Genomic DNA, 72,089 nt, shown 5'->3' with positions numbered 1-72,089 from the left:
GGAGGCCATGTGGAAAGAATAGGGAGGCACTGCTACCTCTTCCAGCCAGGGAAGTATCAGTGAAGCTCTACTTGTTTGTGGAACTCCCAGCCTTGCCCAGCAGTAGCAAGGAGCCCCTACCTTCTGTTATCAACTGAAGTTGAGTGGAGAAACAAGACTTCTCCTCATAGCTGGCATTAGCAAACTGGCACCCTCCACTCCTTTTCCATCTGGAGTGGTGTCAGAAAAAGCCACCTTAGTAGGAACGCTTAGGGAATTTCCTTATGGTCCAGTGGTTAGGACTTGGTGCTTTCACTGCTATGGCCTAGGTTCAATCCCTTGTCAGGGAACAAAGATCCTGCAAGCCACATGGCTATATTTAAAATGGGTAACAAACTCAGTCCTACTGTATAGCACAGGGTGTGTTAAGTCACTTCAGTCATGTCCAACCCTTTGCAACCTTATGGACTGATCCTGCCAAGCTCCCCTGTCCAGGGGATTCTCCAGGCAAGAATACTTGAGTGGGTTGCCATGCCCTCCTCCAGAGGGTCCCCCCAACCCAAGGATTAAACCCACGTCTCCTGCAACTGCTGCATTGCAGGTGGATTCTTTGCTACTGAGCCACCAGGGAAGCCCTTATAGCTCAGGGAACTCTGCTCAGTGTTGTGTGGCAGCCTGGATGGGAGGGGAGTTTGGGGGAGAATGGATACATGTATTTGTATGGCTGAGTCCCTTTGCTCTCCACCTGAAACTGTTACAACAGTTTTAGCTGGGTATTCTCCAATATAAAATAAAAAGTTTAATAGGGATTGCATTCAGAATGGGGAACACGTGTATACCTGTGGTGGATTCATTTTGATATTTGGCAAAACTAATACAGTTATGTAAAGTCTAAAAATAAAATTAAATTAAAAAAAAATAAAATAAAATAAAATCATTAAGTACAAAAAAAAATAAATAAATAAAAAGTTTAAAAAAGCAAAATAAGAAGTTTTAAAAATGAGAAAAGAAAGAAGGCTTAAGAAAACCAGGATGTTATAATATCGAAAACGTTCATCTTTTCTCCTTTTTTTTTGGCTGTGCAGCTTGTAGAATTTTAGTTCCCCAGCCAGGGATTGAACCTGGGCCACAGCAGTGAGGACACAAAGTCCTAACCAATGGACTGCCAGGGAATTCCCTGAAAATGTTCATCTTTCAGTTGAAAATCATTTGTTATACCACAAACCAGGAAGATATCAAGTTGAATGAAAAAGACAATCAATACATGTGAACACCAAGATGACAAGAGTTGTTAGAGTTATCTGACAAAGACTTTAAAGTAGCCATAATAAAAATGCTTCCACTTGAAACAAATGACAAAATAGAATCACAGAAAAGAAACAGAAAGACCCAGCAAAGATATAGAAGATATAAAGTAAAAACCTAATGGAAATTTAGAACTGAAAAATAGAATGACCATAAAAAAAAACCCAAAAGATGACCTCAGTGGAGAAACAGATGAAAGAAGCAGTGAATTGGAAGAGAGAAGAACAGAAGTTACTCAATTCAAATAACAGAGAGAAAACAGAATTTGAAAATGAATGGATCTTCAGGGACTTGTGGGATTACAATAAAATATTCACTAGTCCTGGAGGAGAGGAGAAATAGGGCATGCCTGAAGAACTACTTAAAGAAATAATTGCTGAAGACTTCCTAAATCTGGTAGAAGACAAACCTACAGATTCAAGAAGTTGAGTAATCTGCGAGTGTGTTTATTCTTCCTTCATTTTTAAAATAAATTTTTGCTGGATATAAGATTCATACTTGGTAAGTCTTTTCTTTTGGTACTTTGGATATGTCATGGCCTTCTAGCCTTTGTTGTTTTTGAAGAGAAGTCAGTTGTGAATGTTATTGGGGTTTTCTTCTATATGATGAATCATTTTTATCTTGCTACTTTCAAGATTTTCTCTTTGTATTTGCCCTTCTGCATTTTTATTATGAAGTATCTTGGCATGGACCTTTTTTTAAGATTTATTTATATATGGCTGTGCTGGGTCTTTATTACTGTGTGTGGCTTTCTCTAGTTGCTTTGAGTGGGAGCTACTGTTTTGCTGTGGCTTCTCATTGCAGCAGCTTCTCTTGTTGCAGAGCATGGGCTCTAGGCATGTGGGCTTCAGTAGTTACAGCACATGGGCTCAGAAGTTGCGGCTTGTGGGCTCTAGAGCACTGGCTTAGTAGTTGTGGTACTTGGGCTTTTAGTTGCTCCATGGCATGTGGAATCTTCCTGGACCAGGGATTGAACCATTGTCCCCATCATTAGCAGGCAGATTCTTAACCACTGGACCACCAGGAAAGCCCTGGATCTTTTAAAATTTATCCTACTTGGAGTTTGTTGAGTCCTTGGTTATGTAGACTAATGCTTTTCAACAATTTGGGAGGCTACAAATGGGTCCTGACAGGAGTACACTCTGAACTGAGCTATGCATATCTGGGGGTAAATGCAAATGTGCATAGTGCTGTAAAAGGACCAGAACAGAGCACATTGCATTGATTTGTACCACCGAGTTACACTCTTCAGACCAAGGAACACACTTTAAAACTGTATTAGTCTGCTTGGACTGCCATAACAAAATATCACCGATTGGGTGACAAACAACAGATTTATTTCCTTACAGTTCTGGAGACTGGTAGTCCAAGATCAAACAGCCAGTAAGGTTGGTTTCTGGTGAGACCTCTGTTTCCAGCTTATAGACGACCACTTTCTCACTGTGTCCTCACATGACATTGTCTCTGTGCATGCACACCATTGGTGTCACTTCCCCTTTTTATAAGGACATCAGTCCTATTAGATTAGGGCTCTACCCTTATGAGCGGCGAGTGGCAGCTGTGCAGTGCTGGAGGGGCAAGTAGCTGAGAGGAGATACCTGACCTCATGGTCAGGAGCGAAGGCCATGAGGAGATACCCCACGTCCAAGGTAAGGAGCAGCAGCTGCGCTTTGCTGGAGCAGCTGTGAAGAAATACCCCACGTCCAAGGTAAGAGAAAACCCAGTAAGACAGTAGGCGGTGAGAGAGGGCATCAGAGGGCAGACAGACTGAAACCACAATCACAGAAAGCTAGCCAATCTGATCACATGGACCACAGCCTTGTCTAACTCAATGAAACTAAGCCATGCCGTGTAGGGACACCCAAGACAGATGGGTCATGGTGGAGAGTTCTGACAAAATGTGGTCCATTGGAGAAGGGAATGGCAAACCACTTCAGTATTCTTCCCTTGAGAACCCCATGAACAGTAGGAAAAGGCAAAAAGATAGGACACTGAAAGATGAACTCCCCAGGTTGGTAGGTGCCCAATATGCTACTGGAGATCAGTGGAGAAATAACTCCAGAAAGAATGAAGGGATGGAGCCAAAGCAAAAACAACACCCAGTTGTGGATGTGACTGGCGATAGACGCAAGGCCTGATGCTGTAAAGAGCAATATTGCATAGGAATCTGGAATGTTAGTTCCATGAATCAAGGCAAGTTGAAAGTGGTCAAACAGGAGATGACAAGAGTGAACGTCAACATTCTAGGAATCAGTGAACTAAAATGGACTGGAATGGGTGAATTTAACTCAGATGACCTGTGGGCAGGAATCCCTTAGAAGAGATAGAGTAGCCATCATAGTCAACAAAAGAGTCTGAAATGCAGTACTTGCATGCAATCTCAAAAATGACAGAATGATCTCTGTTCATTTCCAAGGCAAACCATTCCATATCACAGTAATCCAAGTGTATGCCCTGACCACTAACGCTGAAGAAGCCGAAGTTGAATGGTTCTATGAAGACCTACAAGACCTTTTAGAACTAACACCCAAAAAAGATGTCCTTTTCATTATAGGGGACTGGAATACAAAAGTAGGACATCAAGAAACACCCAGAGTAACAGGCAAATTTGGCCATGGAGTACAGAATGAAGCAGGGCAAAGGCTAACAGAGTTTTGCCAAGAGAATGCACTGGTAATAGCAAACACCCTCTTCCAATAACAAAAGAGGCAACTCTACACTTGGACATCACCAGATGGTCAATACTGAAATCAGATTGATGATATTCTTTGCAGCCGAAGACGGAGAAGCTCTATGCAGTCAGGAAAAACAAGACTGGGAGCTGACTGTGGCTCAGACCATGAACCCCTTATTGCCAAATTCATACATAAATTGAAGAAAGTGGGGAAAACCACTAGACCATTCAGGTATGACCTAAATCAAATCCCTTATGATTATACAGTGGAAGTGAGAAATAGATTTAAGGGACTAGATTTGATAGACAGAGTGCCTGATGAACTATGGACAGAGGTTTGTGACATTGTACAGGAGACAGGGAACAAGACCATTCCCAAGAAAAAGAAATTCAAAAAAGCAAAATGGCTGCCTGAGGAGGACATACAAATAGCTGTGAAAAGAAGAGAAGTGAAAAGCAAAGGCGAAAAGGAAAGATATAAGCATCTGAATGCAGAGTTCCAAAGAATAGCAAGGAGAGATAAGAAAGCCTTCCTCAGGGATCAATGCAAAGAAATAGAGAAAAACAACAGAATGGGAAAGACTAGAGATCTCTTCAAGAAAATGAGAGATACCAAGGGAACATTTAATGCAAAGATGGGCTCGATAAAGGACAGAAATGGTATGGACCTAACAGAAGCAGAAGATATTAAGAAGAGGTGGCAGGAATACACAGAACTGTACAAAAAAGATCTTCATGACCCAGATAATCACGATGGTGTGATCACTGACCTAGAGCCAGACATCCTCGAATGTGAAGTCAAGTGGGCCTTAGAAAGCATCACTACTAGTCTTCATGAAAAAAAATAATAAAGCTGGTTTTGATAACTCTTAAAAAAAAAAAAAAAAGAAAGCATCACTACAAACAAAGCTAGTGGAGGTGATGGAATTCCAGTGGAGCTATTTCAAATCCTAAAAGATGATGCTGCGAAAGTGCTGCACTCAATATGCCAGCAAATTTGGAAAACTCAGCAGTGGCCACAGGACTGGAAAAGGTCAGTTTTCATTCCAATCCCAAAGAAAGGCAATGCCAAAGAATGCTCAAACTACCGCACAATTGCACTCATCTCACATGCTAGTAAAGTAATCCTCAAAATTCTCCAAGCCAGGCTTCAGCAATATGTGAACCGTGAACTTCCAGGTATTCAAGCTGGTTTTAAAAAAGGCAGAGGAACCAGAGATCAAAATGCCAACATCCACTGGATCATGGAAAATGCAAGAGAGTTCCAGAAAAACATCATTTCTGCTTTATTGACTATGCCAAAGCCTTTGTGTGGATCACAATAAACTGTGGAAAATTCTGAAAGAGATGGGAATACCAGACCACCTGACCTGCCTCTTGAGAAACCTGTATGCAGGTCAGGAAGCAACAGTTAGAACTGGACATGGAACAACAGACTGGTTCCAAATAGGAAAAGGAGTACATCAAGGCTGTATATTGTCTCTGTGCTTATTTAACTTCTATGCAGAGTACATCATGAGAAACGCTGGGCTGGAGGAAGCACAGGCTGGAATCAAGATTGCCGGGAGAAATATCAATAACCTCAGATATGCAGATGATACCATCCTTATAGCAGAAAGTGAAGAAGAACTAAAGAGCCTCTTGATGAAAGTGAAAGAGGAAAGTGAAAAAGTTGGCTTAAAGCACAACGTTCAGGAAACTAAGATCATAGCATCTGGTCCCATCACTTCATGGGAAATAGATGGGGAAACAGTGGCTGACTGGGCTCCAAAATCACTGCATATGGTGACTGCAGCCATGAAATTAAAAGATGTTTACTCCTTGGAAAGAAAGTTATGACCAACCTAGACAGCATATTAAAAATAAGAGATGTTACTTTGCCAACAAAGGTCCGTCTAGTCAAGGCTATGGTTTTTCCAGTAGTCATGTATGGATGTGAGAGTTGGACTATACAGAACGCTGAGCACTGAATAATTGATGCTTTTGAAGTGTGGTGTTGAGGACTCTTAAGAGTTCCTTTGACTGCAAGGAGATCCAACCCGTCCATCCTAAAGGAAATGAGTCCTGGGTGTTCACTGGAAGGACTGATGTTGAAGCTGAAACTCAAATACTTTGGCCACCTGATGAGAAGAGCTGACTCATTGGAAAAGACCCTGATGCTGGGAAAGATTGAAGGCGGGAGGAGAAGGGGACGACAGAGGATGAGATGGTTGGATGGCATCACGGACTCAAAGGACATGAGTTTGAGTGAAGTCCGGGGGTTGGTGATGGACAGGGAGGCCTGGCTTGGTGCAGTGCATGGGGTCGCAAAGAGTCAGACACGACTGAGCAACTGAAATGAACTGAACTGGACCGAACCCTTATGACCTCATTTAAACTGTAATTACCTTCTTGAAGTATCTATCTCCAAATATAACCACACTGAGGGTCAGGGCTTCAAAATATAAATTTTGTGGGAACACAATTCAGTCCACAATAATAATTCATAATGTGCAACAATGAACAAAGAGATATTCTAAGAGCAGTGCTTTGATAGAGAACAGGCAATTGAAACATTTGTTTTCTAAACCTGGGGGAGAGGGACTTCCCTGGTGGTCCAGTGTTTAAGACTCCGTGCTCCCAATGCAGAGGTCCCAGGTTCGATCCCTGGTCAGGGAACTAGATCCCACATGCCACATCGAAGAGTTTAATTGTCACAACTAAAGATCCCGTATGCCACAACTAAGACCTGGTGTAGTCAAGTAAAAAAATTAAAATGATAGATATTAAAAATTAAAACTGGGAGAGATAAAACCATGAAGGGCTGACTTTCACGTCTTCACAAGTGTGTGCTCACACTCAACATGAGGATGGCCAAGGGAAGTTCTCCAATAGATAGATTCCTTCACTTTTTGGAAGAATCTGGGGAAAAGGAGGAGGCAGAGAGGATGCCACTATGACCATATAGTTCTCCCTCCCTCCCCAACAGCAGCTCAATGTCGTTTTATTCCTACCTGATGCAGTGGTCCCAGGACCAGGTCCACAATTGCAGGGGCCAGAAGCAGGGATGATTCCTAAGCAAGAAACTTTCATTGTACTTTCAAACTTTAACGTCAGAATTTGTAATGGCTTAATGTGATAGACTGTGCCTTCACCCAACTTGGAAAGTTGGGGTTGATGGTGAATACAGCTGTATTACCGAGTGGTTGAGACAAACCATGAGTTCCACACCTGTGCAATGATACCCTATACAAATGGGAGTGGGCTGAAGGGGAAGCATTTGCTAGATTGATATTGCTGATGACCATCTGGACCAGCACAGTGGCTGAACCTATTGTCTCTTTCAAAGATGGAAAAATTTGGGTCAAATTCAATGATAAATGGAGAGAAGGAGGAATATAGCTGAAAGCAAAAGAATGAATAAATAAGTTATGCAACAAGGAAAATCCATTACATTGGTGCCCTGAGAGGCTCAGAATAAGTGATAATACTGTCTCAACTCAGTTAAACCAGATGCCAGAGAGAATGAAGCCACTTGTTGTCAAGACTCCTCTTACTTTTGAAACCTGAGAAGGTCAAATGGAAGTCTACAAACCTGAGCAATATTGTTCTGGGAGATCAACTGGACTAATTGTTGATGACCTAGTGGGACTCTAGTAATGTTCCAGTATCTTTTGATATATTTTACTTTGGAAAAACACTTAACAGGACATCTACTCTTTTGAAAAATTTTAAATGTAGAGTATATAATGTTGACTATAGGCACAATGTTGTATGCAGGTTACACATATTATCAATGTTGTATGCAGGTTACACTACTATCACGGTGTAACACTGGCATTGTTGCTAAGATTATATTTGTATTGATGGTCAAATATATAGGGAAATTGAGTTAAAGGATTTTTCAGGATATAATATTGATGGCAAATGACTAGCTTGAGGAAGAAATGAATTTAGCTAATCATAAGCTAAATAGTTCCACACAAGTTTATCATAAGGTACAAATAGAGGCAGATCAGAGATGAAGAATAATCAAATTGGTATAAAATATGATAATGTATTTAATGGCTTGACAGGATGGATTGGAATGATTAAAATTGAGGGTGTTCTTAGAGACCCTTGAACTTGCAGTTGGTGTTGGAAGTGAGGGCAGTCTTATGTAGGGACTGTTTCCTCTAACTTCTGCCCAAGATAAGCATACAAACATCAGTTGCTTTTCTGCGTGAGTGCTAAGTCGCTTCAGTTTTGTTTGACTCTTTGCGACCCTATGGACTGTAGCCCACCAGGCTCCTCTGTCCATGGGATTCTCCAGGCAAGAATACTGGAGTGGGTTTCCATGCCCTTCTTCAGGCAACTGCTTTTCTACATACTAGTAATTAACAATAAGTAATTGAAAAAAATGAATACTATACAATAAAGTGGAAATAAAACATCAAGTAAAATAGCATCAAAATATGAAATACTTAGGCAACAATTTGTCAGAAGATGTGAAAGACCTGTACACTGAAAACTACAAAATACTGTTGAGAGAAATTAAATGGAGAGATATGCCTTATTTATCGGTCAGAAAACTCAATATTGTTAACACTTCAATTCTCCCCAAATTGATCTATAGATTCAAACCAATCTCAATAAAAATCACAGCAGCTTTTTATGTTGTTGAAATGAACAAACTTATTCTACCGTTTATATGCAAATGTTAAGGACCTAGAGAGCCAAAACAACTCTGAAAAAGAAACAACTTTATTGAGGTATAATTTAGGTTCCATATTTAAATTGTACAGTTCAATGACCTTTTAAAAAAAAGTTTATTTTTAAATGTACAACAGGCTCCAAGACAACACTTCATTCTAGATATGGGTGGCAATAGATGTTATGGCAGAGAACCCAGATGCTTAAACAGGAATGGAATTGAGGATCACTTCCGTGACCTTCATTAAACTTGCCCAGCTGTGCAACCATCACCACAGTCAAGTTCTGTAACATTTTTATCTCCCCAATAAGATTCCTCTTACTAATTCACAGTGATGATTCCCATCCTTACCCCTATGGTCAGTAGCTCAGCTGTATCCTATTTGTGTCCACATGGATTCCTCTGTCTATGGAATTTTCTAGGCAAGAATCCTGGAGTAGGTTGCCATTTCCTTCTCCAGGGGATCTTCCAGACAACCACTGATCTACAGAGCTTTATAGATGTTACTTTTGTGGACATTTCATATAAATGCAATATTCAAATATAATACTAGATGTATTGCATCTCACTTCTTTCACTTAGCATATTTTTGAAGTTCAGCCATACTGTAGCATTTGTTCTTTTTTTATTGCTGAATATACCATATTTTGTCTATTTGTAAGTTGATGGATATTTAGATGGTTTCTACTTTTCTGTCTTGTATGAATAATGCTATTATTAATATTCAAGTGCAAGTGTTTGTATGAACACATGTTATATATCTTTTGGTTAGATTATAGAAGTGGCAGTACTGGGTCCTCTGGTAAATTTATGATCAACTTTTTAAGAAATTGCCAAACTTTTCCAAAATGGCTACATCATTTTAATACAGTCACACCAGAAATGTAGGAAAGTTCTTGATTTTCCCTATCTGTGCCAACATAGCCATTTTAGTACATATAAAGTGGTATTTCATTGTGGTTTTAGTTGCTGTTGTTTAGTCACTAAGTCATGTCTGACTCTTTTGTGACCCAATGGACTGTAGCCCACCAGGCTCCTCTGTCCATGGGATTTTCCAGGCAAGAATACTGGAATGGGTTGCCGTTTCCTTCTTCAGGGGATCTTCCTGACCCAGGGATTGAACTCACATCTCTTACATTGGCAGGCAGATTCTTTACCACTGAAGCCACTAGGGAAGCTTGTGGTTTTAGTTAAAATTTCTCTAATGCCTAATGATGTTGGGCATCTCTTCACATGTTTATTCATGTGTGTGTGTGTGTGCGTATATATATATATGTGTGTGTGTGTGTGTGTATATATATATATACATGCTGTGCTGTGCTTAGTTGCTCAGTCTTGTCTCTTTGTGACCCTATGGACTGTAGCCCGCCAGGCTCCTCTGTCCATGGGGATTCTCCAGGCAAGAATACTGGAGTGGGTTGCTATGCTCTCCTCCAGGGGATCTTCCCAACCCAGGGACTGAACCCAGATCTCCTGCATTGCAGGCTGATTCTTTACCGTCTGAGCCACCAGGGAAGCCCAAGAATACTGGAGTGGCTAGCCTATCCCTTCTCCAGGGGATCTTCCTGACCCAAGAATTGAACCAGGGTCTCCAGCATTGCAGATGGATTCTTTACCAGATGAGCTACCAGGGAAGCCTGTATATATATATATATAATGTAGCTGGCAAACTCTCTCTTCAAATCTTCTGCCTAATTGTAAACTGGGTTGTGTGTCTTCTTTTTATTGGATTGTAAGAGTTCTTTATATATTCCAGATACAAGTTCTTTAACAGATAAATGTTTGCTCCCAGTCTGTGCTTTGTCTTTTCATTTTCTTAATGGTATCTTTTGAGGTTTGAACCTTTTTAGTTTTGATGAAGTCTAATTTATCATTTTTTCTTTATGGATCATGCTCTTGGTGTTGTATTTAAGAATTCCTTGCCTAATACAAGATCACAGAGATTTTTCTATGTTTTCTGCTAAACCCTTTATAGTTTTAGCTTTTATATTTACATCTTTGATCCATTTTTAGTTAATTTTTAGTATGGTGTGAAGTAAGATTTAAATTCATCTTTTTGCATATGGATATGTAATCATTCCTGCACCAAATGTTGAAAAGACTTTTCTTTTCCCAATGAATTGCCTTCACATTTTTGTAAAAAACTATGTTTACCATAGGTATCAGGGTTTATTCCTGGATTCTTTTCTATTCCATTGATCTCTCTCTCTCTCCCCATACTGGTACCATACTGTCTTGATTACTGTAATCAAGAAATTGGGAAGTTACTGTCCTTCTATTTTGCTTTTTGGCAAATTCCTATTTGCTATTTTTGGTCTTTTCTATTTCTATATAAATTTTAGGATTAGCTAATCAATTTATGGGGAAGAAAGCCTGTTGGAGATTTGATAAAGTTGTATTCAATATGTAGACTATGTGGACTATGTGCTTTATGTGATTTTTTCTTTTTTTTTTTACCCTGTATATATAATACGGTAGATTGCATTGACTGATTTTTGAATGTTGAAGCAAGCAGTCTTGCATCACTGGAATAAATCCCACTTGGTCATGATGTATAAACATTTTATATGTTGCTGGATTCAACTTGCTAATATTTTGTTGCAGATTTTTACATCTATATTCACGAGGAATGTTGCTTGTAGTTTTCTTGTGATATGTTTGTATGGCTTAAGTATCAGGGTAATCCTGGCCTCATAGAGTTGGGGAGTGTTCCTTCCTCCTCTATTTTCTGAAAGATTTCTACTCAAATGTTTAATGCACTCAACCAGTCAAACCATCAAGCTTTGGGCATTTTTGTATGGGAATATTTAAAGTTACTAATTGCTTACTATTGTTGGTGAGATGTAAAATGGTACAGTCACATGAGAACCATGCTAAGTTTCAGATCTGAGATATCAGGCAACTGTCTTGGGAAGATACTATGGTGGGGTTGAAGGATAAGAAAATAAAAATTAAATCACACTGAGATATCACTATACATCCAGCATAATGGCTATAGTTTAAAAAAAAAAGATGGAAAATACCAAGTATTGACAAGGAGCAACTAGAACTCATATACTGTGTTGGTGGGAGTGTACACTGGTGCAGTCACTTTGGAAAACTAGTTTCATAAACTAGCTGAGCATATGGATACAATATAATCTGGCAGTTCAACTCCTAGATATATGCCTAACAGAGTTTATAAATATGTTCACCAATAGATAGGTACTAAAATATTTATACTAGCACTATTTCCAATAGCTCTAAGCTGCAAACAACACAAATGTCCATTAACAATAGAATGGATAAATATATTGTTGAATTTTCAGTGTAATTTAACCTGACAATAATAATGAATTACCTAAAACTACATTTAACAATATGGACAAATCTCACATTTATAATGTGAATGAAAGAAGACAGATACTTAACAATATATTACCAAAATATGAAATATAACTACTGAGTGAATTTATATAAAATACCAAGCAGACAAAACTATTTAAGTCAAGATAGTGTTGACCTAGTGGGGGAGGTGGACAATAAGACCTGGAAGGGAGCACAGGGAGTTTTTCTGGGGTGCTAGTCATGTTCTGTTTCTTGATCTGAGTGTGTTCAGTTTCTTAGAATTCATTGAACTGTATGCTTATGACATATACATTTTCAGTATGCATTATACTTTAATTAAAAAGTTTAAAAACAAAATAAAACTACATGCTAGAAAGAAAGCCCCCTTTCTTATGAGTATTTTAAAGATTTTTTAATTAAAAACAAGAAAGTGTTTACTTATCAGTGCTTAAAAAAAGCAGTGCTCTTTTTAGAGAAGTCTTCTGGTTATTCAACTATAATTATAATCATATCTTAGGCTAAATAACTAATGCAACATGACTTTATCCCATAGCAATCCACACAAAATTACTCTTAATGTGCACATAAAAATGAATATAACTTGGAAGAAAACCCACCATTTTATGTATTGAAACCCAATTTCTTTAACTGTTGTTTTTCAAACAGGAATCCCAAAGAAAGCAGAAGCTTCAGCGGAAGTCCAGAGTGCTGTGGCTCAGTTTCATTGTCTTAGGTTCAGTTACTAAGGGGATAAGAAGTTTATGGTCTGCAGCTTACCTAAATGATAGCTTTGGGAGTACAGATTAGAAGGTATGCTCACTACTTTCAAGTGTGAATCACCTGCTGCCACAGCATGGAATTGATAAGGGAACAACTGCCACCTTTAGACATATGTAACATTTAATAACTATATTCCTGTAACATAGGCTAGAGCTATGTTTAATTTGCCAATGCATAAAGTCAGAAATTAACATTTAAAATTTTTATTTCATATTTTAAAAATATACCATGGTGATGTCTCAAAGGGAAGAAAAAGAGCGCTTCCTCAGGGCAATCTTTTCCATGTCTTAAATGTCAATTATCATAAAAACTTTCGGCTTCTACTCATAAATCTATTAATATATTCCCAAATTGGTTTTTGCCTTGACTTCAGTGTCCTAAAAGTGTTTGGACAATGAATGCTCTTCTCCCCACCTTAGAAATTTGAAAAAAATTGGTCAGTATTGAGTAGTTTTACATTTCAGGGTGTGAAGAACAAATCAGTGCTGAATTGATAAAGCCCTTTATCCAAAAAGTGAAGCACAAGAGATTACATCTCCTGGGGTCTCTATTTCTACCATTTGCGGGAGAATGAGAGTGTCTGTGTGAATCATGAAACCAACCAGGGCTATTGCTCAAATACTTTACCAAAGTGGCTCCCTACACATATAATTGCATATCAACTTGTATTCCACCTGACTGAAGAATACTTGGCTTTGTTGACCTTTTGTTCACTGAAGCTATTTGTAGTCTGTCATATCTACTCCCCCTGTGCAATGATTGCAGCATCAGGCACTCCTTGTTGCCTCTGTGAGACAGCTGATGCACATCCCATTATGATTTTCAGCTGAAGGTATTTTCAGTCACCAGACTTATAGTTTTTCTGCACTATGAGTTTTCTGATGTTTAATAAGATTTGATCTGTCTGTGAAGGCCTTCTGACATTGTGTGCAAGCATAAGCTTTCTTTCTTGTGTGAATTATCTGATGCATACTTAGTGTTGCCTTCTGGATGAAAGCTTTCCCACATTTACTGCATTCGTAGTGTCTCTCTCCAGTATGAGATTTCTGATGGATAGAGAGGCGTGACTTCCAGGTGAAGGTTTTTCCACAATCACTACATTTATAGGGTTTCTCTCTAGTGTGGATTTTCTGGTGTGTTATGAGATTCGACCTGTCAGTGAAAGCCTTTCCACATTCAGCACATATGTTGGGTTTCTCTCCTGTGTGAATTTTTTGATGCACTCGGAGTTGTGACTTCTTGGTGAAGCATTTTCCACAGTCACTGCATGCGTAAGGCTTCTCTCCAGTATGAATTCTATGGTGTGCAATGAAGTGTGATTTTTGGATGAAGGCCTTCCCACACTCAGGACAAGCGTAGGGTTTTTCTCCTGTATGGATTCTCTGATGTACACTGAGTGTTGATTTCTGGATAAAAGCTTTGCCACATTCATTGCATTCATAGTGTCTCTCTCCAATATGAGATTTCTGATGTATTTTGAGGCGTGACTTCCATATGAAGGCCTTTCCGCAGCCATTGCATTTATAGGGTTTCTCTCCAGTATGAGTTTTCTGGTGTTTAATGAGATTTGACTGATCACTGAAAGCCTTCCCACATTCGGCACACATATATGGCTTCTCTCCAGTATGAGTTTTCTGATGTGTAGTGAGATTTGTCCTATGAGTAAAGACCTTTCCACATTCTGTGCATATATAAGGTTTTTCTCCTGTATGAATTCTTTGATGCACATGCAGCTGTGATTTCTTAATGAATGATTTTCCACAGTCACTGCATTCATAAGGTTTTTCTCCAGTATGAATTCTCTGATGTGTATTGAAATGGGATTTCTGGATGAAGGCCTTTCCACATTCAGTGCATATATAGGGTTTTTCTCCTGTGTGAATTCTCTGATGCATCCTGAGAGCTGATTTTCTTGTGAAGGCTTTCCCGCATTCACTGCATGCATAGTGTTTCTCTCCAGTATGAGTTTTTTGATGTATACTGAGGTCAGAGTTCTGAGAAAATCCTCTTCCACATTCATTGCATTCATAAGGTTTTTCTCCTGTATGAATTCTCATATGCCTAAAGAGATATGATCTGTGGAAAAAGGCTTTTCCACATTCACTGCATTTATAGGGTTTCTGCCCAGTATGAATTTTCTGATGTGTAATGAGGTTTGACCTGAGGGTAAAAGCCTTCCCACATTGAATACATATAAAAGGTTTCTCTCTTGTGTAAACACTTTGAGGTACCTCAATTTGTGGCTTCTGGGTGAAGATATTCTCATCCTTATTGCATTCATGGGATTTTTCTCCAGCATGAATTCTCTGATGCTCAAAAAGATGTGACTCCTGGGTAAAGGTATTCACATATTCAGTACATATATAAAGTTTATCTCCAGTATGAATTTTTTGATGGTGGGCAAGAACTTGTTTGTGGTCAAGATGTTTTTCACATTGATTAAGTTCATAGGAGTTTGTTCCTATATTAGCATTCTCATTCTTAGTAAAGGAAGAGCTATGTACAAAATTGTTACCATTTCCAAAAATCTTATCAAAGTTCTTTGTTGCATTGCTTTTATTGTGATTATGTAAATTTAAAGTATGCTTCAAACTTTTTCCAAATGTATCAAAGTTATGGAGTCTTTTAATTGAAGGAATAAGCCTGGTACTCACATGAATTATTTTTTCAATATTTTTATATTCATAGCCCCTCTCCTTAGTCAATACTTTCACATGACTTAAAGGGTTATTTTGGTTTTCTTGATTTCTTTCTAGCTGGTCATTACCTTGCCACAGTTCTTCTATAATGGAACACAATGAATCTTTTCCTATGGATTGACCAATTTTCTCACAGTGGAATGAAACTTCTCCAGAAATTCTCTGTTGTTGAGTTTGCCCAATATCCTCATCTAAAAAGAAGAAAAAAAATGAAAATGACTCCAGAACAGTTATCATGAAGTTTGGACAGGATGAACAAAAAAATAGAAGAGTCCATATAACAATCATGAAAATTCTTCTAGAACACTTAATATATGCAAAACAATTATATACCATTTATGATGTACCAGGTACTATTCCCAAGTGTTTTACACAAAATAGCTCATTTAATCTTCACTAAACCCTAATGGGTAGCTATCATTATCAATCATGTTTCACAGATGAGAGAACAGAAGCACAGAGAAGTTATGTAACTTGCTGAAGATTAAATAGCTAAATAAGTAAGAGATGGGGTTTGAACCTTTGGAATCCATATCCACTATGTAGGAAGTCAGGACACTGAGTAGGGTAATCAGAAGAAGAAACTGAAGTCTGTTATGGGTGAAGCATGAAAGGAAGAAATATTTCAGAATGCATGTCCTTATTATACATTAGCTCTAAAAACTTAATAATCTCTCTTCTTCCTTTTGTTTTTCCCTCTGAACTATTATGAGCATCGCCATTAAATTTATAGTCCTCAAATACCAATTCCTCTATATCTATAGGAAAACTATATGCTTTCAACAAGTGTCAAATAAGGCAAGCCATCCATCTATGGTAGAAACTATAAGCCATCCACCAGTATCTATTCACCTCTTCTTTTATAGAAATAGAACATAGCTGGGCTTTACCTTTATCAGTCTCACTTTGTTCTTACCAGTAGAGTGTGAGCAGAAGTGACATTTGCTGCACCTGGGCCAGGCCTTAAGACAGTGGGCAAATCTCCATTTCTCCCTTCCCCAGCCCAGAGGACTCAACAATGATCCAACATCAACCAACCCAGCTGACAACAATGGCCTAGGAGATGGCAAAGCAATAACTTGGAACATGGCTCCCAAATAACCCAACAGAATCAGAGTTGATTTGTTGAATGGACCCATTCACCTGAGAATGCTTATGTAAGAGAGAATATAGCTATATTAAGCTTGTTGCTTTGCTCCTCTGTGCATATTCAAAATGTATTGCCCTTGATATCAGCTCTAATTTCAGTATACCTCTAGGGAGGTGTATAAATGAATGCCTGTTATGAATGTATAAAGCAGATATGGTACCACTCATACTGATACTCAATTTGGCACAATTCTGTTACAACATAAAGAATTAACACACAAAGGCTGCAATTAATAACATTTCATGCAGTTATCTTCCCTTTCTAAATATAATCTATAGTCTTTTGAATTCCTCTGAGCATACACTTGAGGAATCCTTCTGAAAGAGAACAAAGTACCTTCCTCTGACTATCTCTCCAAATTCAATACATTTAAGTTTAATAAATATTGTCCATGCTTTGCTTCAGAAAAATTGAAGAATAAGTGCTCCAGTTATCAATTTATTGCCTTTTAACCCAGAATCACACTTCCTTGCCCACTCTACAAAAATGTATCTGAGTCTCTTTTCCTTTGGTAGCTGGCATGATGTTGAACCTTATCAACACAGGGTGATGGAGAAACACTGGAAGAAGGGGTTTTGCTTCCTGGTTCTAGGTGAGCTCACTCAGCATGCTCCTCCAGCAAGGGCAGCTTGTTTAACACCAGGCTCCAGAAGTGTGGTGGCTTCAGCAGCATCTGGCTCCTGATGCACATGCAGTTTCCCAGCCACCCAGATCTTGAAGTGCAGGTGACTTCTTTAGCACCCAACTCCTGCTGCTCCTATGGCTTCCCAAGAACCCAGCTTCTGCAATTCTTTGCAGCCAGAAGCACCCAGCACTTCTGGCACTCCTCTCAGATGATTTGCGGTGGAATATTTCCAATGAGACACTGCCCCATGATCAGTTTTTTCTGGAACTGAAGAGGACAGATTTCCAGCAAGTTTCACCAGTGCAGCACAACAGCAACTCTTCTGCCATGCCATGAGCCGTGGATATGCCCTCCCTATAAGGTCTGTATTCACCTGTGGGAAGCAGAGGAGGCTCTCCTTTGGGTGTTCCTTCACAGCCCTTGAGCTACTCTCACACACTAATCTGCTATTTCTTTATTCACTAGAGTTCTCTTTACTCTTACTGGCTAATCCCTTATTACTTCAATCCCACAATAATCAATAATTAATGTTAAACTTTTCCTGTTCAAATTAGTATGTGGTTTCTTTCCCCGATTAGGCCCTAAGTTATACAATAAGAAACTGGCTTGCTTTCTTCAGTGTAAGAATGGATTTTTTTTAAACTCTTTTTTCATTATAGTTTATCATAGGATATTGAATATATTTCCATGTGCTATACAGTAGGACCTTGCTGTTTTTCCATCCTATATATAATAGTTTGATCTGCTCATCCCAAACTCCCAGTCCACCCCTCCTCCACCTGGAAACCATAAGTATGTTCTCTATGTCTGTGAATCTGAGAAGCAGGCTCTTAATTCTGGGAGCTTTCTAAAAACATACAAGTAAAAGCCTTAGTTAGGGGCTTATCTAATGGCTCAGATGTAAAGAATCCACCTGCAATGCAGGAGACATAGGTTTGATCCTTGAGTTGGGAAGATCCCCTGGAGAAGGGAATGGCTACCCACTCCAGTATTCTTACCTAGAGAACTCCATAGACAGAGGAGATTGGCAGGCTACAGTTCATGAGTTTGCAAAGAATCAGACATGATTGAGCAACTAACACTTCACACAAAAGCCTCAGTTACTACATGGCCTAAAATCCTATGTTTTCCCTGAGTTCCTGTGGGATGGAGGATGAGAAAAAAGAAAGAGCCAAACATTCTGGAGTACTTAAGAGCCATTTCATGAAATAGTGAAATCTGATCACAAGGTGAAAATGTATCATCTGGATAGAGAGAGCACAGAGTAGGATCAGATTAGAGAAACACTATCAAATATGGCAGACATCAAGAAGACATTAAAAATGTACAGCAAAAGAATTAACAAAATGAAGAGACAACCTCTGGAATGGTAGAAGATATTTACAAATCATATATCTGATAAGGAGTTAATAGGCACAATATATAAAGAACACACGCAGCTCAACAGCAAAAAAGCAAAAACAAAAAACCAAACAAACCAATTAAAATGGGCAGAGAAACTGAATAGACATTTTTCCAAAGAATCTGTGCAAATGACCAATAGCTACATGAAAAGGTGCTCAATATCAGTAATCCTTAGGGAAATGAAAGTCAAAACCACAATGGATGTCACTTCACATCTATTAGAATGGCCATTATCAAAAAGATAAGCAATAGCAAGTGTTGGCAAAGAGGTGGAGAAAAAGGAACCCTTGTGCACTGTTGGTGGGAGTGTAAATTGGTGCAGCCACTGTGAAAAACAGTATGGAGGTTCCTCAAAAAATTCAAAGTAGACCCACAATTCCACTTCTGGGCATATATTCAAAGGAATTGAAATCAGGATCTTTTAGAGATAGCTGCTCTCCCATGTTCACTGCAGCATTATTCACAACAGCAAGATATGAAAACAACCCAAGTGTCTGTTAACACTGAATGGATAAAGATGTGGTATACATATACAATGGAATATTACTAATATCATACATGAAAATGAAGGACATTGTGCCATTTGCTACAACTTGGCTGAACGTTGAGGGCATCATGCTAAGTGAAATAAGTCAGACAAAGACAAATATTGCATGGTATTATCACTTGTATATGGAATCTATAAAAGCCAGACTCAGAGAAACAGAGTAGAGTAGTGGTTCCTGAGGACTGGAGGGTGGAGAGAATGGGGAGATACTGGTCAAAGAGCACCAACTTCCAGTTATGAGATGAACAAGTTCTGGGAACCTATTGTGCAGCAGGGGACTATAGATAATGATATTGCATCATAAACTTGCATGTTGCCTAGAGAGTAGATCTTAAATGTTTTTACCACAAAAAAGAAATAGTAACTGCGATAAGATGGAAGTGGTAGCTAACCTTATGGCAGTAATCAGTTTGCAATATATAAATATATCAAATCATTTATATATCTGAATTGAAAAAGTTGATAATCTTAAGGTGCTAATTACCTCTAAACTGATTAAATTTAATCACAATCAAAACTCACTTTCATAGCAACAAAGAAATGACTATAAAATTCAAATGGATACACAAAGTACTTACAGTAGCCAAACGAATTTGAAAGAGAAGAACAAACTTGGAGGACTAATACTACATGATTTAAAATTTATTACATAGCTACAGTAATCAAGACTGTGTAGGAATGGTGTAAATACAGATGAATACTTCAGTGGAACAGAATGAAGAGTCTAGTAAGAGATCCACACACATATGACAACTGATTATCAATAAAAGTGCAAAGGCATTTCAGTTGAAAGGATGGTTTTTAAATAAATGATGCTGAAATGATTGAATAGCTATGTGCAAAAACAAAAAACAAACACAAAACTTTGATCCATACTTTAAATCACATACAGAAATTAATGCAAAATGAATCATAGAACTAAATGTAAAACCTAATTTTTCTGTGACCTTGGATTAGGTAAAGATTTCTTAGAAGCAATACCAAAAGCACAATCCATAAAACAAGGAAAAAGATAAATTAGACTTTGTTAAAACTTTAAATGCCCCATGAAAGGTATTGATAAGCAAATAAAAAGAAAAAATTTGCAAAACACATATCTGATAAATAACTTTTGTCCTGAATATATAATGAACTGTAAACTCAACAATAAGAAAACAATGTTTCCTATAAAAACTAGGCAAAAGATTTATAAAAACACTTCACCAAAGAAAATATATAGATGTCAAATATTAGATATTATGGAAATACTAATTAAAACCTCAGTAAGATACAACTATCTTACTGTTAAAATGGCTAAAATTTTTTAAATGGACAATTCCAAGTTCTGGTGAGAATGTAGATCAACTGGAACTCTCATACATAGCTGGTTAGAATTTAAAATCGTATAGTCACTTTGGAAAACAATTTGGCAGTTTTTAATAAAGTTAACACATACTTACTATACAACCCAGCAGTCTGACTCGTAGATATTTACCCAAGTGAATGAAATCTCATCATCACATAAAATATGTAAACATATTTATAGCACCTTTATTATCACCCAAACTGGAAACTATCCAAATACCCTTCAGATCATTGAAAATGGCAGAGTAGAAGGGTGTACGCTCATCTCCTCCGTGAGAGCACTGAAATCACAACTAGCTGTTAAACAATCATCAACAGGAGGACACTGGAACCCACCAAAAAAGATACTTACTCCATGTCCAAAAACAAAGAAGCCACAAGAAGATGGTAGAGGGACTGCAATCATGATAAAAATCAAATCTTATACCCACCAGGTGAGCAACCCACAAACTGGAGAACAATAATACCAAAGAAGCTCTCCCACTGTTGTGAAGGTTCTGAGCCCCATGTCAGGCTTTCCAGCCTGGGGATCTGGCAAAGGGACTAGGAATCCCCAGGGAATCTCACATTGAAGGGCAGTGGGATTTGATTACAGGACTTCCACAGGACTGGGGGAAACAGACTCCATTCTTGGAAGGCACACACAAAATCCTGTACACAGCAGGACTCAGGGGAAAGGAGCAGTGACCCCACAGGAGACTGAACCAGACATACCTGCTAGTGTTGGGGGATCTCCTCTGGAGGTGTGGGTCAGCAGTGGCTTTCTACAGGGATGGGGGCACTGGAAGTAGCAGTCCTGGGAGTTGTCCCTTGGTGTGAACCCTCTTGGGAGTTTGGCATTCGCCCTACCATAGAGCCTGTAGACTCTAGGGCTGGGTTGCCACAGGCCAAGCAACTACCAGGAGGGGAGCACAGCCCCCACCCATCAGCAGGCAATCGGATTAAAGTTTTACTGAGCACAGCTTGCCCACCAGAGCAAGACCCAGTTTTTCCCACCACCAGTCCTTCCCATCAGGAAGCTTGCACAAGCCTCTCAGTCTCATCCACTGGAAGGCAGACAGAAGAAACAGAACTACAATACTGAAGCCTCCAGAATGAAAACCACAATCACAGAAAGTTAATCAAAAATGAAAAGGCAGAGGATTATCTCCCAGATGAAGGGACAAGATAAAACCCCAGAAAAACAACTAAACAAAGTAGAGATAGGCAACCTTCCAGAAAATGAATTCAGAATAATGATAATAAAGATGATCCAGGATCATCCAGAATTTTGGAAAAAGAATGGAGAAGATGCAAGAAATGTTTACCAAAGACTTAGAAGAACTAAAGAACAAACAGAGATGAACAATACACTAGAAGGAATCAATATAGAATAACTGGGACAGAAGAATGGATAAGTGACCTGGAAGACAGAACGGTGGAAATCACTGCCACAAATATAGAAATATAGAAAAAGAATACAGAAAAAGAATGAAAAGAAATGAAGACAGCCTAAGAGACCTCTGGGACAACATTAAACACACGAACATTCACAATAGAGTCCCAGAAAGAGAAGAGAGAGAAAGAACCCACGAAAATATTTGAAGAGATAATAACTGAAAACTTCCCTAACATGGGAAAGGAAATAGTCAACCAAGTCCAGGAAGCACAGAGAATCCCAAGCAGGATAAACCCAAGGAGGAACACACCAAGACACATACTAATCAAACTGACAAATACCCTTCAGTTGGTGAATGGATGAACTGTGGTACATCCATGCTATGGAATACTACTCAGCAATAAAAAGGAATCAAGCTATGGAAAACACAACAGGAGGAGTAAGTTTTGAAAGCTAAGTAAAAGAAGCCAGGTTCAAAAAGCTTCATACTGTATGATTCCATTTATATGACATTCTGAAAAAGGCAAAACTACAGAGACAGAAAAGAGATTAGTATTTTCCAGGTCTGTAAGCAGTGGGAAGGAGTGACACAATAAAGGACCTGAGGTAATTTTTGTTCTATATCTTGATTATTGTGGTGGTTACATGACTGTATGCATTTGTCAAAACTCATAGAATTATTATTATTATTTTATTTTGTCCACACTCTGAGGCTTGTGGGATTTTTATTCCCTGACTAGGAATTGAACTCAGGCCTTCAGCAGTGAAAGCACTGGGTCCTAGCCACTGAACTGTCAGGGAATTCCCCAAAACTCATAGAATTATTAATAAAAATAAACCTCATAGAATCATAAGATATGTTAAAAGTGGAGTTGTGCAAAACTGCAAGGAGATCCAACCAGTCCATTCTGAAGGCGATCAGCCCTGGGATTTCTTTGGAAGGAATGATGCTAAAGCTGAAACTCCAGTACTTTGGCCACCTCATGCTAAGAGTTGACTCATTGGAAAAGACCCTGATGCTGGGAGGGATTGGGGGCAAGAGGAGAAGGGGACGTCAGAGGATGAGATGGCTGGATGGCATCACTGACTCGATGGACGTGAGTCTGAGTGAACTCCGGGAGTTGGTGATGGACAGGGAGGCCTGGCGTGCTGCGATTCATGGGGTCGCAAAGAGTCGGACACGACTGAGCGACTGATCTGATCTGATACAAAACATTCAGACACACGTTTGAATTGGAAATACATGGCCATGTTTTTTGTCTTTGAGAATGAACAGTTATATGTGAAAAATATTAGGGTTTTTTTCATAAAGCTAATGTCAAAATAAATAAAAACATTTTAGGCAATGAAATCTGTCAGTATTTGAAGTGAACTAATAAAAAGAATGGAATCAGCAACTATAATCAGTAATAGAAAAATTATAATCCAGGCATAAGAAAATATGGAGCTGGTTTTGGATGGAACTGAAACGGTAACAGGCAGGAAGGCTAGGGGTCTCCAAACGGAGGAAATAGGCTGCAAGTGTCAGACATTTTTTATCTGTCTTAAGCTGCAAGAGGAAACAAACTTCAAGTGTCAGGTTTTTTCCCCTTTCTATACAAATTTAAATCTGCCTGCAGTGCAGGAGACCTGGGTTCAATCCTGGGTTGGGAAGATCCCCTGGAGAAGGAAATGGCAACCCTCCAGTATCCTTGCCTGGAAAATCTCATGGACCGAGGAGTCTGGTGGGCTGCAGTCCATGGGGTCGCAGAGTTGGACACGACTGAGAGACTAACACACATACAAATTTAAAAGGGGGTTTCTTTTAAAATTCTGTGCTGCCATGACAACACCTGGTTCCACCTGAACTTAACTTTTCTCAAACAAGCTTATGGAAATATTTTTCTTAAGCTATGTTAATGAATGTATTTACCCTAAACTCTGTCTTTCTTCAAGTCAGTTCTGCCTAAGACTCAGAACCGACTTGACAAACCAATGTTTTACTCATACAAATGTTCTCTTAAGCTATGTTAATTAGACTATGTCTTTGCTTGGAAACCTGCCTTTCTTCAAGATTCATGTCAATTGTTTTATGGCCCAGGACAACTCACCTTGTGCCAATATTATCTCAAAATGCATGTTGTGGGTGAGGAGCCTGGTGCCAGTCTCTGAGTTTTGAGACATTTCCTTTCTCTAATTAGCAGCCTGTTCAGTTCAGCTCAGTCTCTCAGTCGTGTCCGACTCTTTGCTAGTAGCTATATAACTTCCAGCTAAAGGCTAGAAGCTTTCTCTATCTCTTTTATACTTTAATAAAACTTTATCACACAAAAGCTCTGAGCAATCAAGCCTCATCACTGGCCCTGGATTGAATTCCTCTCCTCTGGAGGCCAAGAATCCTGGCATCTTTAACGGCTCAGCAACAACCTTTCAGAACTAAGAAGATGGGAACTAAGAAGATGGATTGAGAACTAAAAATGATATTTGCAAAAATGAAAAAGCAATAGGAACTGTAGAGTGATTAATTTAAAATGACTGAAAGATTTAAGAAACATTGACAGAATATGACAAAAGTTGGAAGGTGAGAAGGGCTTCTGATATATGAGGTAATGATTTCCATTTCTGATATATTGAGTAGTAAGAGAAACATCTCAAGGGAACTTTCTGAGTAGCTAAATATAGTGCTAAAAAGTACTAGGGGAAAAAAGACTTGAGATGTCAAAAGCAGAGTCATCAGAGTCTTCAGAATTTCAGGATGGATGAATCCTTGAATATATATAAGACTGGTGAACAGTAGACAGTCTCTGTAGGGAAATCTCATTTATGAGGATAATGAGGAGATGCCTGGAAAAGCGGGAAAATAAAAAAACTGGATGCAAATCAGTATGAACCAGAGTAAATTTAATCAAAACAAGGGGAAGATGAGCAAGGTCATTCAAAGGAGCAAAACTCAAGAGACCACAACAGGTCAGTGATGAAATGCTCAAACTAAGTACTGGAGAAATGAGAAACAAAAAATGAGATTCCACTTTATACCCATTGTTGGCCAAAAAATGAGAAACATTCAGGATGAGAATATACAGTGATCTCAGGCAAACCCTCTTTTCTATACGTCCCTGAGAAAATCTCACACTCTGTAAAGGAACATTTGTGTAGAAATGTATTGTAGAATTGCTTGTCTTGCTGCTGCTGCTGCTGCTAAGTCACTTCAGTCGTGTCCGACTCTGTGTGACCCCATAGACGGCCTCCTACCAGACTCCTCTGTCTCTGGGATTCTCCAGGCAAGAACACTGGAGTGGGTTGCCATTTCCTTCTCCAATGCATGAAAGTGAAAAGTGAAAGGGAAGTCGCTCAGTCGTGTGCAACTCTTAGCAACCTCATGGACTGCAGCCTACTAGGCTCCTCCGTCCACGGGATTTTCCAGGCAAGAGTACTGGAGTGGGGCGCCATTGCCTTCTCTGATTGTTTGTCTTAGATGGGCGTTAATGAAAACCTAGGTTCCACCACTGGATGAATGGTTCAATAAGATGTGGTACTGGCACACTGTGGAATATTATGTAGCATAGTATTCTACTGTAAAAGACCCAGATGCTAGAAAAGATTGAAGGCAAAAGGAAAAAGGGGTGGCAGAGGATGAGATGGTTAGATAGCATCACCAACTCAATGGACATGAATCTGAGCAAACTCCAGGAGATAGTAAAGGACAGGAGAGCCTGGCATGCTGCAGTCTATGGGGTCACAAAGAGTTGGACACGACTTAGTGGCTGAGCAACAACCACAAGTAAACTCATACTTTAGGCTTTAAGAGGATACCACACAAATTCAAAGATCAAATACATTAGATCTGTTACCAGTGGGAGGAGGCATAAGGGATGGATATGAGGAATTAGAATAAAAGGGAAGAAAAATTAAAATACCTGAATGTACAAGGAAAGAACCTAAGATAAGAGGGTGGGAGTGGAGTAGGAAGAATAAAAGTTCCCAGGTAAAATAGTTTCCCAGGTAGCACTAGTGATAAAGAATCCACCTGCAATGCAGGAGACGTAAGAGACACAGGTTCAATCCCTGGGTTGGGAAGATCCCCCGGAGAAGGAAATGGCAACCCACTCCAGTAAGATAGGGTGCTATATATGTGCTGGTACAGAGGGTACAGAGGTTAGAGACAGCTCTTTTATCAAAAAGCAAAGAAGACAGTGGATATTGGCGAGGGTCATACTTGGGTCATACTTGGCCCTCGGGTATTAGAGGGGCTTCTGTCAACTCTTCCAAGTGACTGCAAAAGTTTAGAGCCTTCAAGACAGGTTATCTTCAGAGCCTTTCAAAGGTATCAGCCTCTCCTAGAAAAACAGATCTACTCCACATCCCCCATTTTCTCAGGTCACACTCACTCACCTGAGCAGCTGTGATGTGGAATTTCTTTGTCCAATGTCCATGACCCCTCTCCTTGCTCCAGTCTGAAGATGATCTCTGGTTTGGGAACTTGGTAACCTGTGAACAGGACATGATACAGGATTGGGTCCTGTTAATTGGGTTTCTAGGCCTTTCAACCACATTTCTATTTGTTGTTCAGGAAAGTAATCCCATTCCCTGGGAATAGAGTAATAATCAGAGAAGTGTAAAAGGACTGAAGAATCTCAGGCAAATCAAAGATGACACCGTTACACACTTTAGATGCCCCAGAGCTTTCAGCAGCAGAGAATGGAGGCAGCCTCCCTGAGGCCCCCAGGAAGTGCACAGGGCAGCTGTGCTTACCCACTGCGCACAGGTGGCTGTAGGTCTCCAGTGTCACCTCCCAGTACAGGCGCCGCTGAACAGGGTCCAAGTGCTGCCACTCCTCCTGGCTGAAGTCCACGGTGACATCCTCGAATGACACCTGTAAAAATACAGTGCCATTCAAGATGACACAGTGAGCACTGGGCGATGGAGGGAAGAGGACTAGGAAGTTAGTTGTTTTTAATGATTTTTACCATAATGTATCATGTAGGCTTTCCACTCAGCACAGTTTTGCATTTTATTTTGTGAGAGAAAAACACACTAAAGTATCTTGACATTTGCTATGTATTACATTCATTCATTTATTCATTCAGTCCCTGTTTTTTCAAACATAAGGATTAAAATAGGCTCCCTTTAAGTCCTCAAGTTAACATAGGGACTATATATATAATACATTTACTGGTTGATTATGTGCCAGCCAATGGCAATATAGAATTGACTAAAATAAAAAACAACTTGAAAAAAAAAAACTTGGACAACCAACATAAGAAGATACAAAGGGGTCTAAAAGGCATTTCAAAGAAATGTACTGAGGGGAAAAGCAAAACAACAAAACCTTTAATAGGTAACAGGAAAAAAACATAGTATAGATGAATATCTTTATGATCTTGGATTGTGAAAATAATTCTCAAACAGGATGCAAAAAACACTAACCATAAAGAAAAGATTGATATCTGTCTACAATAAAGTTTAAAATTTCTATTTTTAAAAAAGACCATAAGAGAAAAAAAAGAAAATCCAACAAATAGAAGATATCTCCAGTAAATATTACTGACAAAGGGCTCCTATCTAGAGAAATGTAAAGAACTCTTAGAAACCAATTAAAAAAAAAAGAGGCCACCTAGTAGAAAAGTGGGCAAAAGATTCGAACAAGCATTTTATGAACGAGGAAATGCAAGGCATTAATAAACACAAAAAGAGTTCAATCTCCTTAGTAACCAGAGAATGTACATTGAGGTAACGAGTTACCATTACACAACTTCTACAATGTCTTCAATGAAGAAGACTGGCAATATCAAGGATGTGGAGAAAAACTACCCTTATACACAGTTGTTGAGAAGGTTAATTGGTACAGCCACTGTGGAAAACAGTTCCTGAAAAAACTAAAAACAGAGCTACCAAATGATTCAGCAGTTCCACTCCTGGGTATATATCCAAAGAAAATGAAAACACTAATTTGTTCATAGCAGCACTATTTACAATATCCAAGGCATAGAGGCAACCCAAGTGTCCATCTGCAGAGGAATGGATAAAGAAGATGTAGTATATATATACACAATGGAATACTACTCAGCCATAAAAAAGAGTGGAATTCTGCCATTTGCAACAACATGGATGGACTTGGAGGGTATTAGGCTAAGTGAAGTAAGTCAGACAGAGAAAGCCAAATACTGTATGATATCACTTATATGTGGAATCTAAAAAATAAAGCAAACTGGTGAATATAACAAAAACAGAAACAGACTCACAAACATAGAGAACAAACTAGTGGTTACTGGTGGGGAGAGAGAAGTGAGGAGGGGCAAAGTAATGGGCGGGGATTAAGAGGTACAAACTACTATGTATAAAATAAATAAGCAACAAGGATATATTGCACAGCACAGGGAATATAGTCAATATTTTATAATAACTATAAATGGAGTATAATCTTTAGAAACTGTGAATCACTATGTTGTACACCTGAAACACATTTATTAACAAATCAACTACACCTCAATAAAAGTTTTTTAAAGACTGGCAATATGAAGTGTTGAAGAAAACATGGTGCAATGAGAACTCTCACATGTCTGATGGAGGCGTATATTGGTATGACCACATTGGAAAGCATTTTGGCTTCATCTGGTAATGTTGAAGCATGCATACACAAGGACACAGTGATTCCATCCATGGAAATATGCTCAACTGGAATATTTGCTCATGTGCAACAAGAGGCATGTCCAAGAGTATTTACAGCAGCATTATTCAAAATGTATGTAATATTTCATGATAAAAAAGTTTTAAGTTAACAGTAACATAATAGTATCTACTTTCTTTGTGGGAAAATATCAAGGATATTTTCTTAGTTGCTTTTATCTGCATAATCACTAAGCATATACCACATGCCCACCAACTAATCAAGACTGGTTTTTTGGTTAGGGAGATCCTGTAGGACTGGGGGAGAGAACCATGTGAATGTATTACTTATTTAAAAATTAAGTTAAAAATTACCAATGGGTCCAAAATGGAATAGACAGAATTCTCCCTATTTCTGGTACTAAGTGCAGCTATGATCTCTGGACATTACATATTAAACAAAGAAGACTGTCAGTTGGAGAGACCTTGGTTAGGGACCTTGGAACTTGAGGAGTGACACAGTGGTAATTTCCCTGAGTTTTCTTTTTGTTCCATGTATCTTGGAGTCAGTGATGGAGAATTTGGCAATCCAGAATGCCAAATGGTGCAGATAAAAACAGCCCCAAGAAAGTCTGCTCTCTCAGCCAAAGTACCAGGAAAGGGGCAATGTAACAAGGGAGAAAAAATTAGATAATTACTGCCCCATCCCCATTCCCATCAGTAAATGCTAAACAGGGAGTCCTGGTTTTCATCCCTGCCTGGGAATAATGAGGCCCCTCCCTGACAGTGTAAATTTAGGCCACTGTAAATTTGGGGGGGTCCTGAACTTCTATCCCCAACCCAATAATGAGGTGCCTTTTTTGTCTCCCCACCAGGACGGTGAAAGAGAGAGTCTGGTGCGGAGCATGAAATTCCACATCCACCCAGCAGCAGCAAGATGCTTGTCCCCTCTGGGGTGTCAAAGGAGGCCAAGTAGGGACCTGAACTTCCACCTCCACCTGGCAGTAAAAAGGAGATTCTCCTTTTTTTTTTGGTAGAACAGTATTGGAGGGAGGTTGCTAAAAAACAGGATTTAAATAGTATCCAGAATCTCCGAGTTCCCAAAATATCCAGGACATAACTGAAAATCAGGCATCATGTGAAGAAGCAGGAAAATCTCAACTGGAATGAGAAAAGACTGAGATGACACAGATGTTAGAGTTATCAACAATTGTAAAGTAGCCACCATAAAAATGCTTCGATGTATTTAAATGCAAAAATAGTCTCATAATAAAAAAGGATATAAAAAAGAATAGAATGAAAATTTTAGAACTGAAAAATATAACTAAAATTTTAATACTCAATGGATGAGCTCAACAGCAGAATAGAGAGGACAGAGGAAAGAATTAGAGAACTTGGTAAAACAACAGAAATGATCCAATCTGAAGAAGAGAAAGAAAATTGATGGGAAAAAATGAGCAGAGCCTCAGGGAAATCTGAGACTATAATAAAAGATCAGGCATTCATGTCATCAGAGTCCCAGGGGAGAGGAGAAAGTATGAGGCTGAAAAGTATTTGAAAAAATTATAGCTGAAAATTTCTCAAATTTTGTAAAAGATATAAACAGAGTTTCAAGACGCTGAGCAAACCCCAAAAGGATAAGCCAAAGAAATTCTACCAAGACACATTATAGTCAAACTTCAGAAAACTTAAAGACATAGAAAGAATATTGAACTCAGCAAGTAAGAAATGATACGCTACCTATAGGGGAAAAATACATTGATAGCATCTGAAACCATGGTCGAGAGAGGCAGCACAACATTTTTCAAGTGCTGAAAGAAAAGAACTGTCCACTCTGAGTTTCATACCTGGCAAAATTATCCTTAAGAAATAAAATATCATGGCAAATAAATACATGAAAAGATGCTTAGCATCATTAATTATCAAGGAAATGCAAATCAAAACTACAATGAGATACTACCTCATACTCACTGGGATGGCTAGATCCAAAAACTCAGATAATAACAAGTGCTGGTGAGGATGTGGAGAAATTGAAAACTTCACACACTGCTGGTGGGAATGTAAACTAGTGTGGCTGCTTTAGAGAACAGTCTGGCAGTTCCTCAAATGATTAAACAGAAATTCTACTCCTAGGTGTATGTATACTTGAGATAAGTGAAAATATATGTCCACATAAAAATGTTTACAGGCAGTATTACTTATAACAGCCAAAAGGTGGAAACAATCCAAATGTACATTGGCTGATAAAGGAATAAACAAAATGTGGTACACTTGAACAGTGGAATGCTATCCAGGAATGAAAAGGAATAAATACTGATACATGTTACAACATGTCCATGCTACACTTCTTCCCTATTTGCCTACTTACATATATACCTAATGAGCTATCATATGGACTGGTGACTTTCTACTTTATTCAGTGGGTTGTAACCTATTATTACCATGATTTATTTTGCTATTCAAATTGTCCCAGACTTGGCCAGAGGGAGTTTCTTGAAAACATTATGCTGAGTGAAAGATGTCAGACACAAAGATCACATGTTATATGATTCAATTAATGTGAAATGTCCAGAATAGTGAAGTCTATAGAGACAGAAAGCATATTAGTGATTGCTTAGTGTTGGAGGAGGCAGGGAGGTGAGGTGGAGGAGAGTGATGGCTAAAGGGTATGAGGTTTCTATCTGAGGTGATGAAAATGTTCTAAAATTGATTTTAGTGATGGTTGCACATATCCATAAACATGCAAAAAACACTGAATTGGACACTTTAAATGAGTAAATTGTATGGTAGGTGAATTATATCTCAATAAAGCTGTTACTAAGAAAGAAGACACAAATGGGGAAATCAAGATATTCTCAGATGAAGGAAAACTAAGAAAATCTGTTGGCAGCAGATGTACCCTTAAAGGAAGCTTTTTAAATAGGAAGGAGATGATAAAAGAAGTCCTGCAACATCAGGAAAGAAGAAGAATGGAAAAAGAAACAATATGAATAAATACAATAGACTTTCCTTTTCCTGTTGGGTTTTCTAAATTACATTTGAAGGTCAAAGCAAAAAGTATAACATTTTTATGATGTGTATCTCCATGTATATATAGAGGAAATATTTAAGATATTAGTAACAGGTGAGGGTAAAGGGACTTAAAAGGGAACTAAGTTTTCTACACTTCACTCTAACTGATAAAATGTCAACACCAGTAGAGACCTATACAGTGATGGAATAATTCTGTATCCAGATTATTATACAGGAATCTACACATGTGTAAAATGGCAGAGAATAACAAGCACACTGCAGAAATGTCAATTTCTTGCTTGTGATAATTGTACTCTAGTGATACAGGATGTAACCATTGGGGGAAACTGGGTAAAGGGTTACATGAGACCTCTCTGTACCATCTTCACAACTTCCTGTAAACTTATAATTATTTCCAAATAGAAAGTTTTAACAAACTACTAAATTACCCTCAGAAAGACTGGAGTAGGAGCACAGCAAAAAAGATCAAGATGTTATTAAAAAGGAGCCTTCACAGGGGTTCCCTGGTGGTCTAACGGTTAGGATTCCAGGCTTTCACTGCTGTGGCCCGGGTTCAGTCCCGGGTCAGAGAACTGAGATCCTGCAAGTTGTGCAGCACAGCCAAAAACAAAAACAAACAAACAAAAAAGCAAAAGGAGCATTCACTTCTTTCCTGTTTATCTGCCTACCTGTGTACTTACCTACCTATTATAGGGACTGGTCACTTTCTACTTTATTCAGTAGATAGTAATCTATTACTATTATGATTTCTTTTGCTACTCAAATTGTCCCAGATTTGACCAGAGGGAGCTCCTTAAAAGTGGCTCCTGTGTCATTCTGACATGTTCCCATCTTTTGAGTGCTTCATTACTTCCCAGCATAATGAGTTCTTCTATAATCATTTTGTACTTTTCTCTGTTCTAACCCCGGAGTAAGTCATTTCTCCAAGAAGTTCTAGTTCCTATTAGTGACAAATGGTAAATCAAGGTGCGCTCATTGTGCCTGGCATATAATCATCCTTTCAGGACTCAGAGCAAGGAATGTTTTTCCTTATATGAGACTGCCAACTAATCAATATAGAAGAAATGATGGAATCAGAAAAACACCATTAGGAAAATAGCACAGTTATTAATTGCTACAGGCAAGAATCGTTGCTTGATGCTATAATCAATGGACAAAAGCATGAGAAGCAGGATATTCACATAGTCCCAAAGTATTTTCCCACAAAATATTGGGTTGGCCAAAAAGTTCATTCAGGGTTTTCCACAAAATGTTACAGAAGAACTCAAATGAACTTTTTGGCCAACCCGATAGTTATTAATTACAAAGAGAAAGATAGTAACTTTATATAGTACCTGACAGGCAACATCTTAGCCAGGTGATCAAAGTTAACATTATCAATAAAGGACAAACTAATATTGAATGCTTGCTGATATGACACACTGAGAACACAGCATCATTTCTGTGATATTCCTGACAAAAATGAATACCCTGAATCTAATTATGAGGAAGCAAGAAACAAACCCAAATTGAGGGACATTCTTCCAAATGATCAGTGTCATGAAAATCAAGGAAGGGCTAGAACTCTTTCAGAAAGGCTAAAGGGACACGAGAACTAACACAATACACGTGCCTGGATTGGATCCTAAATCGAGCAGAAATGCCAAAAAGGACGTATTGAGACAATTGGGGAAACTATTTACAAATGGTATGTTAGTAGAGAATTGATGCTTTCAAACTGTGGTGCTGGAGAAGATTCTTGAGATCCCTTGGACTACAAGGAGATAAATCAATCCTAAAGGAAATCAACCCTGACTATTCATTAGAAGGACTGATGCCTAAGCTGAAGCTCCAATATTTTGGACACCTAATGTGAAGAGCCGACTCATTGGAAAAGACTCTGATGCTGGGAAAGACTGAAAGCAAAAGTAGAAGGGGGTTACAGAGGATGAGCTGGTTAGATAGCATCACTGACTCAATGGACATGAATCTGAGCAAACTACAGGAGATGGTGGACAGAGGAGCCTTTGTGTTCATGGGGTCGCAAAGAGTCAGACACAACTTAGTGATTGAACAACAACATACACATAAATACATAAATTGAGAAGAGAAAGCAAATGTGGCAAAATGTTAACAGTTAGTGATTTGGGGTGAAAGGCAAAAGAATCAAGAGTTTCAAAATGATCAATGCTTTAAAACTCAGGAGAAAACATAGGTGAACATTCGTTTAAGGCAAGGATTTCCTAAACAGGAGAGAAAATGCACTAAGTATCAAGACAAGATCTAGTGATTCAGCTATGAGGAAATGAGGAGCCTTTATTCATTGAAAGACCCTTTGTTCTTTGGGGGCCCTTATTAGTAAGTGCACAGGGACATAGAGCAGGCACAGAACTCACAGTACCTGCTCCACCACCTGCAGCTCCAGAGGCAGATCCACAAGCACTGGGCCATGCCCAGCACTTCTCCACCCACCAGTTCTCCCGAGCACAGCCTCAAAGGTTGCCAAGAGGAGGAACTCCACTGGAGCCTCTAGCCACACACCTGACCTGCTCTCCCTCACTGCCCAAGGGCACTTACCCAGGAGAAGTCCCAGGGTCAGGCTGGAGGGAAGCTCTCATTCTGCCTGCCCACCCTCCTGATCCTTGTTCTCTTGCCTGTGACCTGAGCCAGGACAGACTGGGAGGTGTGTAGGTGACACAGGGGAGGAGCCTCAGATGTGGGGGAGGGGTGGCTACTTGGCAACTAGTGTGGAAAATTTAAAATATTCTACCATTTGGCATTGTTAAACATTTTTTTTAAAAACTTTTTTATTGAATGATAGTTAATTTACAATGTTGTGTTAGTTTCAGGTATACAGCAAACATATATATATATTCATATATATGTATGTATTATATATACATATATGTATTCTTTTTCAAACATTGTGAAACATTTTAACAACTCTGACAGCCCAAGCTGGCAGACAAAAAGACCATCTTCACCTGTCTCTCCCTCCCTTGGATTCACACAGGGAAAGTGTACAAAGATCTTGCCAGGCACAGATGCCCCACTTCCATCCCTTTTCCCACCAAAATAAGACACTTTTTTGGACTCTACCCTGGTTGGGAGGGGTTATGTGAGGTGATGGACAGGGGGTTTTGGAGCTAGCAATTAGGATACAAAGTTGCTAATACAGACCCATCCAGATTCTAGCCTCACCAGCCACATATGAAAAGGTATGGTTTTCTGGCCCATTTCCACCATGGAGGATGGCCTGTGTCTCTGCCACCATCAGAACCCCTACAGGGACTTCCTCATCCTATGTGAGGATCCCTGCTAAGCCCCTGATGGCTCGCCAGTGAACCACACAGCAGTGTCTCCCTTCAGGGTCATCTGTGTCCCAGAACTCTCTGCACTCTCAGCCCTGGGGCACGCTATGCTGCCAGGATCCATCACTTACTGCCCATTTTGTCCCTGGCCATCTGCTCTGTCCCACCCTGCAGTCAGCCTGCTGGGGCTCAGTCCTCCAGCTTCAGGGCTGCTCTCACTCCTGCCCCAGCACGCTTCTCCGTCACCTCCTGTGAGATGATCCTGCCCTTCTAAACCCTATCCCAGCCTAGCAGACGTGTTCTCAGGCCACTTACTAGGCTGCCTGAAAGTGTGCAATGTAGTTCACTCTGCCCTTACTCAGAGCTAGATTCCCAACCTCTCTGCATGTTCCTACTTAGCTGGGGGTGCCCTGGTCTTTCCTGCTCCCTCTGGCTGTTTCCCTTCTCATCAGATTGTTCTCTGTGTACTCCCCCCTCCGTCTTTCCCTGCTTACCCTGCCCACTCCTGTCCCCTGACTTCTCCTGCTCCTTCTACTGGTTCTTTTTTCCTCTGCATGGTCCCCATTCTGACTCTTCCTTGGTCCCTGTTTACTGTTCCCTCTAAATGTTTCTTGTTATTTCTGAGTGTCCTCTGGTCTCTTTCCTGATGCCTCTGTTTATTGCTTCCTCTGATGGTCCCTTGTTTCATTGTTCCATGCCTCCTATTTCTTCTTCCCTCCGACTGATCCCTGGTGCCCCTGACTGTCCTGTGTTCCCTTTGGCAGCTGTCCCTCTAGCTGATCCTTAGTCTGTGGCACCATTATGGTTGTGCCCAGTCCATCTGACTGCTCCCTAGTCCTGATGAGGCTTTCTCATTTCTTCTAGTTGATACAGACTGACTGCCCTTTGAGTTTTCTGACTTCTCTCTAGACTCAATTCTTTCCTGTCCCTTAGGCTGTCCTGGAATGCATTTCTAATATGCTCTCATCTGATGCTCCTGTGTCTGGTCCATGGACCACACTATGTGGAGCACTGGTCTACCCAGCTCCTAGTCTAGGTTCTTGATCATCAGTGTATACTACTTCTATGTGCTCTGTGACACTGTACTTTCGTCTTCTCCATCACTTGGATTATGTCTGACCTTCAGTTCCTTTGACTGTTTCTTAGGCAAGGTGAACAACTGTCCCAGTATGCCCAGGACTTTCCCTGTTTTAGCACTGAAGCCCCACATCCCAGGAAGCCACTGTTGCCCTATCCCTCTGGAACTCTGGATGTCCCCTGGCTCTGGCAACTCTCTATTAACCCCAGTGCCCACTACATGGGCTCTGGCTTTGGGAAAGGATACTATGCCTTCCAGCTCTTCTCTAGTCCCTCTAGTTGTTCGCTAGTAAGTCGGGCTACTATCCAATACCAGATACACTTTTGATGCCCACTGTGCTGTTCCCTAGTCCTCTGGTTAGGCCCCAGAACTTCTAGAGCACACCCAGCACAGCTTTGCTGTTCCCCAGCCTCAGTGACTATTCCTTGGTGCCCCTGGTACCCTTGGCTACTCCTCAGCTTTGGAGGCCCCTTTCTGTCTCTCCAACTGTCCCATGGGTCTGTCACTTCCCTGCTCCTCCAACCTGTTCTATAGCTTCAGCAGCTGGTACCAGATTCCTCCAGCTGCTGCCTACTCCCAGGCTTGTCTTTCCCATTTCTCCCCATTTCCTGACCCCCGGTACCTGTGCCTTTCCCCACCCTCTCAGATTTTCCGTCTGACCCCTGGTATCTTTGAAGTGGCTTATCTGGCAGGCTCTTACCCAACACACCAAACCTTTTTGTTTTTTCCATCTAGCTGAGTCTTCTGTTTCCTCATCCCTCTGGCTGGTCTCTGTTCCCTCTGGCTGCTATCTGATTCCTCTATCTCCTGGTTTCTCCTCCTATTTTGAAATCTCTCCGATTGTTCTCATACCTTCTGGATCTTGTGTGCTCCCCACTATTACCACTTCTCCAGCTTAGACTACTATTTCTTGGTCTCTTTGCTGCTCTCTGGCCTCTGGCTCTTGTTTTTCCATTGCCTCTGTTTGTTCCACTGCACTCCCACCTGTCTCCTGTGCCCCTTGGCTATCTTCTGTCTGGAGTATGTGCACCATGGTCCTCTAGATGTTCCCTGTGGCTATTCCCTATCTCTCTTTCTTTTACTGACCCCTCTTCCTGTTTTTCAGCTTCAGTCACTATTTCTTAGCCCAACTGACTGTTCCTTACCTCCAGGGACATTTTTATTGGTTCCGTGGTATCTGCCCATTTCCTGCTTCTTGACATCTAATGAAAAAACTAAGAACTTAACAAATAAATACGTGAATAAATAACATTCACCAGGGTCTTTGTCATTTCCACTTCTTCTTGAAAAGGGGGCATACATCTATGGTTGGCAACAAAAACCTACTATGTATCACAGGGAACTATGCTCAATGTTATGTGGCAGCCTGGATGGGAGGGTGGTTTGGGAGAGAATGGATACATGTATATGTATGGCTGAGTCCCTTCACTGCTCACCTGAAACTATCACAACACTGTTAATTGGTTATACCCCAATGCAAAAATGCTTTTGGTGTTAAAAATATAAATTAAATTAAAAAATAAGTCTATGATTGGGAAGGAAGACATAAGTCTTGTGCCTTGCAGAGACCAGAATCATTCATTCAGAAATTCCCACACATTGGCTGGGCAAGGGGCCATGTGCAGAAGGAGTGGGGAGGACCACATTGCTGTGACCCCAACTGGTGGCTCTGTGACTGATCTGATGGAGCAGAAACCAGACAAGGATAGTTTTCCAGAGTGGAAGTGCCCTCCTGTTAGGCAGCAGTTTGTTTATCATTCAGTGTCCCTATACCTTTTACTCAAAATATAACTTCAGTGACTTGGGCAAAAAGATTTAAATGTAAGAATTTCACCATAGCAGTTTTCATCACAATAGAAAACCTCGAATGCCCTAAGTTCACATACAGTGGACTGGTTAAATGATAGTTTATCCAAAGGATAAAAAGCTACTATGTTATGTATCATGTGAAGAAAAATATTTACTGTCTAGAAAATTATACTGAAGTGCAAGGCAATGGCAACTCACTCCAGTACTCTTGCCTGGAAAATCCCATGGATGGAGGAGCCTGGTGGGCTGCAGTCCATGGGGTCGCTAAGAGTTGGACACGACTGAGCGACTTCACTTTCACTTTCATGCACTGGAGAAGGAAATGGCAACCCACTCCAGTGTTCTTGCCTGGAGAATCCCAGGGACGGGGGAGCCTGGTGGGCTGCCGTCTATGGGGTCGCACAGAGTCACACACGACTGAAGCGACTTAGCAGCAGCAGCAGCAGCCAAGTTAAAAAGGAAACAACCAAATACTACAATTTCATTTTTAAACTTGAGCTGTATCGTGTGTATGTGTGTGGTATGTATGTACACTCTCAGCCCCACATGTGTATATCCACATACCCACATACATGCACGTACAAAGGGAAAAAACTGTAAGGAAAAAGCTAAATGCTAACAATGGTTAACTTTGACTAATGCTGAAATTATAAGTAATGTTTTATTTTCTACTATTTGCTTACCTGCATATTCTAAATAATGAAATTACTAAATAATAAATATCAAAATAAGTTTTAAAAGCTTAATGTTATTCTAATGACCACATGATCCTGAGCCCCTGTGACAACCAGCCTGTCCCCAGAGTTGACAGTAGACTCAGGACAGTTGGAAGGAGGGAGCTGTGGGGCAGGGTCTGGCTCCCTTGTCTTCCTCTGTTTACACAATTTCCAGGGAACTTTTAGTGGGAAACCTGGTCTTGGCTGGAGTGTGGTGAGGGTAGAGGACACAGTCAGGAGACCTGGTACCAGTCCACTGCTGTCACTCAAAACCCCAGGGGCCTGGGCAAGTCATGTACCTTCCCAGGCCACTTTATTAATCTTTGAGAGGAGTAGGAAGAACTAGAAGGGCCCTAGAGACTGTGCTCACCCTACTACCCTGCCATCCTCTAAGCTCCAAAAAAGGGGACTTTTCTCCCTAGATCAGGATAGAGGCGGAATCAGCAAATCCCCAAGGATCAGCTGAGTGCGTGCACAGAGCCAGTGGGTAGTGGAGGGAATATGCTGGGCATCAGGGACAGTGTCTCCATGGCTGGGGCCAGTGGTCAATTCTAGCTGGATCTTACCCACAGACACTCTACAGGGAGCTGCTTTCCCCTTCCCCCAGGCGGTGCAGCTGACCTTCCATCCCACCTTTTCTCCATCGGCTGCATCATATTTTCCACTGAAATAGGAAGTGATCTGGATGTGGGACACCAGCCACGTGGTGCTCACCCTCAGCAGGGGGATGGTGATTCATTTCAGTGGCAGCAAGTCTGGAATTTGCCCCTCCTGTCCCCGCCCTAAGTCCCTAGCAACAGGTCAGAGCCATCTCCTCACTGAATGAACTCCTGCCCCTGAAGCCCTCTCCCTCCTCACCTCACACATGCTGCCTTGTCTCTCTGCAGCCAGGTCTGGGGACCACTGGGGATAGCTCTGGTCGGCTGGCATCTTCCTCAACCCTTGGGCTCTCTTGCTCACAACGCTGCTCTTCTTGAGACCCTGAGGCTAGGCTGGTCCGTGGACTCAGTGTGAGCTTCTGGGGCCGGAAGGAAGATCCTGCAGCCTTCACTATGGGGTCTGGCCCAAGGGCTCCGCAGAGACTTCAAAAAACCTGGAAAGGCAGTGTCCATGTGGTCAATCATTCAGCATTCAGCATGCAACCCACAAGCGTTTCCTGGGGGCACCAAAGAATAGTTAACACTGGATAGTGTGGGAAAGTTCAGTAACCAACACCTACATAGAATGCGGACAAAACTCATGTAAAATGAATGAGAGTTTTAATTCCAGCTCTTTTGCATTCTAGCTAGAATCTAGGGAAGTCACTTTAGTCTGAGTTTTTTCACTTTAAAACTGAGGATGAAAACACCCATCTCACAGGGCTATTAGAGTTAAATGACATGATACTTCAAAAGCACTCACTCTTATTTGGCACTGGGAAAACACATCCCATTGATATTAAATATTGCTGTTATTATAAGGTACAAGGAATGTTTTGTTAGTACTTCATTTAATTTTCAAACTCATCATATGAACTACGTATTACTTTTTCCTATTATTCTCTTTACCATCAGATAGAGCTGTTTGTAACTATTAAGAAATTTGCCCCTGGTCAGGGAACTAAGATCCCACAAGCCACATGGTGCAGCTATATATAAAAAAAAATTATGCCAAGATTACTTAGATTAGGGGAAGGACAGGGATTCAAACCCAGGTCTGCCTAACTCCAAAGTACATTTTCTTTAACTACTGGGCCATATGGTATTCTATATGTGGAAGAATCACAATAAACATTATTTCTGTTTCTTGCTGCCTTTAAAGTGCTCTGGTTGAAGGGTGACCATATCACATATGCATAAACCAATATTTTGTATAATTCAGTGTACATTCTGGGAAATTTATAGAGCCCACTCTCTTTTGCCAAAGATGGAAACATAAACTCTTTGTACCCTCTCCCCCAATTCCCATCTGGCCCTGAAAGTCAACATGTCTGCACAGGCTCCTAAATTGGTAACCTACAATGCTTGACAAAAACTATGTCCCAAATGGTGCCATCAACTGGTTTCCTTAGGCTCTTCAAATAATCACCAACACAGGCAACACAACCTCAATAGAAAATCAACTATTAGTCTGTTCAATGGGTCCAACCTGACTTCCTGTAGGACTCCATAATTCACAGCCCATATATAGTCAGTGACGCTCATAAACCCCTCAAAATAGACCATCACATACTAAATCAAAGGTCCTGCAATTACCAATGTCCATAGGTCCCAATCAATGACTCCTATAGGGTTGCTAAAACTGACTCCCAAAGACCTGAAATCCAAGGCTTGCAATGAATCTTTTACCACCTCAGTGTCCCAATCAGTAACTCGCACGGACTGATCAATGACTTCAGATCTCCAACTCTTATAAAACCTCAAGAATTTCTACAGAGGTCCCAATTACTTACCCACATATATCTAATTATGTTTCTTCAAGGATTTCCCAAGATTATCACTCACTGATTCAACATGAATGCAATCTATAGGCCCCAAATTATCTAATCTTCAGTTCAGTTCAGTCGCTCAGTCATGTCCGACTCTTTGCGACCTCATGGACTGCAGCACGCCAGGCCTCCCTGTCCGTCACCAACTCCCGGAGTTTACTCAAACTCATGTCCATTGAGTCGGTGATGCCATTCAACCATCTCATCCTCTCTCATCCCCTTCTCCTCCTGCCCTCAATCTTTCCCAGCATCACAGTCTTTTCAAATGAGTTAGCTCTTCGCATCAGGTGGCCAAAGTACTGGAGTTTCAGCTTCAACATCAGTCCTACCAATGAACACCCAGGACTGATTTCCTTTAGGATGGACTGGTTGGATCTCCTTGCAGTGCAAGGGGCACAGAAGCACGGCTGAGAGGAGCTACCCCACGTCCAAGGTCAGGGGTGGCGGCCGAAAGGAGCTACCCCACATCCCAGCATCAGGGTCTTTTCAAATGAGTCAGTTCTTCCCATCAGGTGGCCAAAGTATTGGAGTTTCAGCTTCAGCATCAGTCCTTCCAATGAATATTCAGGACTGATTTCCTTTAGGATGGACTGGTTGGATCTCCTGGCTGTTCAAGGGACACTTAAGAGTCTTCTCCAAAAAAAAAAAAAAAGTCTTCTCCAACACCAAAGTTCAAAAAGCATCAATTCTTCAGTGCTTAGCTTACTTTATAGTCCAACTCTCACATCCATACATGACTACTGGAAAAACCATAGCCTTGACTAGACGGACCTTCATTGGCAAAGTAATGTCTCTGCTTTTTAATATGCTGTCTAGGTTGGTCATAGCTTTTCTTTCGAGTGAGAGAGTCAATTCCTAGGCAGATTGATAAGAAGTCTGGGGTCCCCAAGGAGGAGAAAGGGGCCTGGGGCTCTCAAAGTGGAGATAGGGCTCTGGAATTCTCAAGGAGGAGGAAAGGACAAACATCTTTTTTTCTCTACATTCCTTAGTCTTAGTGACATAACACATTTTTTCTTTAAGTCTGAAACTGATGATTACACCACAAATAGCTCAGTTTGAACTCTGTACTAGTGATTATACAACAGCAGTGCATCCTGACTGAGGGCAGTTTCTCCTTCCTGAAAACCTTCTGACTAATCCTGATATCTTACAGTGTAAATTATGGGACTGGGTCTGGTAAAATTTTCACAAACTTGAGACATTCTTTTGATTTATTGTAATAATTAATTAAAAAGTATATAACTCCCTTGCTAACATTTGCGAGGGGGTGGCATTCTCCATCCCCCTTCTGATGTCTATGTCAGAAGCTTTCTCATCCCTTTTCTTACTTTAATAAAACTCTGCTACACAAAAGCTCTTAAGTGATCAAGCCTGGTCCCTGGTCCCAAAGTTAAATCTTCTTCGGAGATCATGAATTGGACATTGTTCACCATAAGCTATCACAAGGAGCAAGCGTCTTTTAATTTCATGGCTGCAGTCACCATCTGCAGTGATTTTGGAGCCCCCCAAAATAAAGCCTGTCACTGTTTCCATTGTTTCCCCATCTATTTGCCTTGAAGTGATGGGACCAGATGCCATGATCTTAGTCTTCTGAATGTTGAATTTTAAGCCAACTTTTTCATTCTCCTCTTTCACTTTCATCAAGAGGCTCTTTAGTTCTCCTTCACTTTCTGCCATAAGGATGGCGTCATCTGCATATCTGAAGTTATCAATATTTCTCCTGGCAATCTTGATTCCAGCTTGGGCTTCCTCCAGCCCAGCATTTTGCATGATGTACTCTGCATTTAAGTTAAATAAGCAGGGTGACAATATACAGCCTTGACGTACTCCTTTCCTGATTTGGAACCAGTCTGCTGTTCCACGTCCAGCTCTAACTGTTGCTTCTTGACCTGCATACAGATTTCTCAAGAGGCAGGTCAGATGGTCTGGTATTCCCATCTCTTTACGAATTTTCCGCAGTTTGTGGTGATCCACACAGTCAAAGGCTTTGGCATAGTCAATGAAGCAGAAGCAGATGTTTTTCTGGAACTCTCTCAGTTTTTCAATGATTGAACGGATGTTGGCAATTTGATCTCTGGTTCCTCTGCCTTTTCTAAATCCAGCTCGAACAACTGTAAGTTCTGGGTTCACGTACTGTTGAAGCCTGGCTTGGAGGATTTTGAGTATTACTTTGCTAACGTGTGAGATGACTGTAATTGTGCGGTAGTTTGAGGATTCTTAGGCATTGCCTTTCTTTGGGATTGGAACGAAAACTGACCTTTTCCAGCTAATCTTATTGGACTTTAACTCCATGATCCTCCCTGACAAAAATCTTTGCAATCCTTCACTCCCAGAGGAACCAAATCAACCCCAAATCTGGTTTGGCACTGAATTGAAAGGGTAAAAAGAAACCTTAAAATGCTGCCAGGGGGGACTTCCCTGGTGGTCTATTGACTAAGACTTCATGCTCCCGATGCAGGGAGCCTGGGTTCGATCCCTGGTCAGAGAACTAGATCCCACATGCTGGAACTAAGAGTTTGCATGCTGCAACTAAAGATCCTGAATGCTACAACAAATACTGAAGATATCAGGTGCCACAACTAAGCCCCAGTGCAACCAAATAAATTTTAAAAATAAATAAATACATAAAAATAATATCACATGAAAAGCTTCTATTAAAAGAATAGTTGTAAAAAAATGCTCCCAAGCAGAAACAACATGCTATTTACAATGGAAAGGGATCACAATGGCACTAGACTTATTTGCAACAATTAAAAACCATATTAGACAAAAAACATCTAAAAATTATTGAGAGAAAGGGACTGAGATTTAAACATTTAAAACCCACTCATGCTCAATACCATTCTTCTGTCACAGCAAAACACAATTTTAGACATACAAACATTTATAGTATTATATGGCAATATTAGCATCTTAGGAGAATACTCAAGGGAATAGTGTAAACAATTACAAAGTAAATAGTAATAGAAAACTCAAAATTGGAGGAATGCACTTTTGAGAAATGATTATTGCAATTGATATATACTTATAACTGACTAAAGAAAAATAATGTAATTGGGGATTTGGAACAAATAACACTGTTACTTTGTGGCTCAGCTGGTAAAGAATCTGCCTGCAATGCAGTTCGATCCTTGGGTTGGGAAGATCCCCTGGAGAAGGGAAAGGCTACCCACTCCAGTATTTTGGCCTGGAGAATTCCATGGACTGTATAGTCCATGGAGTCACAAAGAGTAGCACACAACTGAATGCCTTCCCTTCACTATTATTAAGTGGAAAAAATTTAAATAACTTATCCAAGGTCACATAGATTGTAAGTCTTACTCCAGAGCCTGTTCTCTTAATCATTATGTTATACCACCAGTATTCATGTATGGATGTGAGAAAGCAAAAGTGAAGTCGCTCAGTTGTTTCCAACTCTTTGCAACCCCATAGACTGTAGCCCACCAGGCTCTTCCATCCATGGGATTTTCCAGGCAAGAGTACTGGAGTGGGTTGCCATTTCTTTCTCCAACAGATATGAGAGTTGGACCAAAAAGAAGGCTGAGTGCTGAAGAATTGATGCTTTCAAACTGTGGTGATTGAAAAGACTCTTGAGAGTCCCTTGGACAGCAAGGAGATCAAACCAGTAAATCCTAAAGGAAATCAATCCTGAAATATTCATTGGAAGGACTGATGCTGAAGCAGAAGCTCCAATACTTTGGTCACCTGATGCAAACAGGTGACTCATTGGAAAAGACCCTGATGTTTGGAAAGACTAAAAGCAAAAGGAGAATGGGTTGGCAGAGGATGAGATGGTTAGATAGCATCACCGACTCAATGGACATGAACTTGAACAAACTGCGGGAGATAATGGAGAACAGAGGAGCCTGGTGCTACAGTCCATGGGATCACAAACAGTCAGACACAACTTAGTGACTGAACAAAAACAACAACAAATGCTTAAAACTATAAAACGCTGATGAGGCAAATCAACGAAGATCTAAATAAATGTATAGGTACTGTGTCTATGGCATGGTAAAAATACCAATTCTCCACTAGTTGATCTGCAGATTTAATACAATTTCTACCAAAATCTCAGCAAGAATTTTTTGTAGATATAGGCAAAATTATTCTAAAATCTGTGTGAAAAGACAAAGGATATACAATATAGAACAGTTAAAGCAATTCTGACAAAGAATAAAGTGGGAGAAATCAACATACTTGATTTCAATACTTTTTATTTACCCCAGGTGGCGCTAGTGGTAAAGTGCCTGACTGCCAATACAGAAGACTTAATAGATGCGGGTTTGATCTCTGGGTTGGGAAGATTCCCTGGAGGAGGGCACAGCAACCCACTCCAGTATTCCTGCATGGAGAATCCTATGGACAGAGGAGCCTGGCCGGCTACAGTCCATAGGGTGGCAAAGAGACGGATACGATTGAAGCAACTTAGGATGCACACATAGGAATCAAGACAACGGGGTATAGATGAATGGATAGGCACATAGACCAATGGAACAGAATCAGTTCAATTCACTTCAGTTCAGTTCAGTTGCTCCGTCGTGTCCGACTCTTTGTGACCTCATGGACTGCAGCATGCCAGGCCTCCCTGGGCATCACCAACTCCCGGAGTTTACTCAAACTCATGTCCATTGAGTCGGTGATGCCATCCAACCATCGCATTCTCTGTTGTCCCCTTCTCCTCCCACCTTCAGTCTTTCCCAGTATCAGGGTCTTTTCCAGTGAGTCAGTTCTTCCCATCAGGTGGCCAAAGTATTGGAGTTTCAGCTTTAGCATCAGTCCTTCCAATGAATATTCAGGACTGATTTCCTTTAGGATGGACTGGTTGGATCTCCTTGCAGTCCAAGGGGCCTCAAGAGTCTTCTCCAACACCACAGTTCAAAAGTATCAAATCTTCAGCACTCAGCTTTCTTTATAGTCCAACTCTCACATCCATACATGACCACTGGAAAAACCATAGCTTTGACTAGACGGACTTTTGTTGGCAAAATAATGTCTTTGCTTTTTAACATGCTGTCTAGGTTGGTCATAACTTTTCTTCCAAGGAGTAAGCGTCTTTTAATTTCATGGTTGCAGTCACCATATGCGGTGATTTTAGAGCCCCAAAGAATAAAGTCTGTCTCTGTTTCCCCATCTACTTGCCATGAAGTGATGGGGCCAGATGCCATGATCTTAGTTTTCTGAATGTTGAGCTTTAAGCCAACTTTTTCACTCTCCTCTTCCACTTTCATCAAGAGGCTCTTTAGTTTTTCTTTGCTTTCTGCCATAAGGGTGGTGTCATCTGCACATCTGAGGTTACTGATATTTCTCCCAGCAATCTTGATTCCAGCTTGTACTTCTTCCAGCCCAGCGTTTCTCATGATGTACTCTGCATATAAGTTAAATAAGCAGGGTGACAGTATACAGCCTTGATGTACTCCTTTCCCTATTTGGTACCAGTCTGTTGTTCCATGTCCAGTTCTAACTGTTGCTTCCTGACCTGCATACAGATTTCTCAAGAACCAGGTCAGGTAGTCTGGTATTCCCATCTCTTTAATAATTTTCTACAGTTTGTGATGATCCACACAGTCAAATGCTTTAGAGTGGTCAAGAATTTTCTACAGTTTGTGGTGATCCACACAGTCAAAGACTTTGGCATATTCAACGAAGCAGAAGTAGATGTTTTTCTGGAACTCTCTTGCTTTTCTGATGATCCAACGGATGTTGGCAATTTGATCTCTGGTTCCTCTGCCTTTTCTAAATCCAGCTTGAACATCTGGAAGTTCATGGTTCACGTACTGTTGAAGCATGGCTTGGAGAATTTTGAGCATTACTTTACAAGTGTGTGAGATGAGTGCAATTGTGCAATAGTTTGAGGATTCTTTGGCATTGCCTTTCTTTGGGATTGGAATGAAAACTGATCTTTTCCAGTCCTGTGACCACAGATGAGTTTTCCAAATTTGCTGGCATATTGAGTGCAGCACTTTCACAGCATCATCTTTCAGGATTTGAAATAGCTCAACTGGAATTCCATCACCTCCACTAACTTTGTTCATAGTGATGCTTTCTAAGGCCCACTTGACTTTGCATTCCAGGATGTCTGGCTCTAGGTGAGTGATCACACCATGGTGATTAGCTGGGTCGTGAAGATCTTTTTTGTATAGTTCTGTGTATTCTTGCCACTTCTTCTTAATTTCTTCTGCTTCTGTTAGGTCCATACCATTTCTGTCTTTTATTGTGCCCATTTTTGCATGAAATGTTCCCTTGGTATCTCTAATTTTCTTGAAGAGATCTCTAGTCTTTCCTATTCTATTGTTTTCCTCTATTTCTTTGCACTGATCACCAAGGAAGGCTTTCTTATCTCTCCTTGCTATTCTTTGGAACTCTGCATTCAAATGGGTATATCTTTCCTTTTCTCCTTTGCTTTTCACTTCTCTTCTTTTCACAGCTATTTGTAAGGCCTTCTCAGACAGCCATTTTCCCACTGCTCCAGTGCCTACCATCTTGCTGAGGTTTCTCTGATCTTGGGCATGGGGTATCTCCTCACAGCCACTCCAGCGAAGCACATGGAACAGAATAGAGGACACAGATATCGCCTCCTACAAATACAGTCATGTAAATTTTTTTTACAAAGGTACAAAAACAATTCAATATCTTTTCAACAAATGGTGCTAGAGTAATTGGATATTGACAAGCAAAAAAACAAACAACAACAACAAGACATAAAACAAAATAAACCCAAATTAATCTCATTCTAATTGTTACACTGGGGTTTCCATAGTGGCTCAGCAGTGAAGAATCTGCCTGCAATGCAGGAGATGCTGGTTCGATTCCTGGGTAGGGAAGATCCCTTGAAGGATGGCATGGCAATCCACTCCAGTATTCTTGCCTGGAGAATCCCATGGACAGAGGAGCCTGGTGGGCTAGTCCATAGGGTTGCAAAGAGTTGGTCAGATATGACTGAAGCAATTGAGCACGAGAATGCATAAAAAATTAACCTAAAATGGATCATAGATTTATGTGTAAAATGTAAAACTGTTGGAAGAGAACAGAAGAGAAAATTGTCAGGACTTAGGGCTTAGTGAAGAGTTCTTAGTATGACACCAAAAACATGATTTTTTAAAAAGAAAAAATAGATAAGTTTATCAAAATTAAAAATTGTAGCTCTGCAAAAGACACTCTTAAGAGGATGAAATGACAAGCTGCATACTGAGAGAAAATATTCACAAACCCCTTATTTGACAAAAGACTAATATTTATAACATATAAAGAACTAAATGGACAAAAGACATGAAGAGACATTTCACCAAAGAGAATATGTGGAGGGCAAATAAGCACATGAGAATATGTTCAACGTCCACAGACAAGCATATTCTAAAATTTATATGGAAAGACAAGACCCCTAGAATAGCTAAACCAGTCTTCTTTTTTTTTTTTTTGCCACGACATCTGGCAAGCAGGATCTTAGTTCCCCAAACAGGAATTGAACCCACACTTTCTGCAGTAGACTTGCGAGTCCAGTGGACCCAGAGCTAAACCAGTCTTAACAAAGAAGGATAAAGTGGGAGAATCATCCTAATAAATATTAAAAGTTTACTACATGGATATATTAATCAAAAACTGATCTGGGCAGAGGGACAGACACATATCGATGGAACAGAATAGAGGATGCAGAAATAGCCCCACATAAGCATGACCAACTGATTTTTTTTTTTACAAACATGTAAAACAACTCAATGGTGCTAGAACAACTGTATATCCAGAGCAACCTTCCAGGCTGAATATAGATGTTCTGTGAGGAAGGCATGTCCAGAGAGGGCATGGAAACTCTGTACCTCTTCCCCCATAAGTTGCCCTGTGGATCCCTTCCATCTGGCTGTTCCTGAGTTGTATCTTTATAATAAACTGGTAAACAGTTTTTTCTTGATATCTGAGCTATTCTAGCAATTACTAAACCTGAGGAAGAGGTGCTGGGAGACCCCAATTTATAGCCAGTAAATCAGAAGTATGGGTGGCCTGGGACTTGCAGTGACTGGCATCTGAAGTGGGGGCAGTGGGATTGAGCCCTTTAATTTATGGGATCTGATGCTAACTCCAGATGGTTGTTGTTTAGTTGATAAGTCATGTTTGACTCTGAGACCCCATGGACTGTAGCCCACCAGGCTTCTCTGCCCATGGGATTTCCCTGGCAAGAATACTGGTAGGCAGTGTCAAAATAGAAAGATGGTAATGATAACCTTATATGCGAGACAGCAAAAGAGACACAGATGTATAGAACAGTCTTTTGGACTCTGTGGGAGAAGGCGAGGGTGGGATGATTTGAGAGAAAAGCATTGAAACATGTATATTATCATATGTGAAACAGGATCGCCAGTCCAGGTTTGATGCATGAGACAGGGTGCTCAGGGCTGGTGCACTGGGATGACCCAGAGGGATGGGATGGGGAGGGAGGTGGGAGGGGGTGCTTAGGATGGGGAATACACGTATACCCATGGCTGACTCATGTCAATGTATGGCAAAACCACCTCAATATTATAAAGTAAAAAGCTTCCAGTTAAAATAAATAAGTTAAAAAAATTGAGTTGTTGGACATTCAGCTGGTGTCAGAGAATCAGAGTTTTTAGATTGGACACCAAAAGCATAATCCATAAAAGCAAACACTGATAAACTGGGTCTTGTCAAAAATTTAAAAACCTTTGCTCTGAAAAAGATCAGAGGATGGAAAAGATGAAGAGAATGAAAAGACAAGCTACTGACTGTGAACAATACGTGAAGATAACATATCTGACAAAAGACTGGTATGTAGAATATATAAAACACTCTCAAAACTCAACAGTAAAATCATCCAAACAATTAGAAAATACTAACAGACATTTCACCAAAGAGGATACATAGATGGCAAATAAGCATATGAAAATAATTCCCCTATTATCTACCAGGGAAATGCAAATGAAAACTACAATGAGATATCACTACACATATATCAGAATAGCTAAAATAAATACTGACAATGCAAAATGCTGGTGAGGATGCAGAATAACTGGATCTCTCCTACATTGCTGAAAAAATGTCAAAAGTTTATATACTACATGATTTGATCAATATAACAATTTTGAAGTGACAAAATTTTAGACATGGAGAACAGATCAGTGGTTTCCAAGGGTTAGTAGAGACAAGAGGTGAACAGTGTGGTTATAAAAGGGCAAGGCTAGGGATCACTGTGATATTGGAACCATTCAGTATTTTGACTATGGTGATGGATACACAAAGCTTCACAGGTGATCAAATTGTATGAAACTTAGTACACACATATATGTATGAGTAAGACTGAGGAAATCTGATGAAGATGGTTGAATTGTATCAGGATCAAAATTCCGGTTGGTATATTATACTTTAATTTTGTAAAATGTCACAACTGAAGGAAACTGAGCAAAGTGCACATGGGATCACTTTGCATTATTTTTTTTACAACTGCATGTGAATCCACAGTTATCTCAAAATATATTTCAATTAAAAATGTTTAAATGATGTTCAATGTCAATGTTCAAAAAATTGTTCAAAGCTTTTGTAAGCAAAGGAAACCACTGACAAAATGAAAAGACAACCTACTAGATGGGAGAAAACATTTGCAAATGATATGACTGATAAGAAATATCCAACATATTATATATGAACAGCTCATACAACTCAATATCAAAAAACAACCCAATTTAAAAATGGGCAGAAATGATACTGTGTATAGTACCAAACCCTATATATGCTGTATCTCTTATACACATGCATACCTATGATAAAATTAATTTACGATTTGGGTACAATAAGAGATTAACAACAACTAATAATAAAGTAGAACAACTATAACAATATACTGGGACAAAAGTTAGGTAAATGTGACCTGTCTTAAAATATCTTATTGAATGGAAACGCAGATATAAAGAACAGACCTGTGGACACAGTTCGGGGAGGAGAGGATAGGACAAATCAAGAGAGTAGCACTGACATATATACACTACCACGTGTATATAGCTAGCTAGTGGGAAGCTGCTTTATAACACAGGGAGCCCAGCCGGGTGCTCTGTGAAGATCTAGAGGGGTGGGATCAGGTGGGGGAGGCTCAAGAGGGAGGGGGTAATATATATGTATTATTATGGCTAATTCACATTGTTGTACAGCAGAAACCAACACAACACTGTTAAGTAATTACCTTCCAATTAAAAACACACAGAAAAAATGGGCAGAACTAAATAGACATTTTTCCAAAGAAGAAACGAAGATGGTCAACAGGCTCATGAAAAGATGATCAGCATCATTAGTCATCAGGGAAATTCAAATCAAAACCACAATGAGATATCACCACACACCTGTCAGAATGGCTATTATCAAAAAGCCTACAAATAACAAATGTTGGCAAGGATGTGGAGAAAAGGGAACCCTTGTACACTGTGATGGGAATGTAAATTGGTACAGCCACTGTGGAAAACAGTATAGAGGTTTCTCAAAAAGCTAAAAATAGAACTACCATATGACCCAGCAATCCCACTCCCATCACTTTACTTAGAGAATATTGGCTTAAACAACAAATATTTATTTCTTACAATTCTGGAGGCTGGGAAATCCAAGCTCAGATGTCAGCAGATTTGGTGTCTGGTGAGAACCTGCTTCCTGATTCATAGACAGCCATCTTCTTGTGTCCTCACATGGCAAAAGGTGGAAAGGAGCTCTCTGAGGTTTCTTTTATAAGGACACTAATCCCATTCATGAGGGCTCTACCCTCATGACCTAATCACCTCCCAAAGGCCTTACCTCTTAATACCATCACACTGGGATTTAGATTTCAAGGTGTGAATTTGGGTGGGAGGGGCACATAAACATGCAGTCCATTGCACACATCAAAAGATTCTCAACATTCATTAGGGAAATAGAAATAAAAACCACAATGAGACACCATTCACAATCGTTAAGATGGCTAGAATAAAAAAAACAGACAATAACAAGTGTTAAGAATGACACATTGAAACCTTCATATATTGCTGGTAGCATGTAAAATGGTGCAACTATTTTGAAAAACAGTTTGGCAGTTCTTTAAAGGTACCGTATGACCTAGCAATTCCACTTCTGAGAGAAATGAAAATATACAAACTTGTGTACAAGTTTTTGTACACAAACGTTCATGGCAGCATTGTTCATAGTAGCCAAAAAGCGAAAACAACCCAAATATCTATCAACTGATGAATGGATAAACAAAATGAGGTATATCGACACAAAGGAATATTATTCAGTAATAAAGAATGAAGTACTGATACATGGTATAGCATGGATGAATCTTGAAAACATTCTAAGTGAAAAAAGATAGTCACTGAAGAGCATATATTGTTTTATTCCATACATATGAAAGGTCTAGAATAGGCAAATTTATAGAGACAAAGTAAATCAGTGGCTGCTTGCAGCTGGAGGTATGGGGTGGGAATGTGGAACCAGTACAATGTTTCCTTTTGGGGGTGATGAAGTGTTCTAAAATTGGACTATGAGGGTGATTTGCACAACTTGAACATACTAACAACAATTGAATTGTAAGCTTTAAATGTTGAAGTTTGTGGAAGATGAATTATATCAATAAAGCTGTTAGAAAAAGAAAAGATCATGTAGTTAGTAAGTGGCCATGCAGGATTTCAAATCCAGTATCTGGAAAGGGGAAGGTATTTAACAAACATTTGTTGAATGAATAAATGAATGAATATCCTTCACTTCCAAATTAGCAACAAGATAGAGGTTCTCTCCATCAAGTATCATTCAACATTGTTCTGAAAGCTCTCGCTAATGCAATAGAAAATGAAGTAATCAGAAAAAAATATTTGAAAGGAAGAGAGAATCATTGTTAATTGAATGTGACATGATATTATATCTAGAAAAACTAAGAGACCATAAAAGGCAACTATAATTCACATGAGAATGTGATAACTGGATTGTATAAGAAATAACATACAAAAAGAAAAAAATTTTAATCAATATTTCCCCCCTATGGAAATAGAGAAATGTGCTATTTATTGTGATGATGAAATCAAGTGTAAAATATCTAAGAATGAACTTTAAAAAAAGGTCCTGAATCTATAAGAAGAAAACTATAAAATAGAGTTTTAATGGTTGCTTTTGAAGTAAAATAAAGTGGTTTTTAACATTCATATGAAAGAATATATGCTAAAAAATATTAACGAAAACAACCAAAGAAAGCAAGAGTGAGGGGATTAGCACTATTAAATATTAAAAGTATTCCTAAAGTCACAACAGTTTTTTGAAAGGGAGTAGATACATATATAGAAGAAAAAATTGAGTTCAGAAATAGAACATTTGGGAATTTATGTGACAAAAGTGGCATTTAACTGAGTTTGAAAAGGGTATTCATTTAATGATTGGTGCTGTCAAATATTCTAACCAAATGGAAAATACAAACTTTAATCTCATCTCATACCACACACCAGAATTTTCCAGTTGGATTAAAATTTAACCCTAAAACAATGAAAATTTAAATTTAAGTCATGTATTTACTTAAGCACCAAATCAAGGAGAACTCACTAGGCAAGACACGATATTTAGAACTTGTAAAGAAAAATTATCTAATCAGATGACTATTTTTCTAATTATATACGAAGACATGTTTCAAAAATCAAGATATAAAGAGAGATAAAGGGAAAAGAAAAAAATAAAGAGAGATAAAGGGGAAAATTACAATAAATGACAGAAGGTTAATATCCATAAATTAGTGAGAAAGACAAACTACATAAAGGAAAAAAAATAGCTAAGGATATAAAAAATTTTTAAATACATTTCAGTGGCCAATAAATATGAGATGTTCGGCCGCCATTTGTCAGGAAGATGCACATCAAAGTAAGCTACATACTGTTTTGTTTGGCCCTCAGAGCAGAAATTTAAAAAGCAGCAACAATCAGTGCGGGAGATGATTTTGGAGTGAGCCCTTTTATATGCTGCTAGTGGGAGATATAATTTTACAAAAGTCTTGGAAAATAACCGAAATTTCAATATATACCATCCACTTTAAGGAACATCCATTCCTGTACCTAATGATCACTCAGATGACAGTCTCTGGCTATAATTTAGAAATCAATAACAAAAATTTCAACTTTGGGGCAAATAAAAATCTCATACCTAAATAACTAAGGGATCAGAGAGAAAACCACAACAGAAATTAGAAAACATTATTAATAAACTATGGTGGACGTGTTACATATAAAAACTTGTGACATTAAACTAAAGTGTTCTTAGAGAAAAATTCATGAAAGAGAAAATTATGGAATATTAATTAAGATAAGCATTCAATTTAGGAATTAAAAAATAGGAATAAAAGAAAAAATCTAAAGAAAAGAAATAATGAAATCAAGGGCAGAAACTAATGACACAGGAAACAAAGATACAGGAGGACCAAGAAGATCAAAAGTAGGTTTTTGAAACAATCACATCTCAATTCTAAAACCACCAATCACTGATGCCATGAAGCAGCGTGGGGTCCATAGGCACCTCTATCACTATCAACAGTCCCAAATAAATGTATCATTCATCCCACAGAGCTCCATCACTCACACCACAGAAACCTTGTCCATCCACCCAATAAACCCAATCATATACCTTATAGACCCTGCAACACTCATCCCACGGCCCTCATCACTCACCTCAAAAACTATCACTCACTCATTCTCCAATCCTCACCTCACAGGCTCTCCACCATTCACTCTACAGACCACCCATTACTCTCCGAAAGATCCTCATCACTCACATCACTGAACCCCATCATTTACCTCACAGACCGCTCCATCACATAACCTCAGTAATCCCCATGACGCCTCACAGAACGCCCATGATTCGCTGCACAGGTCCTCCAAGCACCAACCTCACAGAGCTCGAATCACATCTCTGACACCAGATCACTCACACCACAGTCCCCATTCCTTACTCCACTTACCCCTGATCACTCACTCCATAGACTTCCACTGCTTATCCCACAGACCCAGTCACTTACCCCATCAGTGGCCTCCAAGAGGCTCATCACTCACCCTACAGACTCCTCATCGCTCACCTCATCAATGCCCCCTTCTCACCCTATAGACTCTGAATCACTGACCCCACAGATTCCCCAAAATTCAGCACACAGACTGCTTATTACTTTCCCTACTGCCTCCATCATTCACCCACAAACCCGTGTCGCTCCACCTCACAGACTCCAGAGAAGCCCCATTACTCACCCCACAGAATACCATCACTGAGCAAGAAAGCTATGTCCTAACGCCCCCATAATTATGTCAATGCTTTACTGCTGCTAAATCGCCGTCTCAATTAAACTCAGTCTCAGAGCCCAAAGTGTTGAAACTGCCTCTGCGGGACGCTGACGTTTCTGGACTTCACACTGCACATGCTCAGTGTCGGCGCCGAAGCCGCCGTCCACCCCAATTACACCGGGTGCACTCACGAGGTGTCAGTGCGTGCGCGTGTCTGTGTGTGTCGGAGGAGAGGCGGGCTTTCCAATTTTCTTTAGTGACTTTGTCAGACCACTAACATGGCTGTCCTCTTGGGAGTGTCTCTCCGGGAGTCGCCATCTTGGGAGGGTGGGCATCTCTGCGGTTGCGGAACCAGCGGTCCCTCGCCAGACCTGCCTCGGCGGAGTTTCCTGGGAGCCGATCCGGCCCAGAAGGTCGGGCTGCGGCTCCCAGACTCTTCCGTCCTGCGCCGCATCCTCCACTGTTACCCCAAGCGTAGGCCTGGTGTCTTCCCTTCTCTGCGTCCTGGGGCCCCGCCCTCCGGCCATATCCCCAGGGGCCGACGCATCCTCACACGTAGTAACTCCCCCTGCCCCCTCCCCTATCCTAGCTAGAAAAACACCTCCAAGCCACCGGCAGGACACTGGCGCCCCCTCCCAGCCCCCACTTCTCCACTTCTCCAGGTGCAGAAAGGCCCTTGATCCGTGCAGGCGGCTTGCGGCGGCAGAGCCCCGGGCGCCGCTGCGTGCCCACCTGACGGCGCCTCTGTCCACTTGTCAGCTGGGGGCATCGCCCGGCTCCGGCTGTCACCGACCCTGGGTATTTGCCACGGGGGGAATAGTACGTGTCAAATTTAGGCCAGGAAGCGGAAGTTGCCCGCAGCGAGAGTTTAACCACTGTGGGCGCGGGGAGCTGAGGTGGTTGAGCGCCAGAAACCAAGTATCTGTGCACGGAGCAGGGGCGGGGGACTTGTGACATCAGTAATGGGACATTTCATTCATTAAAACAAGAAAAAACTCGAGTACTCAGGCTTCCCTGTTTCCTTATATAAGCATGAAGGCTAAAGCTCTCTTCTAAATATCCAAGGTTTCAAGGTTTTTTGTTTGTTTTTTAAGATTATTTATTTATTTAATATTGGACTGTGCTGGTTTTCTTCCTTGCTGCTGCGGGTTTTCTCTAGTTGTGGCGAGTGGCTTATTGCGGTGGCTTCTCTGGGAGCCCGGGCTCTAGGCACCAGGCTTCAGTAGTCATGGAGCTTTGGCTCAGTAGTTGTGGCACAGGGGCTTAGTTGCTCCTCAGCATGTAGGATCTTGGAGCCGGTTTCTGCTTCATTGGCAGGTAGATTATTAACCACTAGACCACCAGGAAAGCCCCAAGTTCCAAGTTTTGATTTGATTCATTTTCATTAGTATTCAGTTTCAAGTGCTAATTTGTAATGGTTTCCCCCTTTTGCAAGGATTATTTAGAAATCCAGTGTCAAACTTGCCTTAAGCCTCAAATATGGGACCCAGTTTTCCACAATGTTTCATTTCTTGATTGAAAAGACTGTATTTTCCAGCTGTTGGGTTTAGCATATGTGTTTATTGGTTTGAGCTTGTTAGTGTGTTAGTTGGGAAATGAAAATATCTCCTGTCATATTAATAAATAAGAAATGTTTAAGGAGGAAAGAGACAGAACAGGCTCCATCTTGGGCCAGACTGTGGACTTTGAGCTATATGCCCAGTATCTATGGAAATGACATACCAACTGGAAAACCAGACTCCCAGGGATGGAAGAGCCCCAGGGCTCGTACCTAGACTCTCCATCAGCTAAAAGAATACCCTAATTATGTATGTAACCAAATAGAATCACAAATTCTATTATGCTTATTGGGGTATGACCACAGGCCTATTGATAATTGTCCACTGTTAACTACCTATGCTTAATGCATATGAATCACCGGTTAACTTTGTATCTTTCTTTTTATTTGTTCAGACTAGTTTCAGAGAATTTGAGGAAGTGGGTTTGAGCATGTACACTTAGGGTATATAAGGTTTTCACAAAAACTGGTCGGGGTCCTTGGCTAAGAGGAGACTCAGCCTTGGGCCCGCCAGTGTAATAAATTGCACTCCACTATCTGCATTGTCCTTCTGAGTGAGTTTGTTTCCAGGAATGTGAGGCTACAACCATGTCACTGCTGCTGCTGCTAAGTCACTTCAGTCGTGTCCGACTCTGTGTGACCCCATAGACGGCAGCCCACCAGGCTCCCCTGTCCCTGGGACTCTCCAAGCAAGAACACTGGAGTGGGTTGCCATTTCCTTCTCCAATGCAGAAAAGTGAAAGTGAAGTCTCTCAGTCGTGTCCGACCCTCAGCGACCCCATGGACTGCAGCCTACTAGGCTTCTCCGTCCATGGGAGTTTCCAGGCAAGAGTACTGGAGTGGGGTGCCACTGCCTTCTACAATGTCACAGCCATCAGCTATTTCTGGCCTCCAAATGTGAATGATCGCTCCCAAAACTGCCATCCAGAGGGCGTTGCTACCCCCATAGTAATTGCTGAGGAGCTGGAGGAATACCGGAAGCAAGGTGAACAAGGAAACAGGATTGGCCCCAAATAGCTGAGGTGCATATGAAAGGAATGAATTCAGTGAGCTCAGAGGCTTGCATCTTTCCATACAAAGAAAGCTAAATTCCTTGATACCTGAGATGTGGTGTTCAGACTACCTGCTCTCTTCGTTGCAAACTTGCACAGAGCCTGACTTCCCTTCCTGCCTCCTTGGAGCAGTTTTCTCGGAGCTACTGAGATGCTGTCTCCCTGGCTCAGAGTCCTAAACATTCTCACCAAACAAAATAGCCCTCTACTTTCAGGTTGTGACTATACTTTTTTAGTCGACATAGTGTTAGTTGCTCAGTCGTGTCCAACTCTATACGACCTCATGGACTGTGCGGCCTGCCAGGCTCCTCTGTCCATGGAATTCTCCAGGCAAGGATACTGGAATGAGTAGCCATTTCCTTCTCCAGGGAATCTTCTTGACGCAGGGATTGAACAAGCATCTCCTGTGTCTCCTGCATTGGCAGGCAGATTCTTTACCACTAGTGCCACCAGGGAAGCCCTTAAGCTATTTTAAATGTGTTTGTTCTTCCTGATGATTTTCTTCTGTGTGCTCTCTGAGTTAGTGAGAGAGATCTCCCACTGTACTCGTAAGTCAGATTTTCATTGCACCAGTCAATTTTTGCTTCCTATGTTTTGAAGTTTTATTATTAAATCCAAGGGTATTGTGTTGTTGAATAGATACAGCCAAATCACTTCCCCCAAATATTTTAACATTTCCTACTCCCACCAGCACAGTATGAGTCCACCAAGGGAAATCTTTGGCACTGAATGTTGATGCTGTAATTTTTGCCAATCTGAGGGGTAATTTAATTGCTTTAACTTGCACTACCCTGACCACTTGTGAAACTGAGGCTCTTTTTCTGTTTGTTGACAATTTAGATTTTCTCTTTGGCAAATCTTCATAGCCTTTGTTAAGTTTTCTTTGCAGTGATTTGCTTTTTCTTATCAATTTGTAAGAGCTCTTTGTAAACTAGAGATATTGGTTGCATTGCAATATTTTTCCCCAACTCATTTTGTCCTTTGCATTTTGTAGGTGTCCTTTTATCTGTAATTAGAAAAATGTATTCTTTCGTCAAAAATAAGCTTTCTTGGACTTCCCTGGTGGTCCAGTGGTTAAGAATCTGCCTGCAGGGGACATGGGTTTGATCCTTGGTTCAGGAAGATTCCACATGAGAGCAACTAAGCTCATGCACCGTAACTACTGAGCCCATGCACCTAGAGCCCATGCTTCACAAGAAGAGAAGCCACTGCAATGGGAAGCCCACATACTGCAACAAGAGTGGCCCCTGCTCCCCACAACTACAGAAAGCACAGCAACAAAGACCCAGTGCAGCCAAAAATAAACATTTTTTTTTAAAAAGCTTTCATTTCTGGCTTCTTTGTTTCCTGCCTTGCACAGACCCCTTCTCCATTCCAAGTATTCTTAAAAAGATAGTCTTAACATTTATTTCATTTTTGTTTTAAAATTTTCTACTTATACCTTTATCTAGTTGAAATTGACTCTGATGTATGGTATGAGATTAAGATCAAGCTTCATTGTTGCTGCATCAAATAGAAACAAATCCAGACTTGGATAGGGAGAGACTAGAAAGAAAGGCTATTGCAAATAGGGGGAGAATCCCCATCTCAGAAATCTGCAAGCATCTCAAAACCAAACAGAAAAGGGCTTTTCTTTTATAGATAGGGTAAGGAGGAGGCAAGCCAAGATAAGCCGACTCTGTGGAAGAGAACCTGCACAATCAGGGAAAATGACTAATGGGATCTGTCAGGAGAGTGTCCACTGTGGTCAGCCAATTCTCAGGAGATGCTGAGAAAAGGGCATGTTCCACATATTTTTTTGAGCTTCCTCAGGCTTGAGGGCAAGCAGAGTTCAGGAACCTGTATGAAAGAGAAAAGCTTGGCTAAACTTCGGCTAATAAGCATTTTGTTGTGGTTAATCAATGTTTAGGGGGGAAAAGAATGAGAATTTGGAGGGTCTGTGGCCATGTTATTAACAAACAAGTGGTGTCTGTGAGTCCAAAGTCATACAGTGAAGAGGGGATCTTTGCTGTAAGCAAAGAATAACAAAGAAGAACGCAAAAGAGTAAGGGAATTTCTTAACCTGCACTATTTATCAGGATCACGGGGCTCAGGTAAAATTCAACATTATCAGCTGGCACCATTTATGGAACATATTACCCACAAGCCCCTGAATTAAATGTCATTTCTGTCATATAAGGTCACAAATATATTTAGCTTAATCTGAACTCTATCATGTCTCTGTAATCTGTATGATTTCAAAAGATTTTTGTTCTCACAGATTTACTTTTTCTATAAACTTTGAAGTTTAAAATCATTTTATAAAGTTTAAAATTGAATACTACCCCTCCTCAAAAAAAACCCCTCCACAAAACAGAACTATTGTAATTCTGATTGGAATTGTATTATATCAATATTATACTTCGGAAAGAGTTAATGCTTTTTATTATGACTTTGAGGAGATACCTCACATCCAAAGGCAAAGGAGACGCCCCAGCAAGAAGGTAGGAGGGGCGAATTCACATTTAGAATCAAACCCCATTCCAGCCAGAGACGCTCAGAGGGCTCAAACAAACCTTGTCTGCACCAGGACCCAGAGACCCCACAGAGACTGAGACAGAACTGTGTCTGAGCATCTCCTGTGGAGGTACAGCTCAGCAGTCGACTGCTACAGGGGCAGGGGCTCTGGGTGCAGCAGACTTGGGTATGATATATGCCCTCTTGGAGGAGGTTGCCATTAACCCCACCATAGAGCTGCCAGAACTTACACAGGACTGGGAAATAGACTCTTGGAGGGCACAAACAGAACCTTGTGCGCACCAAGATCTAGGAGAAAGGAGCAGTGACCGCACAAGAGACTGACCCAGACTTGCCCAGGAGTGTCCAGGAGTCTCCAGCTGAGGCGTGGGTCAGCGGTGGCCTGCTGCAGGGTTGGGGGCACTGAGTGTAGCAGTGCGTGCATGGGGCCTTTTGAAGGAGGTCGCCATTATCTTCATTACCTCCACCGCAGTTTGAAATGAAAGTGAAAAAGTGAAAGTGAAGTCGCTCAGTCGTGTGCAACCCCCATGGACTGTAGCTCACCAGGCTACTCTATCCACGGGATTTTCCAGGCAAGAGTACTGGAATGGGTTGCCATTTCCTTCTCCAGAGAATCTTCCCAACCCAGGGATGAAACCTGGGTCTCCCAAATTATAGGCAGATGCTTTACCATCAGAGCCACCAGGGAAGTCTTAGGGGCCACCATAGTTTGGCCCCAGGTAAATAACAGAGAGGGAACACAGCTCCATCCATCAACAGAAAATTGGATTAAAGATTTACTGCGCATGGCCCTGCCCATCAGACAAGACCCAGTTTCCCCCTCAGTCAGTTTCTCCCATCAGGAAGCATCCATAAGCCTCTTATCCTTCTCCATCAGAGGGCAGACAGACTGAAACCACAATCACAGAAAACTAGCCAATCTGATCACATGGACCACAGCCTTGTCTAACTCAATGAAACTATGAGCCATGCCGTGTAGGGCCATCCAAGACAGACGGGTCATGGTGGAGAGTTCTGACAAAATGTGGCCCACTGGAGAAGGGAATGGCAAACACACTTCAGTATTCTTACCTTGAGAACCCCATGAACAATATGAAAAGGCAAAGAGATAGGACAATGAAAGATGAACTCCCCAGGTCGGTAGGTGCCCAATATGTTACTGGAGATCAGTGGAGAAATAACTCCAGAAAGAATGAAGAGACGGAGCCAAAGAAAAAACAAAACGGAGTTGTGGATGTGACTGGTGATAGATGCAAAGTCAGACGCTGTAAAGAGCAATACTGCACAGGAACCTGGACTGTTAGGTTGATGAATCAAGGCAAATTGGAAGTGGTCAACAGGAGATATAGCAAGAGTGAACGTCGACATTTTAGGAATCAGCAAACTAAAATGGACTGGAATGGGTGAATTTAACTCAGATGACCATTATATTTACTACTGAGGGCAGGAATCCCTTAGAAGAAATGGAGTAGCCATCATAGCCAACAAAAGAGTACGAAATGCAGTACTTGGATGCAATCTCAAAAACGACAGAATGATCTCTGTCTGTTTTGAAGGCAAACCATTCCATATCACAGTAATCCAAGTCTATGCCCCAACCAGTAACGCTGAAGAAGCTGAAGTTGAATAGTTCTATGAAGATCTACAAGACCTTCTAGAACTAACACACAAAAAAGATGTCCTTTCATTATAAGGGACTGGAATGCAAGAGTAGGAAGTCAAGAAACACCCAGAGTAACAGGCAAATTTGGCCTTGGAGTACAGAATGAAGCAGGGCAAAGGCTAATAGAGTTTTGCCAAGAGAATGCACTGTTCATAGCAAACATCCTCTTCCAACAACACAAGAGAAGACTGTACACATGGACATCACCAGATGGTCAACACTGAAATCAGATTAATTATATTCTTTGCAGCCAAAAATGGAGAAGCTCTATACAGTCAGCAAAAACAAGACCGGGAGCTGACTGTGGCTCAGATCATAAACTCCTTATTGCCAAATTCAGACTTAAATTGAAGAAAGTAGGGAAAACCACTAGACCATTCAGGTACCACCTAAATCAAATCCATTACGATTATACAGTGGAAGTGACAAATAAATTCAAGAGATTTGATCTGATAGATATAGTGCCTGAAGAACTATGGACAGAAGTTCATGACATTGTACAGGAGGCAGGGATCAAGACCATCCCCAAGAAAAAGAAATTCAAAAAAGCAAAATGGCTGTCCATGGAGGCCTTACAAATAGCTGTGAAAAGAAGAGAAGCAAAAAATAAAGGAGAAAAGGAAAGATATACCCATTTGAATGCAGAGTTCCAAAGACTAGCAAGGAGAGATAAGAAAGCCTTCCTCAGTGATCAGTGCAAAGAAGTAGAGGAAAAGACTAGAATGGGAAAGACTAGAGATCTCTTCAAGAAAATTAGATACCAAGGGAACACTTCATGCAAAGATGGGCTCAATAAAGGACAGAAGTGGTATGGACCTAACAGAAGCAGAAGATATTAAGAAGAGGTGGCAAGAATACACAGAAGAACTGTACAAAAAAGATCTTCTTGACCCAGATAATCACGATAGTATGATCACTCACCTAGAGCCAGACATCCTGGAATGCAAAGTCAAATGGGCCTTAGGAAGCATCACAATGAACAAAGTTAGTGGAGGTGATGGAATTCCAGTTGAGCTATTTCAAATCTTAAAAGATGATGCTGTGAAAGTGCTGCACTCAATATGCTAGCAAATTTGGAAAACTCAGCAGTGGCCACAGGACTGGAAAAGGTCAGTTTTCATTCCAATCCCAAAGAAAGGCAATGCCAAAGAATGCTCAAACTACTGCACAATTGCACTCATCTCACATGCTAGTAAGGTAAGGTAAGTCACTTCAGTCGTGTCCGACTCTGTGCGACCCCATAGACGGCAGCCCACCAGGCTCCCTCATCCCTGGGATTCTCCAGGAAAGAACACTGGAGTGGGTTGCCATTTCCTTCTCCAATGCATGAAAGTGAAAAGTGAAAGTGAAGTCGCTCAGTAAAGTAATGCTCAAAATTCTCCAAGCCAGGCTTCAACAGTATGTGAACCGTGAACTTCCAGATGTTCAAGCTGGATTTAGAAAAAGCAGAGGAACCAGAGATCAAATCGCCAACATACACTGGCTCACAGAAAAAGCAACAAGAGTTCCAGAAAAACATCTACTTCTGGTTTATTGCCTATGCCCAAGCCTTTGACTGTGTGAATCACCACAAACTGTGGAAAATCCTTCAAGAGATGGGAAAACCAGACAACCTGACCTGCCTCTTGAGAAATCTGTATGCAGGTCAGGAAGCAACAGTAAGAACTGGACATGGAACAACAGACTGGTTCCAAAATGAGAAAGGAGTATGTCGGGGCTGTATATTGTCACCCTGCTTATTTAACTTATATGCAGAGTACATCATGAAAAATGCTGGGCTGGATGAAGCACAAGCTGGAATCAAGACTTCTGGGAGAAATATCAATAACCTCAGATATGCAGATGACACCACCCTTATGGCAAAAGTGAAGAAGAACTAAAGAGCCTCTTGATGAAAGTGAAAGAGAGGAGAGTGAAAAAGTTAGCTTAAAATTCAACATTCAGAAAACTAAGATCATGGTATCAGGTCCTGTCACTTCATGGGAAATAGATGGGGAAACAGTGGCAGACTTTATTTTGGGGGGCTCCAAGATCACTGCAGATGGTGATTGCAGACATGAAATTAAAAGATGCTTACTCCTTGGAAGAAAAGTTATGACCAACCTAGACAGCATATTAAAAAGCAGAGACATTACTTTGCCAACAGAGGTCCATCTAGTCAAAGCTATTGTTTTTCCAGTCATCACGTATGGATGTGAGAGTTGGACTATAAAGAAAGCTGAGTGCCAAAGAATTGATGCTTTTGAACTGTGGTGTTGGAGAAGACTCTTGAGAGTCCCTTGGACAGCCAGGAGATCCAACCAGTCCATCCTAAAGGAGATCAGTCCTGAATATTCATTGGAAGGGCTGATGCTAAAGCTGAAACTCCAATACTTTGGCCACCTGATGCAAAGAACTGACTCATTTGAAAAGATGCTAATGCTGGGAAAGATTGAGGGCAGGAGGAGAAGGGGACGACAGAGGATGAGATGGTTGGATGGCATCACTGACTTAATGGACATGAGTTTGAGTGAACTCCGGGAGTTGATGATGGACAGGGAGGCCTGGGGTGCTATGGTCCATGGGGTCGCAAAGAGTCGGACATGACTGAGTGACTGAACTGAACTGAACTGATTATAATAAGCCTTTATGTCTAAGGATTTGATGTGTCTCTATTTGATTATGTCTTGTATTATGTGCTGCAATGATGTTTTATGGTTTTCTTCTTATAAATCCATCACCTTTTTGGTTAAATTGATCTTGTGTGTGCATGTGCGTATGCTCAGTCGCTTCAGTTGTGTCCAACTCTTTGCAACCCCATGGACTCTAGCCTGCCTGGCTCCTCTGTTCATGGGATTCTCTGGGCAAGAATACTAGAGTGGGTTGCCATACCCTCTTCCAGTGGATCGTCCCAACCCAGGGATCCAACCCGCCATCTCCTGTGTTGCAGGTGGATTCTTTACCCACTGAGCCACCTGGGAAGCCGAAATTGATTCTTAGATATTTATAATATTTGTATTGTCATTGTTAAGACTTATTTTTGCTAAATCTATCTGCTAACTGCTAGTATAGTGAGAAAAGACCTATTTTTATGATTTTATCTTATATTCAGCTCCTCACCAAAACTCCCTACCAATTCTGGTAGCTTTTGGTAGTATAGTCTTTTAGGTTTTCTAATTGTATAGTCATATCAAATTTAGATAATAGTCTCTCTTGTATCTGCTAATTGATGTGATTAGTTCTTTTTTTTCACTGAATTAACTGTCCAATATGGTAGCCTCTAAGTTTATGTGACTATTTAAATTTATTGAAGCTATATAAAATTTATTAATATAATTCAGTTTCTTAGTCACCTAGCCACATTTTAAGTGCTCAATGGCAGCACATGGCTTGTGGCTACTGTATTAGGCAGCTCTATATATAGAACACTTCATCATTGTGGAAAGTTGTTTCAGACAATGCTGAGATAGAACCTTAAAAATAATGTTGAGTAATAGATATGATAGAGAGCATTCTTATCCTGTTGTCACTTTTAATGGAAATTATTTTAACCATTTTACCATTTAGTATAAAGTTTTCTGGCAATTTTTGGAAAATTGGATTTATCAATTTTAAGTAGTTTCCTTCTATTACTTTTTTTTAGTTTTATCATTAACATAATAGCTCATGAATTGCATTGTATACCTTTTTATATTAAATATTACATGGTTTCTCTAAAGTGTTGGTGTAATGAAGTATGTCAATTGATTTACAAATATTAAACCATACTAGCCTTCCTGGAATCATCTTAATAGTTATGGTGTGTTATTTTCTCAAGACATATCTGGATTTATTTGCTATGTTGATATTTTATTTAGAAAAATTTAACCATATTCATGAAATATTGTCTCTAGTTATCTTCTTTTTCAAGCAATATATTTCAGCTCTGGTATTAAAATTATTCTCCTTTTATAAAATAAACTGGGAAACTTCCATCTTTCTCTATGAACTGGACTCTATAGACCCATTTAGTCCCGATTTACTTTAGATAGTGTTTCTTAATTTCCAACTGATTAAGATGTTTTGGTAACATTTGAATTTATTTCTGTTTTTGTTGGCTTTTATCAGAGAATGTGATCTGCCAAAGTCCCACTTGAAAAAAAAATGTATCAATCATTTCTCTGAGGCAAAATTAGACAATTGAATGTTTTTTAATGCTGTAAGAACATAAGAGTAGAGACTATATAGTCTGCTTGTAAGATTCAAAATTCTTTTATGTCTTTTAAATGTGGCTTATTGATTACAATTTTCATATCTTTTCTACTTTTAATTATTTTTGTTAGCTTGATCTATCATATTCTGAAAGAGGTATAACCTCCACTATAAATTATGAATTTAGAATTTTGTTCCTTTTCTATGAATTTTTGCTGGTGTTATTGGTGTTAGTGTAAATATTTATATACATTATTAAATATATCTTCATCTAATGTATGCTTTATTATTACACAATGTCTCTTTCTAAAAATCTGTTGAATGCTTTTGGCCTTTGAGTTTAACCTGATAATTGTATCATCAGGCCTCCTTTATTATGCTTACATTTACCCGATGTATCTTTACTAGTGTTTAGTTTTGCCTCTTTGTGTGAAACATGATTTTAGGAAACAGTGCATAACTTTTGTTTTTTAAACCCATTTCACAGTTTTGTATAGGAGAACATATGAAAATATGCCGATTTTGTCTTCCATCAGACTGCTTCCCTTTTTCTGCTTTCTTGTTGACACTCTTTTTCAATTTCATTTGCTGTCTCTGTGCCAAGCTTCTATTCATTCTCCTTCTCCCTCTCTTAGTAATTTGGAAATTTGATTTTGCTTATCAGTTTTGCTGGTGATTATCCTTCCATTACTTATAAACATGATTCAAATTTTCTCTATTGGTCCATGAAACACACACACACTTTCATTTATTCCTAATTTCTCAGGAGAAGGTTATCATTTAGAAATTTTTACTTCTTTATTTGACCCTCACCCAAATTTCTATTCTTTTCTGAGATTATTTTTAAAAATGAGAATGGAAGCTGGGAACATGGTGGCAGCAGAGTAGTTTTTAAATCTCTCTTCATGCCAACATGCAAACAGACAGAGCAACCACGTAGCAGCACCAAAACCCATAGACAATATTTACAATGAAACTAGGGGACACAATATCTCCAGCAAGGTAGATTTTCTGCAGATATGACTGCCAGCAATATTTTTTATCTCCGTTAGGGCTTGCCACTCCTTCCATTCACATGTGGAGCATATTTTTTCACTCTTTGTGTCTGGGCTGGGCTTATTTTCTGTTTCACCAATAAAATGAAGTAGAAGTGACATTCTGGGGCTTCTGAACCTAGGTGTTAAGAGGACTTGAACTTCTGCTTTAATGTGAAGGGAACCTAGACACCCTGTAAAAAAGTCTTTCTATTTTTCTGAAGACCAAAGCTCTGAGACACCATTTTAACAATGAGTCCATGTGCATGACAACAGAGGTCCAAATGACAACTAGCACCAAGGTCCCAATCGTAATGACAGCACCTTGGATCTTCCAACCCCATTCCAGTTGCCTCAGACATCATATGGAGAAGAAATGGAGCCATCTCCACTGAGCCCTGCCCAAATTTTTGATCCATAGAATTGTGAACAATAAAATGGTTATTATTTTAAGCCACTAAGTTTTGGTGCAGTTTATTTCCACAGCAATAAATAGTCAAAATACCCATGAATCTCAAAATATGTGAAGGTGAAGACAGCTCATCAATAGCCACAAGAATTGTATAGTATAGTTATCCTTGTAGGAAAAAGCAGGGAGAAATAGGGGCATTTGACAGACCTGAGTATAGGAGAATGCCAAAACAGTCAACAGGGGTGGCATGCCAACTCGAATTCAGCAGCTGAAACTGAGAGATGTTTTACTTCATTTAGTAACAGGTGAATGTAAGGGGTCTGCAGTAAGATCTGAGGGGGGCTGTGAACTCTGACTGTGCTTAGGAGTCCCCAAGACTACCCTCCAATGCAATGATTCGCCAGAAGAACTCACAGAATTTAGCAAAGCAGTTATACTCGTTGTTAAGGTTTATTACAACAAAAGGATAGAGATTTAAATCAGCGATGGAAAAGATCACATGGAGCAGAGAGACCAGGAGCAAGCTTCCACTTCTCTCCCAGCAGAGTCATCTGGCTCAGTGCTTAATTCTCCCAACAAGATATGGGGTAACACACAGAAGTTCATATTGCCAACCAAGAAAGCTCATTTGAACTTTGGTCAGAATTTTTATTTGGAGTTAGGTGGGCAGAGCTGACCTTAGTTACTAAGTCCCTCCAAAGTTCAAGCTGATTCTGGATGGCCCAAGACCTCCACCATAAATTACAGCTTTAAAATAAACTATATGGCATGGCTTGTGGATTCAAGCAAACAAAAGTGCTCTTAACAGACAGGCTATTCCAAGGGCTTTGAGGTTGTCTACCAGGAGCTGGGCAAGGGCCAAATCTTTCTTTGGAATGTGCAAGGTTTGGACAACCTAGACTTGCTGAGTTAATCCTTCATTGTACACCGGTCCACTAGGGCTCTCTTCCAGAACAAGGTTCTACACTGAGGAGAAAGTTCTGGGGGTAAAATAAAAATTGAGCAGGTTAGAACAATGGAGAGTAGGTGTATTCATTTCCTATGGCTGCTGAAGAAAATTACCTCAAACTTGGTGGTTTAAAGCAACAGTAATTTATTCTCTCACAGTTTTAGAGGCAAGTAGTTAAATCAGTATCACTGGGCCAAAATCAAGGTCTCAGCAGGGTCCAGCTCCATCCAGGTTGCCAGCATTCCTCACTTCTGAGCCCTCACCAGCAATGCTTTCAGCACCTCTGTTTCTATCAGAAGTGTATTTTAGGCAATCTAGGCTTTTCTGTCACGTTCTTTAAGATTCTTCCAGCCTCTGCATATTATCCGACTACCCTATTCCAAAGCCACTTCCACATTTTTTAGAGATTTGTTATAGCAACACCTCACTTCAAGTACCAAACTCTGCATTAGTTTCCTATTGCTACTGGAACAAATCGCCACAAACTTGGTGGCTTATAACAACATAAATTTATTCTCTCACAGTTTTGGAAGCCAGAAGTTCCAAATCAGTATCTCTTGGCCAAGACCAAGGTGTTGGCAGAGTCATGCTCCCTCTGGAAGCTTTAAGGGAGAATTTGCTCCTTGCTTTTCCAGCTCCTGATGGCTCCTGTCATTCCTTGGCTTGTGGCCGCATCACTCCAAACTCTGCCTCTGTAGTCATATATCCTTTTCCTCTTCAATTTGTGTGATCTTCTTTTGCCTCTCTCTTATAAAGATACTTGTCAAAGGGCCCACCTGGAGAACTCTGGATAATCTCATTTCAAAATCCTTAATCACCTCTGCAAAGTCTTTTTTTTTGGTCATATGGTAACATTCCTAGGTTTCAGGGATTCAGACATGGCTTTTTTTAGGGAGCCATTATTTGGTCTACATCAGTAAGAAAAGAGAATGTCCAGGTAAAAGTAGGGGAATAGAGTTAAGAAATCTCAGAAATGACTTGCCATAATCTAGCACTATGAAAAAACAGAAGAGGGAGCTCTGACATTTGAGAAGCTACTCTGAACCTCTGCCTCCTTCCGAAAGTTAAGGAAAGCTAATTTCATATAAAGAAGAGAAAAAAAAGGAAAGAAGGCAAAAAAAAAAAAAGTACAGAAAGCAAGTCCCATACAATGTGCTGTAAAATAAAAGAATAAGAAGGCAGAATATCAACCTTAGAGACAATGAAAGCATGATTAAAACGCATGCTTATAGAACACATCAAAGTTATAGCCAGCTTTTGTTTTGTTTTGGTGTTTTTTGGCCGCACCACTTCTAAGCTCCAATCAGGGATTGAACCCCAAGGCCCTCGGCAGTGAGAGCATGAAGTCCTAATCACTGGACCACCAAAAAATGCCTGAGGCAGCTATTTTGAAGAAGCTAAAAGACATTAAGAAAATGGTACAAGGCAATAAAAGAATAACACAAACAAGTACTAGAAAAATTCAGCAACAACTTGTATGTTGGGAAATATTGGGGAAAAAAGAAAAAGTAATTTCAGAATAGAAGATTAAACTCTAAGGATCACAAAGCAAATAAACACAATACATGATGGCTTAAGGGAAATAGAAGGCAAAAAGGAAGAATGTTTAAAAAATATTTTATTTATTTTTTTGACTGCATTGGGTCTTAGTTGAGGCACAAGGGCTTAGTTACTCTGCAGCCTGTGGGATCCAATCAGAGACTGAACCTATGTCCCCTGCACTGCAAGGTGGATTCTTAACCACTGAGCTACCAGGGAAGCTCTGGAACATGTTTCTTTAAGAAAAAAGAAAGAAAGAAAGAAAAAGATTTGAGGACAAATGATCAATATTAAAGGTAGAAAAAGAATATCCAATTCATACTTCATAGAAGTCCCTGAAATAGAAACCCAGATGGAGGGAACAAAACAAATATTAAAAATTATAGCTCCAGAAAACTTCCTAGAATAATTTTAAAAGATTAAAACAGCATATTAAGAGAGAACACCTTACTTCCTTCTGCTTCTGGCCAAGATGGACTAACAGGGACCAGATTTTCCCTCCAATCTGAAACAACTAAAATGATGATAAAAAGTATATGAAACAATAGATGGGAAAGTAGAAGCAGTGACAGATTTTATTTCCTGGGCTCCAAAATCACTGTGGACGGTGACTACAGCCATGAAATTAAAAGACACTTGCTCTTTGGAAGGAAACCCATGACAAACCTAGACAGCATATTAAAAAGCAAAGACATTGCCAACAAAGGTCTGTATAGTCAAAGTTATGGTTTTTTCAGTAGTCATGTATGGATGTGAGAATTGGATCATAAAGAAGGCTGAGCACTGAAGAACTGATGCTTCAAATTGTGGTGTTGGAGAACACTCCTGAGAGTCCCTTGGACTGTAAGTAGATCAAAACAGTCAATCCTAAAGGAAATCAACCCTGAATATTCATTGGAAGGACTGATGCTGAAGCTAAAGCTCCAATACTTTGGCCACCTGATGCGAAAAACTGACTCACTGGAAAAGACCCTGATGCTGGGAAAAATTGAAGGCAAAAGGAGAAGGCAGGTGGCAGAGGATGAAACAGTTAGATAGCATCACCGACTCAATGGACATGAATCTGAGCAAACTCCGGGAGATAATGAAGGACAGAGAAGCCTAGTGTGCTGCAGTCCATGGGGTCGCAAACAGACAGATACAATTTAGTGACAGAACAACAACAATATGAAACAATGGTCTTCAAGTTGGACATCTGGCAATGAAGAATAGTGATCCGTGAGAAGGAGGAAACAAATGAAATGAGTCCTACAGATGCCTCAGCCTGGATAGAGTTTCCCGTCATAGCACTGACAATGGAAAATTCAGGTGAAGCCCAGTATTCTCCTTGAGTTAAGGAGATGGACTTGGGAATCCAAGGAGACCAAGGAAGCTAGAGTTCACAGGTTAGGGCGCTGAAGAGAAAAGAGATACATAGAAATGAAAAGAACTCCAGAGATCTGCAGAGGGTCCTGCTTGAGTCTTTGGCTGAGTACTCCTCAGCTCATGCAAGTGATGAAACAACACAAGGCTGGGTAAAGAACCACCAGGAAGGATTAAAAAGAATTATCTTTAGAGTTCAAAGAAGACTTTGAATAGTTTCTAATCTCATCAGATAGAGTAAAAAACCTCATAATGCACAGGGAATCAAGTAGAGTACTTAGAAGGCCAATAGTGGGGGCAAAATATGCCCTAGGCTATATGTCACTCTGGGCTTCCTCGGTGGCTTAGACAGTAAAGAATCCGCCTGCTATGCAGGTGGCCTGGTTTGGATCCTTGGGTTGGGAATATCCCCTGGAGAAGGGAATGGCAACACACTCCGGTATTCTTGCCTGGAGAATTCCATGGACAGAGGAGCCTGGCAGGCTACAGTCCATGGGGTCGCAGAGTCAGACACGACTGAGCGACTAACACCTGACCTTGATATGCTGCTCTGGCCCTGCCTGCATGCATGCATGCGTGCTAAGTCACTCAGTCGTGTCTGACTCTTCTGACCCTATGGACTGTAGCCCGACAGGTTCCTCTGTCCATGGAATTCTCCAGGCAAGAATATTGGAGTGGGTAGCCATTTCCTTCTCCAAGCATTCTTCATG

At 40.3% G+C, this 72,089-nt stretch overlaps 1 protein-coding gene and 1 non-coding gene across 7 annotated transcripts; one reads left to right on the top strand and one right to left on the bottom strand.

Moving 5' to 3' along the window:
* The first annotated feature begins 6,543 nt into the window (after positions 1-6,543).
* On the top strand, positions 6,544-6,616 carry TRNAG-CCC. The gene has a single exon. It is a non-coding gene; the product is annotated as a tRNA-Gly (tRNA).
* A 5,653-nt stretch (positions 6,617-12,269) lies between these two features.
* On the bottom strand, positions 12,270-56,095 carry ZNF41 (zinc finger protein 41). Of its 6 annotated transcripts, XM_006058794.3 has the most exons (6): positions 55,091-55,307; positions 51,434-51,530; positions 39,251-39,485; positions 26,613-26,733; positions 26,253-26,348; positions 12,270-15,627 (listed from the first exon to the last, which is right to left on the bottom strand). In XM_006058794.3, exons 3-6 carry the CDS (start codon positions 39,320-39,322, stop codon positions 13,589-13,591), a joined length of 2,328 nt encoding a protein of 775 aa, XP_006058856.1. In that variant the 5' UTR covers positions 39,323-39,485; positions 51,434-51,530; positions 55,091-55,307; the 3' UTR covers positions 12,270-13,588. The 6 variants fall into 6 exon arrangements, with proteins under 6 accessions (XP_006058856.1, XP_006058854.1, XP_006058858.1 ...); XM_006058792.3 differs by lacking the exons at positions 51,434-51,530; positions 55,091-55,307 and adding an exon at positions 55,856-55,990; XM_006058796.3 differs by lacking the exons at positions 51,434-51,530; positions 55,091-55,307 and adding an exon at positions 55,315-55,734.
* Positions 56,096-72,089: the final 15,994 nt, after the last annotated feature.

The sequence above is a fragment of the Bubalus bubalis genome, chromosome X (genome assembly GCF_019923935.1).
Source record: "Bubalus bubalis isolate 160015118507 breed Murrah chromosome X, NDDB_SH_1, whole genome shotgun sequence".
Classification (NCBI taxonomy): domain Eukaryota; kingdom Metazoa; phylum Chordata; class Mammalia; order Artiodactyla; family Bovidae; genus Bubalus; species Bubalus bubalis.
Note: the sequence above shows the minus strand (reverse complement) of the source record. Positions and strands in the feature narration are given on the sequence as shown.

Excerpts from the sequence above, each read along its gene's own strand:
- ZNF41 (XM_044936455.1), bottom strand. The coding sequence starts at position 56,080 with ATGTCACAAGTCCCCCGCCCCTGCTCCGTGCACAGATACTTGGTTTCT. Across the intron at positions 26,734-55,855 it reads GTGGACAGAGGCGCCGTCAG|GTGTCATTCGAGGATGTCAC; the intron begins GTGGGCACGCAG and ends GTATTTTTACAG. Across the intron at positions 26,349-26,612 it reads CAGCCACCTGTGCGCAGTGG|GTTACCAAGTTCCCAAACCA; the intron begins GTAAGCACAGCT and ends TCCTGTTCACAG.